We start from the raw sequence: 72089 nt of genomic DNA on the forward strand, positions 1-72089 counted from the left end.
CCTCCAATGGCCTTCTTCCATTGACAGTTATGAGGTTGAAAACCCACAACTTCTATCCCAGACTGTAAAGACAAACACAGAAACAGAACCAACCAACACTCTCTTACCACTAAAATGAAGTATGAATGAGCGTGAGGGAGATAGTGCCTTAGTGCACCACATAATGAAGGTTCTGAAGTCAACCCAGCAGCTCTGTCTCCTACAAAGATGAGTAGTATTTAAACCGAGACAACTGCTAGCCCCCATACATCTTCTCAAAAAGATGTAATGGCTGAAAAGGCACAAAAAAAGTTACTAGATTCATCCTCTCAACAGGGTGCGTCTATTGAAATTTTCCTGTCGGACAGGGCATCCAATGTAGTGTCACCACCTCAAACATAAACCATTCTTGATGCACAAGGAAAGGTTACACACACAAAGGAGGAGTTGACAGAAACAAGAGTTTCGACCTTTTTAAGGTCAGATTAGATTGTTCAAGGTTCTTTAATGGACAAATTGCCTTTACAGGTGTTAGGAGAGGATACTGATCCAATAGCCATATGTCAGTGGTCAGTGTCTACCTCCCCAGGCTTAAATCCCCTAGATGTATCTGCGTATAGTGGATCTGACATATGCGCAGATCGACAACTTGTTGACAATGATTCAGATATTACCTGATGAGTCACAAGGAAATGTCTTCACAGACATTAGAAGGGAACTTTGATCTTTATGCTAAATTCGTTGGATCATTATTTACCTTCCCAGAGTTCAAATCTGGAACCCTAAAAGGGAAACTAGAAACTTGTAGATTATGACTCAGATTCATCTGACGAGTTTAACGAGGATGGGGATTTGCGAACTCCCATTGCACCACCTATGACCTCCTTAAGGATGGCTAAGGTGATTTTTCTTGCAGGTACAGCTGAATTTTGGAGCTATGAGAGGAGTGATACACTTGTGAGAATGAGTGTAAAAATGAGTGGAGGGAAGAGTGAACCACATGTGAGGTACACTAAACAGAATCACATACTCACAGTGAGGAAGAAAGAGAAACACCATATCCAATTTCCCCATCCCTAAACATGGTTCTTGATACTTCGGGTCTCGAATCTGTTTATGATTGGAACCTAACTCTCAAGGACCTAACATTTACATATTGGATTAGAATAGGAGATATAAGGAGTTGGGAAGATTGATGAACATGGTTGATCGGACTCTGACTTGTTATTTCTTTTCCAACCAAGTGGAGTATGAGAACTCCTTCACACAACGGCATACATTCCTTCTCTCAGGGGGAGATAAAATCTTAAGTAATAGTTTGGAGGATACCTCAACTGAGGGGGAGAAATAGCAGGGAGGAGGAAAAAGGTAAAGCACATGTACACTACACCACACCATTATTGTTTGTAACTACGAATCCTATTGTTCGGGAGAGGTGGTAAACACAAAGTAATTTCCTAATGATCAGAAGAAGTGGTTTGGTTCATCACTATTCTTCATAAGGGAAGAAGCTATTTTCCAAAAAGGGGAGTACCGTTGGTTTTTATCTGCGGATCCTATTGTACGGGAGATGTTGTAAACGAAGGTGATCTCCTTTAAGCAGTTGATTCTCAAAGGGGAAAAGCAAGAGAGATATGCGCTTCTCAACAGGAAATGTGGTTGTACAAAAGAAGCTATTGATAATTACTTCAAGACTGAGAAGTATTATCTGGCAGAGATTTGAAGAACCAAGGAAATGAAGATGAAACTACTTGAAGATATGTTCAGTCTAGAGGAACATCAATTTCTTTTGGAATCTGGAAAATGTTAAATATAATCCAGAACTTTTCTGCTATTTACTTTGCATTTCTGTTTACATCTTTTTCTTATTTGTTAGTTGAGTTATCCTCTAGGTATTTGTTGTTATTGTCTAACGAACAAATAGGGGGAGAATGAAAGGCGCATGTCATAGCCTATTTGTTTATTCGAGGATTTAACTCAACTCAAATAAAAATGTAACAAGTAAATAGTGGATTTATCATCAAAGAGATCTCACAAAGTAACATCTGTCAAAGGATTCAGAAATAATGTTCATCTACAGACTTGAGGAATTACTTCGCTGGAAGAAGTTTAAGAAATTGATCAAGCCTCAGTGATATAAATCAAGATTGTGGATTTAATCAAGTGACAGAGATCTTGTCAGGGTATCAAATAATTACAGGGGTTTAATCTGAAGAAAATCAAGTTATCAAAGTCAAGACAGGAAGAAACGTAACGGAAGTTAGTCACTCATGAACCAGACAGTACATCGAGTGTCAACAATGAAGTGGTGGAATTGATTTATATTTTTCAGTGATTTTCAGAAGATTTTCAGAAGAATGATTGTTGTTCAAGAGTAGTATTAATTCCCTATTAATTAATTAAGTCATATAATTTAATTAAGAAAATAAATTATATCTGCAAAGATTAATTTATTTATTAATTGAATAAATTAATTAATTAATTCTGAATTAATATTATAAATTTTCAGAATTGATTTTGAATTTATATTCAATATTAATTCAGCATGACAATCAATTGAATTAGTATGACAATCAATTGTCATACCGAAAGTCATGCTAGTTCAAATGGATTGTCATACCAGAAGTTCTATTAGCTATGGAATTGTCTCACCGAAAGTCATGCTAGCTCAAGTGAGTGTCTCACCAATTGTCTTGCTAGTTCAATCATATTGTCTCACCGAAAGTTATGCCAATTCTCAGATTGTCTTGCCAGTTCAATTCAGTTATGTTGATTAAATTATAAAAGACAAGGAGCAGCAGATCATTCAATACATTGAATACACTTCAACTACTCAAGAACAAAAACAACAGAAGCCGCAGAAGTATTTCATCTCTCAACTGCAAATTCAAGATCATTAATTTCTAGCAATTAAAGTTAAATCTAAACCACTAGAAATCATTCTCTTGTTCTCTTGTTCCCAAGCCTCGCACATAGATTCTGTAGGTTGCTGCGCAAACTGAGTAAGAGCACTCCTCATAGCAGCAGTCTTTGCCATTGGATAAAACTTCACCAGAAACTTTTGCGCAAGATCTTGCCACGTAGTGATGGACCCAGCTGGTTCAGAATGTAACCAGTCTTTAGCCTTATCCCTCAGTGAGAATGGGAAAAGCCTCAACTTGATAGCCTCATCAGTCACGCCATTATACTTAAAAGTGCTGCAGATCTCGACAAAATTCCTTATGTGCATGTTGGGGTCTTCAGTTGCCGCTCCTCCAAAAGAAACAGAATTCTGCACCATCTGAATAGTGCCCGGCTTGATTTCAAAGGTGTTAGCTTGAATAGCCGGATGAAGGATGCTTGACTGAATGTCATCAATTTTAGGCCGAGAAAAATCCATAAGAGCTGGATCAGCTTGAACAATACGATCTCCCATGTTTACTGGTTCTTTCTGCTCAGTTCCTGAATCCGAATCCTCAAAATCTAACTTCTCCGGAATATCAAGAACTTCGTCTGTCTCCTCAGCTGTATCTAAAGTCCTCTTGCGAGCACGAGAACGAGTTTGCATAAACGCTTGCTAAAGTACCTGAAACACAACCGAAAAGAGTAAGTAACTACTACGTCCTAATCACTGAGTCCTAATGACCAATGATGGTAAGTACATAAACTAAACAAATACGCCGAGTCCCCGGCAGCGGCGCCAAAAACTTGGTAGGGCGAAAACACGTGCTAATATTCACGCAAGTATACGCGTTCGCAAGTAATATACAATATTTTCTAGTTCGTTCCCTCAGAGACTCAGACTAAATTATTGTCTAATTAAACTCACTCACCAATGTATGATTACTTCTCAATGTTAAGATAATAACACTTAAAATTGTTGATTAAATATTAACTATAATTAACTACTTAATTAACCACTTAACTAACACTTCAATTTATCAATAATAAAACACTCATGAGATCACAACTTCATTATTACTTCCTTCTATAGCCATTGCTATTACCTTTAGCATGTGACAGTGATGATATTAATCGAATAACACGAAACTGATAAAAGCCAACTTTCATTGTACTAATACCATTCTACCAAGCATCCACAATTAAGATAGAAGTTGAATAGTCATCAATTATGTTGAGTTCCTATATGTCTACAGAAATTGACAACACAACGATTTAAGCTCAAGTTATTCCTTTTGATTACATAGGGCAAATAAAGCTGTTAGAGTTACCCACTAATCATGCTCAACGTTCATGAACCTATGCTAGCATGGCAAGTTCTAAATCTCAAGATCCACCGTCGCTTCACGAGAGATTAACACCCTATCTTATATGTTCGCGACGCACATAAGAAGAATACGCACAACCAATACTAGATATCATGCAATCATCACACACTAAAGTATTAAACAATTAACTAAAGAATTCCATAATAAATCCGTTACAACCCCATGATCACGATTAGCCCATAATAGAACTTATCGCCATCATGGGTTCATATGAAATCATGACAAACAAACACAAGAAAATAATAACTAAACTAATTATATTAAAACAGAGTACGTCACAAGAGTAAATAAGTCAAAGCAAGAAAACTAGCATCCAACGTTACAACGAAACAAGAATCACAAGAAAATATGCTTCCTCTTCGTTGCGGTGTGCTAAATCGGTCTTCTTCCTTATCTCCTTCGCTTCTTGCGTAAAACACAATCTAAAATCTTAAGTATGAGAACTCCTTCACACAACGGCATACATTCCTTCTCTCAGGGGGAGATAAAATCTTAAGTAATAGTTTGGAGGATACCTCAACTGAGGGGGAGAAATAGCAGGGAGGAGGAAAAAGGTAAAGCACATGTACACTACACCACACCATTATTGTTTGTAACTACGAATCCTATTGTTCGGGAGAGGTGGTAAACACAAAGTAATTTCCTAATGATCAGAAGAAGTGGTTTGGTTCATCACTATTCTTCATAAGGGAAGAAGCTATTTTCCAAAAAGGGGAGTACCGTTGGTTTTTATCTGCGGATCCTATTGTACGGGAGATGTTGTAAATGAAGGTGATCTCCTTTAAGCAGTTGATTCTCAAAGGGGAAAAGCAAGAGAGATATGCGCTTCTCAACAGGAAATGTGGTTGTACAAAAGAAGCTATTGATAATTACTTCAAGACTGAGAAGTATTATCTGGCAGAGATTTGAAGAACCAAGGAAATGAAGATGAAACTACTTGAAGATATGTTCAGTCTAGAGGAACATCAATTTCTTTTGGAATCTGGAAAATGTTAAATATAATCCAGAACTTTTCTGCTATTTACTTTGCATTTCTGTTTACATCTTTTTCTTATTTGTTAGTTGAGTTATCCTCTAGGTATTTGTTGTTATTGTCTAACGAACAAATAGGGGGAGAATGAAAGGCGCATGTCATAGCCTATTTGTTTATTCGAGGATTTAACTCAACTCAAATAAAAATGTAACAAGTAAATAGTGGATTTATCATCAAAGAGATCTCACAAAGTAACATCTGTCAAAGGATTCAGAAATAATGTTCATCTACAGACTTGAGGAATTACTTCGCTGGAAGAAGTTTAAGAAATTGATCAAGCCTCAGTGATATAAATCAAGATTGTGGATTTAATCAAGTGACAAAGATCTTGTCAGGGTATCAAATAATTACAGGGGTTTAATCTGAAGAAAATCAAGTTATCAAAGTCAAGACAGGAAGAAACGTAACGGAAGTTAGTCACTCATGAACCAGACAGTACATCGAGTGTCAACAATGAAGTGGTGGAATTGATTTATATTTTTCAGTGATTTTCAGAAGATTTTCAGAAGAATGATTGTTGTTCAAGAGTAGTATTAATTCTCTATTAATTAATTAAGTCATATAATTTAATTAAGAAAATAAATTATATCTGCAAAGATTAATTTATTTATTAATTGAATAAATTAATTAATTAATTCTGAATTAATATTATAAATTTTCAGAATTGATTTTGAATTTATATTCAATATTAATTCAGCATGACAATCAATTGAATTAGTATGACAATCAATTGTCATACCGAAAGTCATGCTAGTTCAAATGGATTGTCATACCGGAAGTTCTATTAGCTATGGAATTGTCTCACCGAAAGTCATGCTAGCTCAAGTGAGTGTCTCACCAATTGTCTTGCTAGTTCAATCATATTGTCTCACCGAAAGTTATGCCAATTCTCAGATTGTCTTGCCAGTTCAATTCAGTTATGTTGATTAAATTATAAAAGACAAGGAGCCGCAGATCATTCAATACATTGAATACACTTCAACTACTCAAGAACAAAAACAACAGAAGCCGCAGAAGTATTTCATCTCTCAACTGCAAATTCAAGATCATTAATTTCTAGCAATTAAAGTTAAATCTAAACCACTAGAAATCATTCTCTTGTTCTTGTGTAACTATCTAGCGGATCAAAATCCCTAGAACTTAATCTCAAATCGCTTTTAGCATTTGATCTTTTTATTGCAAAAATAGAAAAAGTTTATGTCAAATTTATTCTAGATTTGTGATAATTTATTTGAGATTAATCCCTTGTAAACGATAGCGTTGTTGTAACACCTTTCAAGTTTAATAATAGTTTTATTTAACTTGAACTTTGTTTCATTTTTTATTCCGCATTAAATTCAATTAAATGGTAGAGTTTGTATTCAACCCCCCCTTTACAAACATATTGGGACCTAACACCCGGTGATAGTAGTACGTTTTAAAAGGACTCAAGGTCCACTTACAAAACACTAAACACCTCAAACTTTTATTAAAACGATTTCCAAATATCGTATTCCCTCCAAATATCGTATTCCCTCAACTATACTTTATCGTTCGAATAATAAATAGCTATTTACTATTCATTTATTATGGGAGAAGTATTCTCCAGTGAATATTTATTTCAGACTCGATTAAATATTAAAGATTATTAAATTACTAAAACATAAATTAGTTGAGGGATATTATTTCAAATATTCTTTAAAAGTATAATTATTCGAGGTTTGATTATATCATAGAACCTGATTCAAAATACTTTCTGAATTTCGGAAAATCATTCGAATAAATTCATATCGTCGGAGAATATTATCTCGACTTATTTTAAATATTTTGATTATAGTTTCAAAAGAAACTCCCCCTTATATAACGAATATGTTGACAACAGTCAACTCACATCCTTAGTACTTCCTCCAAAAATTCTCGGAAGTCCATATATATACGTACAAATTAAAGTGTACATATCAACAAGAAATATGCTTGGGGAACAATATAAGTTCCAGATTTATGATGAGATTCTTACAAGGACAAGGAGGGGTAGACCCCAGTACTTCGTGGACTGGGGAGACTACCAATTTACTACCACATGAGAAGGTATCTTATACACTGATGAACATGTGGAGTATGCGTACCTGAGAGGGATGGGCGCAAAACCGTGTCTTGAGAGAGATAGACGCGAAGTGTGTACCTGAGAGGGACGGACACAGAAAAGGCCCGAATGCGGCCAGGGTGATAACCAATAATAAAAGGGAACCATCCATCTACATGTTGAGAAGGTTATTATTTCCGTAGTACGACTGATCATCATATACGGTGGCTCCGGTGAATGTCCTATTCTTCCAATTGGAATTGTAATGCAATACCGTAACCCAAGCCTAGGTGCTGGGTTTACCATTAAGGTATTCACAGGATAATAAAATCCACTAAAGAATTGTTTTCATGAGAAGGTGTGTAACACCAAGGAAAACTATTTTTGAATAAAACATAATTATTATATACGGTGTTTTACGTAAGTTTATCATTACAGTCATTTCCATATTGTACATTATTATGTTGGGCATTATAGCTCACACTTGTTTTCTTAAATTGACACAACACAACAGTGAATCAAGATGCCTACCATGAGACTCACAGTGTTAGGGCGAAAACACGCGCTAATATTCACGCAAGTATACGCGTTCGCAAGTAATATAGAATATTTTCTAGTTCGTTCCCTCAGAGACTCAGACTAAATTATTGTCTAATTAAACTCACTCACCAATGTATGATTACTTCTCAATGTTAAGATAATAACACTTAAAATTGTTGATTAAATATTAACTATAATTAACTACTTAATTAACCACTTAACTAACACTTCAATTTATCAATAATAAAACACTCATGAGATCACAACTTCATTATTACTTCCTTCTATAGCCATTGTTATTACCTTTAGCATGTGACAGTGATGATATTAATCGAATAACACGAAACTGATAAAAGCCAACTTTCATTGTACTAATACCATTCTACCAAGCATCCACAATTAAGATAGAAGTTGAATAGTCATCAATTATGTTGAGTTCCTATATGTCTACAGAAATTGACAACACAACGATTTAAGCTCAAGTTATTCCTTTTGATTACATAGGGCAAATAAAACTGTTAGAGTTACCCACTAATCATGCTCAACGTACATGAACCTATGCTAGCATGGCAAGTTCTAAATCTCAAGATCCACCGTCGCTTCACAAGAGATTAACACCCTATCTTATATGTTCGCGACGCACATAAGAAGAATACGCACAACCAATACTAGATATCATGCAATCATCACACACTAAAGTATTAAACAATTAACTAAAGAATTCCATAATAAATCCGTTACAACCCCATGATCACGATTAGCCCATAATAGAACTTATCGCCATCATGGGTTCATATGAAATCATGACAAACAAACACAAGAAAATAATAACTAAACTAATTATATTAAAACAGAGTACGTCACAAGAGTAAATAAGTCAAAGCAAGAAAACTAGCATCCAACGTTACAACGAAACAAGAATCACAAGAAAATATGCTTCCTCTTCGTTGCGGTGTGCTAAATCGGTCTTCTTCCTTATCTCCTTCGCTTCTTGCGTAAAACACAATCTAAAACATAATCCCCTTAATACTCTCCGTGAAAACGTCTCAAATCTACCTATATAATAGTCCCATAAAACTCAGATTACATAGAAGTTGGAAGCCAAACAGAAGTAGAAGTCTAAAATAATTTATCTTTTTCCCCGACCCTGCGCGGCCGCTCAGCATAGCTGCGCGGGCGCGCAGGTTGCTGCGCGGCCGCTCAGCATTGCTGCGCGGGCGCGCAGGCCTCTACTGGAAAAAATCCAGGTTTGCTCCGTTTCTTCGCCGTAATCTGCCCATTCCTTTCCTCTCGCAATGGTGAACACATGCCAAGGCTTATTCTTGATGATTCCTCCCCCGAAATGCAACTAATACCCTGAAATGCATAAATACTAGAAAAACGCATCAAATACACAGAATACTTGATTTCAAGACACCAATTTAAGCCATTTTAAGACGTTCTAAGTGGTATAAAACGCCACTTATCGCACCCCCAAACTTAAATCGATGCTTGTCCTCAAGCGTCACAGACTCAAAAATAAATAAAAATATGCATGAATGCAATCTATATGAAAATGCAACGATCCCCCTTACTACAATTAACCAACCAAATTGTCACATCTCAACGAATGCAGTTAGACAACTAAAGATCAATAAACTCATGCAAACGGACATACAGCCAGAAACGTGGTGTGTGCAAATGCTTAACAGATATGCTTCGGAACTAGACCAATTACTATGACTAGACTATCCTCAAGGCAATCCTACGATTATACAAAGAATAAAAATTCTAGGCACAAAGTGATATACAACACTACAAGAACTCTGGAGCTTACTACGGAATCGTGCTTTTTATTTACAACTCAAATGCTTATTTGACCGTGCAATGAGTGAGGTCCACAAAAGATTTATACAATGGTATCCATGTAACGAGTGTTAGGTTAGCGGATCCCAGACTCTAAAAGCCTTAGGTCACTAGGCACAAAGTCCCCTAAGAACTTAATAACTCGAATACCAAAGAGCCCACTCTTGATCAATTATGCAAATTTTTTTTTTTTTTTTAATAACTTCTGAGCAAGTGCGTTTTGCTCCATCTTGCTCAACCCTAGACTACTCGCAACATATGCGAGCCGGCTACTAGCCATTTGACGCCTAGCCACAACTAGCAACAACTTCCATATTTTTTTCTCCAAAATTTTTTTCTTTTTTCATGTCTTTATCACTAAGAACCTATAATCGAATTCTAAGCATAATAAGTAGATTGACCTTGAAAACAACCAAATCATAACAACAATCTAGCCCTTACGCATTCTTTAAGACTTAGTGGACTTACAATTGTTTCTAGCATGCATATCAACCTACACAACTTAATATCACTTTAATGCTATCACTACACTCGCATCAATATCACAATTCAGTCGATAACTTATTACAAAAGGGATCATGGTAAATGCATGAGCTACATGACATTCATAAAAAAAAACTAAATGGCATAAATTATGCAACTATATGAACTAAACTATCATGAATATGCAACTAAATGACATACACACAATATTCCTTAACTACCACCCCCAAACTAAAAATCTTCACTGTCCTCAGTGAAAGTAGTAGAAAGAAACACAGGGTATACCTACTCAGAGTCATCATCATCATCACCCTCAGTGGGTGGAGTATCAGGCGGTGGGTATGCAGAGTCCTCACCAAAAACTGGCCACTGGATATCAGCTCCAAGGCCTCGAAAAGCAGTCCCTAACGCAAGGGTGAGCTCCTGAGCAAACCTGCTCTGCGTCTCATACATGGCATCCATCCGCCGTGAAAGCCTCCTATACTGGGCATCACCCATCCCAGCACCCTCCTGAGCTCTCGAAGAACCAGCCTCACCACGCCCTGGCCTAGCCATAGTAGCACCTCGTGCTGGACGCCCTCCCGGAAGACGATAACCCAGCCCATGCTCCTCAGGCTCACCACCGGTCCACTCCTGCATCCCATTCAGAGTGCCAGAATCAATCGGAGCTGCTGGCAACTGCAACTGCTCATGAGCCGGCCAGTTCACTCCCACTGCTCGGCATAGCTTCGTAACCGTGGATGCATAAGGGATGTTCATATGCTTTGCTCCCCTTAAAAACTTCAGAATTCCTTGGTAGATAAACTCACCAAGGTCCACATAGTACTCATCATGCAGAATTCCCCACAACAACTGTGCTCTCTCAACTGTGACCTCGTGTGCATGTGAAGAAGGCAAAATATTAGCACATATAAATGCATTCCATGCACGGGCATACCTGTTCATGGCGATCGCCGGAAAGTGACGATACTCATTATTGCCTGGACTGCGGGTCCAAACTGTACCCGGTCGACAGAGAGTCGCACAAATCAAATCCAAGTCAAAATCCTCAGCAGTCTTTTCATTCCAGTTCTCCTCCTCGGGCTTCCTCTCTCGCTGTCCAATCACACGGCGAATCGCCGCAGGATGATAATCAACCGTCAGCCCACGGACTACAGAAAATCCATTCTTTTCAGCCTTCGCGTTCGCGTAGAACTCGCGAACAACGCTCATCGGTACTGCTTCGGGTGACTCACAAAAAGCTATCCACCCCTTCTCTGCAATCATGGGCAACAACTCACCATCCCTCCCTGATGGTAAAAACCCCCTCTCCTTCAGAATCGGCTTCCCCAACAGCCTAGTGTACTCCTCCTCCGCAGCTCTGTCAGTTAACCGAGGCCTTGCAGCAGTACCCCTCGATGAATCAGCAGTAGGAACTGTGCTGCTGCTGTCAATAGTGCGTGCTCTCTTGGGTGCCATTGATTCGTGAATAAAAGTGTGTAAGAACTGATTTTTGATGTTTGTGAGAGGGTTTAAGTGTAGGAAGTTTTGTGGGAGATATGTAGGATAGGTGTATGTATATATAGGGTGTGGATTAGATTAGGGTTTGGGAATTAAGGGATAAAATGATGGGGTAGTGGGAACAATTCGTGGGTTTATGGGCTAAAACTGTTTTTGTGTTTTTGTTTTTTTTTTTTTTTTTTCTGAACTGTAAAAAATTTTCTGGAACTCGACCCCTGCGCGGCCGCTCAGCATAGCTGCGCGGGCGCGCAGAGGGTCTCTGGAAAAAAAAAATTTCAGCCCCTGTTTTCTGATTTTTTTGTGTTTTTGGATAGGTTATTAACTTCTAAGGGTTCCTGTAACAACAATTCATGGGTTGCCTCCCACGCAGCGCTTCTTTTTCGTCATTAGCTTGACGTTCCGTACCTTTCTCAAGTAGTCAACAAAATGGCACTAACCACCTCTCGGTTTGCCATGTCCCCATAGTAGTGCTTCAACCGCTGACCGTTAACCTTGAATGCTTGGTCCGAATCATTCTCAAAAATTTCCACCGCTCCATGTGGAAACACAGTTTTGACAATAAAAGGTCCAGACCACCTTGATTTCAACTTCCCAGGAAAAAGTCGGAGCCGAGAGTTGAATAAAAGAACTTGTTGCCCTGGCACAAATAACTTAGGATGTAGCTTCCTATCGTGCCACCTCTTCACCTTTTCCTTATACATTTTGTTATTCTCGTACGCTTGAAGTCGAAATTCATCAAGTTCATTAAGCTAAAGCATTCTTTTCTTACCAGCTGCATCTAAATCCAGGTTCAATTTATTCAATGCCCAGTAGGCCTTATGCTCAAGCTCCGCCGGTAGATGACATCCCTTACCGTACACCAACTAAAACGGTGACATCCCAAGTGGAGTTTTGTATGCTGTTGTGTAAGCCCAAACAGCTTCATCGAGCTTTAAAGACCAATCCTTCCTTGACGTACAAACAACCTTCTCTAGAATACGCTTTATCTCTCTGTTAGACACTTCCGCTTGACCATTTGTTTGCGGATGATAGGCAGTAGCTACTCGATGATTCACATTATAACGCTGCATCATAGAAGTGAACTTACGGTTGCAAAAATGCGATCCTTCATCACTTATGATTACCCGAGGTGTTCCAAACCTTGTGAAAATTTGCTTATGAAGAAAATTTAGCACTGCCTTTGCATCATTTATCGGTAAAGCTTTAACTTCGACCCATTTTGAGACATAATCGACTGCCAGCAAGATGTACTAATTATTGCAAGAAGCGATAAAAGGCCCCATGAAATCGATTCCCCACACATCAAAGACCTCGACTTCAAGCATCACATTTAATGGCATCTCATCCTTCCTTGACAAATTTCCCACTCTTTGGCAATGATCACACCTTAAAACAAACTGATGAGCATCCTTGAACAAAGTAGGCCAGAAAAAACCTGCTTGCAGAATACGAGCTACCGTCTTCTCACCTCCATAGTGTCCACCATAAATCATGGAATGGCAGTCTCGTAATATCCCCTCCGTCTCACAGAACGGGATACATCTCCTGATGATCTGGTCAGCTCCCTGTCTAAACAAATATGGTTCATCCCACATATACCACTTCACCTCATGCAGAAACTTCTTCTTTTGAGCGGATGTCAAATTAAGAGGCACTATATTGCTGACGAGATAGTTTACAATATCTGCAAACCATGGTTCTTCCTTCTGAATTGCAAACAACTGCTCATCCGGAAAAGATTCATTGATTAACGTCCTATCTTGTGAAGTAGAATCGGGATTCTCCAACCTAGAGAGATGGTCAGCTACTTGATTCTCAGTACCTTTTCTATCTTTGATCTCTAACTCAAATTCCTGAAGTAAAAGCACCCAACGAATGAGTCTCGGCTTCGAATCCTTCTTAGAAACCAGATAGCGAATAGCTGCATGATCAGTGAATACTGTTACTTTCGTACCAAGCAGATAAGATCGAAATTTCTCAAAGCCAAAGACTATAGCCAAAAGCTCCTTCTCAGTAGTGGTGTAGTTCAATTGGGCACCATTTAAAGTCTTACTCGCATAGTAGACCACATGGAAGAGATTTTTCTTGCGCTGTCCCAAAACTGCACCTACCGCATAATCATTCGCATCACACATCATCTCAAACGGTTCTGTCCAATCTGGTGCTGTAATAACTGGTGCAGTGATCAAACTCTTCTTGAGAGTCTCGAATGCTGCCAAACATTCATCATCAAATTTGAACGACACATCTTACTCAAGCAAATTGCACAACGGCTTAGATATCTTTGAAAAGTCCTTGATGAATCGCCGATAAAAACCCGCATGACCAAGAAAACTACGGATTCCTTTCACAGAATTAGGTGGGGGAAGATTTTCAATGACTCCCACCTTGGTCTTGTCCACCTCCAGACCCTTGCTAGAGACCTTATGCCCAAGGATAATGCCTTCACGCACCATAAAATGACATTTCTCCCAATTAAGCACCAAATTAGTTTCCACGCATCTTTTGAGTACGGCGCGCAGATTATTCAAACATTCATCATATGAGTGTCCAAAGACGGAGAAGTCATTCATGAACACTTCGACGTTATTTCCAATCATGTCAGAGAATATAGCCATCATACATCTCTGAAAAGTGGCCGGGGCGCCACATAACCCAAACGAAACTCTGCAAAAAGCAAATGTGCCAAATGGATAAGTGAAGGTAGTCTTTTCCTGATCCTCTGGTGCAATACAAATCTGATTATACCCGGAATAACCATCCAGAAGACAAAAATACTCATGACCCGCCAATCTGTCAAGCATTTGATCAATAAATGGAAGGGGGAAGTGATCCTTCCTTGTGGCTTTGTTCAATTTTCTATAATCCATGCATACTCTCCATCCTGTAACTGTTCGAGTAGGGATGAGCTCATTCTTTTCATTTGCGACCACAGTGATACCTCCCTTCTTAGGTACACATTGTACGGGGCTCACCCACGAGCTGTCAGAAATAGGATAAATGATGCCTGCATCTAGCCATTTCAGAATTTCTTTCTTCACCACCTCCTTCATGATGGGATTCAGTCTTCGCTGTTGTTCCACAGTTGGCTTACTACCTTCCTCTAGCAGAATTTTATGCATACAATATGAAGGACTTATCCCCTTGATGTCTGCTATGGTCCATCCTATAGCCGATTTGAATTCTCTCAAAATCCTTAAGAGCTTGTCTTCCTCACTACCTGAAAGGTCAGATGAAATAATAACAGGTAACGTAGATGAATCACCTAAAAAAGCATACCTCAAGTGTTCAGGTAATGGTTTGAGCTCCAAGGTAGGTGCTTCCTCTATTGATGGTTTGAGCTTCCCTTCAGCATTCTTAAGGTCAGAAGTACCAAGAGATTCAAATGGTATGTCCAGCTTTCACTTCCATGGAGAAGCGTTCAGATATTGTAATTGCTCGTTGCTATCTTCATCATCACTGTCAAAATCCCCCACTAAGGCCTTTTCCAATGCATCAGACATTAGCATGTGATCGAGTTCCGAAGTAACCGCAGTATCAATCACATCCACTTTTAAGCACTCCTCATCTTCTGTAGGGAATTTCATTACCTTGAATACATTGAAGGTCACATCCTGATCTTGGACCCGCATAGTAAGTTCACCTTTTTGCACATCTATCAAGGTATGGCCAGTAGCCAAGAAAGGCCTTCCCAAGATTATGGGAATCTTCTTATCTTCCTCAAAATCCAGAATAACAAAATCTGCTGGAAAGAAGAGCTTATCCACCTTGACGAGCACATCCTCAACTATGCCCCTTGGGTAAGTAATGGAACGGTCAGCCAATTGTAGCTACATGTATGTGGGTTTTGGATCAGGCAGATCCAGCTTTTTAAAGATCGACAACGGCATCAGATTAATGCTTGCTCCCAAATCACAAAGGCACTTGTCAAAAGTTAGATTGCCAATGGTGCAAGGAATGGTGAAGCTTCCTGGATCTTTCAGTTTTGGTGGTAACTTTTGCTGCAGAACAGCGCTGTATTCTTCCGTGAGAGCAACGGTTTCAAGGTCATCTAGTTTCACCTTCTTGCAAGAATAGTCTTCATAAACTTCGCATAACTAGGCATTTGTTCCAGAGCCTCAGCGAAAGGTATATTGATGTGAAGTTTCTTGAACACCTCCAGAAACTTCCCGAACTGTCTATCCAGCTTTTGTTGCTGCAATCTCTTAGGAAAAGGTGGTGGAGGATAGAGTTATTTCTCCCCTGTATTAGCCTCAGGCAGAGTGTGTTCAACAGTAGTCTTCCTTGGTTCCGCCGCTTTCTCCTTTTGCTTAGATTCTTCATCTCTAACTTCAGCTTCGACTTCCTTTGCCTTTTCAGCATCAGCCACTTTTCCAGACCTTAAGGTAATAGCCTTGACTTGCTCTTTAGCTTCCTTCCTGCCTGGTACTTCCGTGTCACTGGGAAGAGTGCCAGGTTGACGATTGAGCACTGCATTGGCTAATTGACCGATTTGATTTTCCAAGGTCTTGATAGAAACCGCCTGACTCTTGCACAACAACTTAAGTTCCTCAAAATCAGCACTAGTGGGTGCAGCTGTACTTCCCTATTGAGGATATGATTGCCTTGTAGCATACTGCTGTGGTTGCTGGAATCCAGGTGGGTTAAACTGTTTACTCACTCCTTGCTGATATGGTGGCTGAATAGCATTCTGATTATTCCCCCAACTGAAATTTGGATGATTTCTGTTATTAGGATGATAGGTTGCTGGCACAGGCTGTTGTTGTCGCTGATAATTATTCACATACTGAACAGATTTGTTGACAAGAGAACACTGATCCGTAGCATGAGAACCTGCACAAAGCTCACAAACCATAGCTATTTGATTAACTCCATACGTAGCCAGAGAATCAACCTTCATTGATAGCGCTTGGAGCTGGACTGCAATAGCGGTGGCTGCATCAACTTCCAGAATAACTGCTACCTTGCCTGACGTCATCCTCTCAGTTGGGTTTTGATGCTCATTTGCAGCCATCGTCTTTATAAGATTATACGCCTCAGTATAGCTTTTAGCCCATAAGGCTCCTCCAGCTGCTGCATCGAGCATGGGTCGAGATTGGGCCCCCAAACCATTATAGAAACCAGTGATCACCATCCAATCCGGCATTCCATGATGTGGACATTTTCTCAACATTTCCTTGTAGCGTTCCCAAGCCTCGCACATAGATTCTGTAGGTTGCTGCGCAAACTGAGTAAGAGCACTCCTCATAGCAGCAGTCTTTGCCATTGGATAAAACTTCACCAGAAACTTTTGCGCAAGATCTTGCCACGTAGTGATGGACCCAGCTGGTTCAGAATGTAACCAGTCTTTAGCCTTATCCCTCAGTGAGAATGGGAAAAGCCTCAACTTGATAGCCTCATCAGTCACGCCATTATACTTAAAAGTGCTGCAGATCTCGACAAAATTCCTTATGTGCATGTTGGGGTCTTCAGTTGCCGCTCCTCCAAAAGAAACAGAATTCTGCACCATCTGAATAGTGCCCGGCTTGATTTCAAAGGTGTTAGCTTGAATAGCCGGATGAAGGATGCTTGACTGAATGTCATCAATTTTAGGCCGAGAAAAATCCATAAGAGCTGGATCAGCTTGAACAATACGATCTCCCATGTTTACTGGTTCTTTCTGCTCAGTTCCTGAATCCGAATCCTCAAAATCTAACTTCTCCGGAATATCAAGAACTTCGTCTGTCTCCTCAGCTGTATCTAAAGTCCTCTTGCGAGCACGAGAACGAGTTTGCATAAACGCTTGCTAAAGTACCTGAAACACAACCGAAAAGAGTAAGTAACTACTACGTCCTAATCACTGAGTCCTAATGACCAATGATGGTAAGTACATAAACTAAACAAATACGCCGAGTCCCCGGCAGCGGCGCCAAAAACTTGGTAGGGCGAAAACACGTGCTAATATTCACGCAAGTATACGCGTTCGCAAGTAATATAAAATATTTTCTAGTTCGTTCCCTCAGAGACTCAGACTAAATTATTGTCTAATTAAACTCACTCACCAATGTATGATTACTTCTCAATGTTAAGATAATAACACTTAAAATTGTTGATTAAATATTAACTATAATTAACTACTTAATTAACCACTTAACTAACACTTCAATTTATCAATAATAAAACACTCATGAGATCACAACTTCATTATTACTTCCTTCTATAGCCATTGCTATTACCTTTAGCATGTGACAGTGATGATATTAATCGAATAACACGAAACTGATAAAAGCCAACTTTCATTGTACTAATACCATTCTACCAAGCATCCACAATTAAGATAGAAGTTGAATAGTCATCAATTATGTTGAGTTCCTATATGTCTACAGAAATTGACAACACAACGATTTAAGCTCAAGTTATTCCTTTTGATTACATAGGGCAAATAAAGCTGTTAGAGTTACCCACTAATCATGCTCAACGTTCATGAACCTATGCTAGCATGGCAAGTTCTAAATCTCAAGATCCACCGTCGCTTCACGAGAGATTAACACCCTATCTTATATGTTCGCGACGCACATAAGACGAATACGCACAACCAATACTAGATATCATGCAATCATCACACACTAAAGTATTAAACCATTAACTAAAGAATTCCATAATAAATCCGTTGCAACCCCATGATCACGATTAGCCCATAATAGAACTTATCGCCATCATGGGTTCATATGAAATTATGACAAACAAACACAAGAAAATAATAACTAAACTAATTATATTAAAACAGAGTACGTCACAAGAGTAAATAAGTCAAAGCAAGAAAACTAGCATCCAACGTTACAACGAAACAAGAATCACAAGAAAATATGCTTCCTCTTCGTTGCGGTGTGCTAAATCGGTCTTCTTCCTTATCTCCTTCGCTTCTTGCGTAAAACACAATCTAAAACATAATCCCCTTAATACTCTCCGTGAAAACGTCTCAAATCTACCTATATAATAGTCCCATAAAACTCAGATTATATAGAAGTTGGAAGCTAAACAGAAGTAGAAGTCTAAAATAATTTATCTTTTTCCCCGACCCTGCGCGGCCGCTCAGCATAGCTGCGCGGGCGCGCAGGTTGCTGCGTGGCCGCTCAGCATTGCTGCGCGGGCGTGCAGGCCTCTACTGGAAAAAATCCAGGTTTGCTCCGTTTCTTCACCGTAATCTGCCCATTCCTTTCCTCTCGCAATGGTGAACACATGCCAAGGCTTATTCTTGATGATTCCTCCCCCGAAATGCAACTAATACCCTGAAATGCATAAACACTAGAAAAACGCATCAAATACACAAAATACTTGATTTCAAGACACCAATTTAAGCCATTTTAAGACGTTCTAAGTGGTATAAAACGCCACTTATCACACAGCCAGGAAACGGGTAGGAAATGGCCAGCTGTTCCGTAGATTGTTTGGTGCGGTACCACAGGTAGTCCGAATAAGCTGGATTGGTTTTCAGTTGTTTTTAGTTCGGATTATTTATAAGTATGACTTATGTAAGGTAATAAATAAGAAACGTATATTTGACCGACGGACTAGCCTTACTTAAAGGTTATTCCTCGGTAAGACTTAATTACTTTTGGGTTGTAATATCACCTTGTGGGTTGAATTACTCTAGTAATGAATGGTTCATTTCTAAGACAATAACCTCTAAGTGTGTGTGTGTGTGTGATAAGTGTGGGGTCGTAAAGTGTGAGTATTTATAGATTATGATGCGAGGTATATGGTTTATAGTGATTGAGATGGCGTGGCCTCCGAGATCCCTGACCCCGGATTTTGGGGCGTCACAAACTCTTAGTTATTTCAAGATCACCAATTAACATAAAGCTTAAACTAACATCTTCATGATCAGGACTGAAAGATAACTGAGGATTGTTGAGAAAAACTTTCAGAACCGCAGCTCCCTTTTCCATCTTCATTTCTTGACCAGTGTAAGTTATGTACAAAGGAACATACTCACCATTATATTTTTCTTCTTTGATCATGAATCTTCTTCTAATACTCTCAAATATCATAGAAGACCAGCTTCTGTTGACTTTGTCCTCAACTCTGAGAAGATAGTGAATATATTTCAACTCTGTCACAGACTTCAATAAGAGTTGCTGCAATGTAAAGCTTTTCACCTTACCATCTCTCAAGAAGTATAGAATCTCCTCTCTGACATCATTATCATTTATCTTTCTATATACAATCTTCACAACTTTAACTTTCTTAAGATGTGAAGGAGTAATCCTCTCTCCAAGACTGACAATCAGAGTATCTGCGTCAAGCAAGTTAGATCTCAGAGTTTCCATTTCAGAATGACCAATACCTCCTCTAGTATGAGTTCTGATAAGCTTTAGCTTTTCATTATGTTCCACCCAAGAAGGTTTCATGATAGACTTATCAATCTCCTCTTATTCTGAAATAGAATCCCTAAGTCCTGCTGACACAAATTCAATATGCTTGAATCCTCTAGGATAACTGAATGAATAGATATCTTTCCATATTTTATCCTTCTTGTTGAGAGGAGCATTCCCCGTAGATAAATCACGAATCTTCCCTTTTAATTTCTGCCATAGCTCTCTCCTTGAATTCAGAATTCTTTGCACATAGATATTACATGCTTGATCAGCTCTCCTTCTGTCAGTTCTTTCTTGTTCATCACCATCTGAATCATGAGAAATAACTATTATATTAAGAACTGATTCATCCAATACTTTTATCACCTTCTCATCAGTATCAAAGTCAGCTTTCAGATTCACAGCATCAGGATCTGCCTTTTTCTTAGGATTTGTGTCTGCTTCAAGAGACACATTTGCGTTAATTACATCAACTTGAGAAAAGTTAGCGGTTGACTTCTTCTTTATGGGGACAATCAATTCTTCAGTATCCTCATCTTCTTCTTTTACATCATTTTCTTATAAAGGAACAAAACCTTCTCTGAATAGAACATTCAGAAATGCAGAATCAATTGCAGAACCTCGACTTGAATTAGAGATACTTCCTCTTCCTCTTCTTCCTCTTCTTCCTCTGGCTCTTATAGTTCTTCCACCTCTTTTTCCTCTTCCTTTAGAGGTGTTTGCTTCAACTTCAATTTGAGCCAATAACTCCTTCTGTTGCATAACTGCTTTTTCAGTTGTTAAATCAGTAAATTCTTCAGTTATCAACCCAAGAGCACTTTCGGAATTCTTTTGCTCAAACCTCTTTTCCTTGTAATACAGAACAATCTCTTCACCTATTTCCTTGTGTCTGTAAGGAAAGAATAATCCTTTAGCATCTGCTAAGTTAGAGATTGTAACATCACCAGTTTCAAGAGCATCAGCATTAGTCTTGTTCTTAACTCCATGAGCACCAGTAGACTTTCCTTGTCCAGAACCAGATCTTCTAGAATATTGAGGTTGTTGAGCAACAGGAGCAATTTGAACATTAGCAACTGGATTCTTATCACCATCATCATCAGTATTTTTATCTTTCAACTGAATAGAGTCAGGTGTACATTTTGTGACAGCTATCTTCTCCCCCTTTTTGGCATCAGGATTTGAAAGAAGAGAAAACATAGCATCTAATTTATCAACCATTGAAGACACTTTATCTTCCAAGGAAGAAAATCGAGTATCCATGCTTTATTGAGATTGAACCACAGCTCTAACAGCTTTCTTCACACTTATGAGTTTAGCTGAAGTAAGTGGATTAACCATAAAAAGCATCAATTTTGTTCAGTAAAGTAGTATGAGATGTCTTCATAGCAGCAAGTTCAGGGAGAATTCCTTTCACAGAGATGGTAGAAGCCTTGAGATGCAATTTGAGGTCAGGGTTTTGAAGTCCATCATATGTCCTGTGAACATGTTACATACCAACAGCTGAGAAGATAGAAGTATGTGCATCTCTCCATGTAAAATCCTATTCAGCCTTTCAAAAATGCTCAACATCAGCATTGTAATAAGAGGGATCGGCATTGAAATGTGAAGAAGAACCAACATTGGACTTCTTAGATGCATCAATAGCAGTCTTTAGCTGAGCTATGTCAGGATCATCAGAATCACTGTCTTCATCAGAATCAGAGCAAGACAGACCCTCAGAAGAATTTACAGAGCTTGGTAGAATTGCTTTGCCTTTAAGAGTATCCTTAGCAATAATTATTTATTTCTGATGAGATCCTGAAATAGAAAACAATGTAATACCAAAATCTCTCATTTATTTTCAAGTGGTCTCATCACTTCTCACACAATATATTACTTTGAATAGTAATATGTTTCTCACATAAGAAGGTTTATAAGCAAAGAAAAACTTATAAAAAAAATTTCTCAAGACTACCTCTCATTTTGCCAGCACAGGGGACTGCCACTCAGACTTTTGATTTTCTCACATAGTATTTTAACACAGTCTCACAGCAAGGCACAATCACATATTTTGTAGAGAAATAAGAGAGGGCTGAGAGGAGTAGTATGCTTGTCATATAAATAGAGGTAACCTCAAATAAGAGACTATTTATAATCATAAAAACATTGAGAACAACAGAGGAAAATAAGCAGTACCTGAAGGTGAGTCCTCAAGTGGTAGTGATGACAGTGGAGGAACAAACAATGCATCAGGATGCTTTGACAGACTAGCTAGCAGTAATGAATCATCAGTAGGAGTTGCTTGAGCTGAAAGTTAGTCAGCATCAGGATTTGTTGTAGGATAAGGATTTGATTTGTCAGGAGAATGCACTAGACCAGCATCAGTACTTTGAACTGATGGTTCTTGTGGGGCCGGAGGAATTTGAGCTACTTCAACAATCATTGGTGAAGATTCTTGTGTACTCTCCTCAAACATAAGATCATTAATAACTGCATCCACCTTTGACAATACATCCTGATGAGCCTTTTTTGCTTGCAACAGTTATTCAGAATCAGCAAGAAGATCACCCTGAGCAAAATCAATAATTATTTGTGCAACCTCTTTTTCTTCATCTTCCCTTTGAGAAGATGATTCTTGTGGGAATAGATGTTCCTCAGTTGCTAAGTCCCTTTGAGACTTAGGTTCTTGTGGACTGACATCCATAGCAGAGGACTGAGTCTTTTTCTTCTTTCTGATGTACCTAACCACATCTTCAACTTTTCTTTTCTGCATACTCTTGGTAGTGTGCTTGGGCTCAGCAGTTTCTTTGTTCACTGGAACCATTTTGATCAGAGCACTAGCATCAGTAGTTGGCTCTCTAGTTCCAGTTGTGTCAACAGAGTCATCAGGAATTGTTACTATTGATCTCTTTTTCTTCATTCTTGGCCCAATGGTGATCTGATCATCAGAGTTAGAATCATCTTGCATGATCAGCCTTCTTTTTCGAACTGGAAAGCATTCTTCTTTCTTCTCACTCTCACTCAGTGAGGCTTGTTGAGCTCTCTATTTAGATTTAACAGATTTCTTAACCAGCCTTTTCTTTAGTACAACTGATGTCTTTTGAGAGACATCAGAGGAGGCTAATTTAGGAACTGGAGTGGAGTTCTATTTGGTAGAAGAAATGCTTGGGTTAGAAACAAGATGGGTAGTGTCTTGTTCCACAGTATCAGGAATTGTAACAGAGGTGCCAACATCAGGATTTACAGGCACTTATGAATGAGTAGGTCTATTTCTCAATAGAAATTGCCTGACCTCCTGAGGTAGGAAGGGAAGTCCTGAAAACTTATTCTTTTCATCTCTTTTGATATGATTTGTAATAGCCTTCTCAGAAATTTGAAATACAGGAAGCAATTCATCATTATCAAATTCAACATTAGGGCATAGAAAATTAAAAATCAGTTGAAGAAATCTAGTATACCCTATTACACCTGATGCATCTGTTCTCCTAGAAATTATGAAATGAAGAATTGTGTTACCATAGTCAAAATTACCAGAATGGAGAAGAGAATACCCAATTTTCAGAGAAGTGGAGGGAAGAGCATCAAAATTTGTTGTCTTATTCAACAAACATCTGCTGATGCAATCAAGGAAGAAATTTCATTCTCTCTTTAGCTTTTTTCTTGTCAATTTCCCAATTGTTGTGATGTCACCTTTGTAGTTCAGAGTTCTGAGCATATCAAACAGCTGCTCAGTTGTATAATTGTCAGGAGCACCATCACAAGAAGGCAATCTTAGTTCTTGAACAAGAACATTAACATCCACCTCATACCTGTGTCCCTTAAATTCAAAAGAGAAACCAGTATTTGTTGCATTAACTAGAGCTATATCCCATACCTGCATTACAACCCTATATGATACCTTAGTAGGATTTATGAGAGCATATCCAATTGGACATAGGAGTAAGAAATCCTGTATATCATGAAAAGATTGAGGAAATTGCTGATGTGTGAGTGGAGTCAAGTAGTTGTTGGTTCCAAAAGTGTTACCATGAATAATAGTGGTTTGACTGAAGAGGGGTGAAAGGTCAGAAGATGATATGATGTTTGTAGGTGTTGAGGAAAGATGTCCGTTAGATGTGAACAGTGAGGCTGTGTGTATGATAATATGTGTCACAGAGTTTCTTGTGCAAAAAGAAGTTTACAAAGCTTAATTGTATATAACACACTTGGAGAAGGAACCTTTGGTAAATTAGACGTCTGATAGAGGATAATTACTGAAAAATTGGAGTAGAAACTGGAGTTATGTGCGGAATCAACAACAAAGAATACACTGCTCTTGTAGTAAATCGATGTATGACTTTGTTCAACAATTTATCCACTTTTAAACAGTAAGAAGACAATCACTTTCTCAGCATTAAACAATTCAGAAATCATTTGTCAATAATATTCTAACTTAAAAGAAGCTGACCTGTCATCAGTAATTGGTACCTTTTATCTGTCAGGATTTGACATCGTCAGGATTTGACGATTCAAATTCATCAATGTTTGTCAAAAAAATGCAAGCTTATCAGTAGACCACAATTTTAATCTCAAGAATCATAAAAAATATATGTTAATAGTGTGATGTTGAGATTAACAAGCTACAACTAATAACAAGAACATGCATACACAATTGAAGATCATAGATTAGGTCTTGTAAGCAAAATAAACAAAATTTCATTAATAATTCAAGAAAATTACATTTCATGAATTTTTTTTATTATTACATGCAAAAGATGATTACAAGAAAGTCCTAGTCTAAATAGAAGAACATCAACAGCTTTGGTCTAAGAAGCCTGCCAAAGCTGATGGTGAAGAGAAACGATCAGAGGATGTTCAGTGCTTCTTCCTGCTTTCAATAAAGAGAACATCAAGACGAATGACTCTCTCTTGCTGTCGAAAAGTGTAGAGGTGAAGATCTTTTTGGAATCCCAGAAGATCATTTTTGATGACTTCTGGAAGTTGAATCCAGATGTTGTTTGAGATGGCATTGATGTGGTACGGAGTTTGCATTCCATCATAAAAGATAGTCACAATATTAGTGAAATGGTTGTAAAACCAATTGAATTGTGCCATCGTGTGGGAAGAAAGAGATATGAGAAACACAAGTGAGAAAAGCGTATTGTGTATAGGAAGAGATGATTGGACTGAAGGAGAATGATGGTTTAAATAACCGAGATATAAAAGGAATATCAAAGGACTAGGAGACTGATCAATTATTCAATGTAGAGTTAACTTAATGATTTAACCAAAAGATGTCTTGTTAAGGCGCGTCTCCCTAGACTGATTGCAATGATATATATTTATACATGCACATTTAGCAAATAAATTCACTTAATTCATCATGCATATAATAAAATACATCAAATATTCCTAGCTTAATATCTTGAACAGCATTTAGGACATATCAGGATTTGATCAATGTACATCAGGATTTGATCAAATATAAATTGAAAAGAATTTATTTATCCCAACTAACCATACCAAGTTCATTGACAAACTTTGTAAATGTCGCTTCAGTTAATGGCTTCGTGAAGATATCGGCCAGCTAGTGCTCAGTGGGAACAAAATAAAGCTCAATTGTTCCTTCCATGACATGCTCTCTTATAAAATGATATATGATGCTGATATGCTTAGTAAGAGAGTGTTGCACTGGGTTTCCTATCATAGCAATAGCACTCTGATTATCACAATAAATAGGAATGTTAGAAAATGATAATCCATAGTCCATGAGCTGATTTCTCATCCATAACAACTGAGCACAACAACTCCCAGCTATAATATATTCAGCCTCAGAAGTTGAAGTAAAAAAAAATTTCTGCTTCTTACTGAACCATGAGACTAATCTGCCTCCCAAAAACTGACAGCTCCCAGACGTACTCTTCCTATCTATTTTGCAGCCAGCAAAGTCAGCATCTGAATAACCACATAATTTAAAATCAGCTTCCCTTGCATAGCAGAGACCAAGTGATATAGTACACTTGAGGTATCTGAAAATTCTCTTTACTGCAATAAGATGAGGCTCCCTTAGATTTTCCTGATATCTTGCACACAGACAGGTGACAAACATAATGTCTGGCCTACTAGCCGTTAGGTACAAAAGAGATCCAATCATACCTCTGTAATTTGAGACATCAACTGTTATACCTTCATGAGGATCAAACTTTGTAGCAGTTGCCATTGGAGTAGTTGTTGTTGCACTATCTTGTATATTAAACCTTTTCAGCAGATCATTTGTGTACTTTGACTGATTAATGTAGATGCCATTATCAGTCTGTTTAATTTGAAATCCCAAGAAGTAACTCATCTCTCCCATCATGCTCATTTGATATCTTGATTGCATCAACTTTGAGAACTTATCATACTATTTTTGATTAGTTGATCCAAAAATGATATCATCCACATATATTTGAACTAAAAGCAGATCTTTATATTGATTCAGATAAAATAGAGTTTTATCTATTGTACCTCTTTTGAATCCACTTTCTAGTAGAAACTGAGCAAGAGTCTCATACCATGCCCTAGGTGCTTGCTTTAGTCTATAGAGTGCTATGTCAAGTCTATAAACATAATCGGGGTGTTTAGGATCCACAAAACCAGGTGGCTGTTCAACATAGACTTCTTTTTTAAGTTTTCCATTAAGAAATGCACTCTTGACATCCATCTGGAAGACTTTAAATTTCTTGTGTGCAACATATGCCAAGAAAATTTTGATAGCTTCCAGCCTAGCAACAGGAGCAAATATTTCATCATAGTCAATACCTTCATGTTGGGAATATCCTTTAGCCACCAATCTTGCCTTGTTTCTGATAATTGTTCCATCAGAATCAGTCTTATTTCTGAAGACCCACTTTGTGCCTACAATTGACCTATTTTTAGGTATAGGCACCAGCTTCCATACTTCATTTCTTTCGAACTCATTCAACTCTTCTTGCATAGAAATGACCCAATCTGCATCCTTAAGTGCATCTTCTACGTTCTTTGGCTCCTCTTTTGAAAGTATATTGTGATATAAACATTCATTTTGAGTTGCACTCCTTGTCATTACACCTTCATCAGGATTTCCAATGATCAGATCAGGAGTATGATCTTTAGTCCATTTTCTGGCACTAGGAAGTGTCCTTCTGGAGCTAGATGCTCCCCCTGAATTGTGTGCCTCATCAAATGCATTTGAGGCTCCCCCTGAATCTGTGCTATTATCTCCTGATGAATTTTTAGGACTTGAATCATGTCCATCTGATGTTGAATCAGCATTGGATTCTAAATGATCAGATTGAGAAGAACCTTGAGTTAATTCTTCAGTGTTAGTACCATCAGCTGAACCTTATTGTGGCTCCCCCTCAACATGTGCAGGTTCATTTATACAATGATTATCTTCAGAATCTGAAGGAGTATCAGGATTTGGATCATCAATATTTGACAGTTCATTAGAGTTGGATCCAGCTTCCAACAATGCATTTTCATTTACAAAGATTAGACTTTCATGAATGTCTTCTTCAAAACCAAGAATCTTCTTATCATCAAAAGATACATTAATTGAGATAACTACAGTATTTGTTCTCAGATTGAAAACTCTGTATGCTCTTGATGGTGAGTATCCAACAAAGATTCCTTCATCAACATTTGATTCAAACTTTCCTAGCTGATTAGTATGTGTTCTCAAAATAAAGCACCTACATCCAAATACATGAAGATGTTTGAGACTGGGCTTCTTTTCTTTCAGCATCTGATAAGGAGTAACACCATGTATGTTTATCAGTGTGATATTCTGAGTATAACATGCTGTGTTTACTGCTTCAGCCCAGAAGTAAGTGGGTAGTTTTACTTCTGCCAGCAGAGTCCTGCTAGCTTCAATCAAGGTTCTGTTCTTCCTCTCAATTACACCATTTTGTTGAGGTGTACCAGGAGCTGAGAATTGTTGTTGTATGCCTTTGTACTTGCAAACTTCCTCCATTTTTGAGTTCTTGAACTCAATGCCATTATCACTTCTCAGAGTTTTCACTTTGTGGGTGGAACCATTTTCAATTTGCCTTATGTGATCCAGAAGAATTTCTGGAGTTTCATCCTTCTTGTGTAGAAAATAAACCCAAGTATATCTAGTGAAATCATCAACAATTACAAGTGTGTACCTTTTCTTGTTGATGGACATTATGTTCACTAGTCCAAAGAGATCCAAGTGTAACATGTGATATGGCTCAAAAATAGAGAATTCTGTTTTGTTTTGAAAGATACTCTTCTTTGTTTGGACTTTTGGCAAGCATCACAAAGACCATCAGATGAGTACAGCATATATGGTAATCCTCTTACTAGCTCCTTCTTGGCAAGTTTATTGATTGAATTGAAGTTGAGATGTGAGAGCTTCTTGTGCCAATTCCAGCTCTCATCTACTAATGCCTTTGAGATAAGGCAAGTAGCTTCTTCTTCAAGACTTTCATGCAGTCTTACTTTATATATGTTGCCATGTTTGTATCCTATCATGAAAATTTTCTTTGACTTGTTATGAACAACTTCACAGTGTGAATCATAGAATATCACATCATGACCTCTGTCAGTGATTTGACTGATGCTGAGAAGATTGTGGTTCAGTCCTTCTACCAGAGCTACATTCTCTATTGCTACCTTTCCAATAATCAAGTTGCCATATCCCAGAGTGTGTCCTACATTTCCATCTCCATAAGATACATCTGGGCCAACCTTCTTCTCAAATTCTGACAGCAGGGATTTATTCCGAGTCATGTGTCCTGAACTTCCACTATCCAAGACAAGAGTATTTTTCTTGTCACCCTGCAGTCAAAGGAATAATTAATTAGAAGGATTTTTAAGGACCCATACTTATTGGGCCCTCGTTTTGGACAACTTAAGCCTTTGTGATTCAGGATTACTTCTGATAGTTTTTCCTTTATCAGGATTTGTCTTGTAAGAAGCAGACTTAGTGGAACTAGAAGAATTGAGCACACAAGCACCTTTATTAAATTTAGGCAAAGGTTCATAATAGTTGTAATACAGATTATGATAGGAACTACCAGCATAAATCGAATGCCAACTACTACCACAACGAAAATAAGGATTTTGTGGTTTATAAAATACTGATCTACCCCTAACATCAGACTCATTTTTATATTTAAGATCCTCCTTTCGAAGGAGATTTAAATACTCGCTCAAAACCTGAGGGATCCGGCTCTGTGGTGTGTTTTATATTCGCAACAAGGTTGCTGTTTTGATAAAAGAGTTTTTGATTACTTACCCAACACTCGGGAAGTAAAATTCTTAGAACAAGTTAATCCATTAACAGGCACCGCCTGGGAAATATCGGTGAGTTTTCCTTTCCAACTAGATACGACTTCTTGGTGGAGCCGTATCAACAAGTTTCTACTTGGGGAAAGGGGGGACAAGCTTTATGTTTCAGAGTCATGGATTTCATCTGAACTAGGAGTGGCATAAGTGGTCGAGTGACGCCAGCCCAGCCTTATTATATTGGCCCAAATGGCCTGGAAGTTCCGCTAAGACGGTCCATTCCTTAGGAGTCCAGTGTTCGGTTGACAAGTAAATCCGACAGGTTCTCCTCTACATGTAGAAAATGGTGGGGTTGCACTATTGCGACTGATCATCGTAAGTGGTCTTCCTGGCGCGGCAAACTCTTGTAATGAGTTCATCATCCAGTTTGGATATTTCTGCAACACTACCCGGAGCATTCGATCGAAAGGCTACGGATGGGTGATTGCTGTGGCATTGACAGGGTCAAACGGTTATATTGATGTTTCCCTCAAATGAAGTATCTCGTAACTTCATTTCTTTAAAACAACATTTCAAGGATTGAATCTATTCAAGTCTTATCTTGTAGTCTCATCTAGGTGATGAACTTTAGAAATTGTTTATACCTTGAACGGTGGTGGTTCAAGTAGTATTCGGAAAAGATATAAGTATATTGGAGTATCTTATAACTTCATCTTTTCAACTTATATCCAGTAAATGATTATCTTATGAATGACAAAGATTTTCAGAAAAACGTTGAGACAAGGTTAGATATATGAGATCACCTTGCAATGATATTTTTATACAGTTATAAACTGGAACTCTGTGTATATTATACATGTCAGAGGATTTCAAAGATTGTGAAAAGTATATATGTATATATATACTGAATATTTTGCGACTTGGTCGCGTTAAGATATCAACTTGGTTCATTTCTTCTTGACCAAGACTTTCAAGAGTACTATGAGAATGCTCATATATTGTTAATTATTATACATATTATTTTGGTGGGCTTGTTACTCACCCTTGCTTTCTTCTTTCATCACACAACAACAGATAGAAAAGATGAACAGGACCAAGATTCCAATTCGCAAGCGGTAGGAAATGTTCCGCAGTTTTCTGGAAGCGTTAATGCCGCCGTAGCTGAGGTAGGAACTACCAATAGGCTAGGCTTTCAACTATTGATGAACCAGACTTATGTATATTATGAATTGTAATAATGGCAAAGAATATGTAAATTATTCAGAAATCCTTTTGAGGTGAAATGGTTTATAATTGTGGAGTAAAATGACTTGTGTTATTTTTGGTATTCATCTCTGAGACTATAACTTGTGGTGTGTGTGTGTATATTATGGGGTCACAGTACGCAACAGTTGGTTGATTGTTAAGGTTAAGTATTATTAAGGGAAATGGAACTCGTGACAACCTGGATCCCTGACCCCGGATCTGGGGGTGTTACAACTAGGGTTCAAAGATAAATCGAAAACAAGCATCCAAGTATCAACTATATTAAAGAAAACAAAAGTCCTCTTTTCCATAGACGTCTTATGCTCTCTAGGTCTTCTTATTGCTCTCCCTGGTCTCCTTGTTATTAAAAACGTCTTATTATAGGTATATATAGGCTTCAGGATCAGCAGGGCTTCAAATCTTTCAAAAATCAAGTCAAAACAGAATTCTGCTGATCACGACCCGCGCGAACGCCCCTCCTTGCGCATGGGCGCGCGCTGTTTCTGTCCTTCTGGCACAGCCGCCCCACATTATAGCGCGGGCGCGCCATGCTACTGTTTTTTCTGCGCGGCCGCACCACTTCCCAGCGCGGGCGCGCCGTGCTACTGGATTTTTGCTTCAATATCTTGTTTTTGATGTAAGTTGAGTTCCGTCTGTCAGAATTTGACGATTCAATAGTCCACGCGAAGCTCTCGAGATGCTCTTCAACATGAGAAGGGTTGTGACATCCGATTATGACCTCCTTGCAACATATTACCTTGATAAGCTCAGTTAATCATCCAACAAATGCCTAAAATGCACACACACAAAAACACATCAAAATACCAACAACTTGAGTCCAAAACACCAACTTAAGCCTGTAATGAAGCATTCCAAGTAGATACAAAATCCACTTATCACACCTCCAAACTTGAATCGATGTTTGTCCTCAAGCATAAACAGACTCAAAAACTATAAAACAAACCTAATGCATGAATGCAACTACGTGAATACAACTAAATGATAATGCTATCGATCCCCTCAGAATAACCATAAACAACCAACAAGCGAATGCCTCTAAGAATTCAATGACTTAAAACAGAGTTGGTATATAAATTGCACAAACCAACTTGTTAGTCGCTAAACACGCGCTAATAATACACACAAGTATACGAGTTCACAAGTAGTATAGAATCTTTTCTAGTTCGTTCCCACAAAGACTGTATTGGTTAACTAATTAATTCATACACTTAAGCAACAATGTATGGTTATTATTCAATGTTAAGACGAGAACTAATTGAGGTTGTTTATAACTAAGAATTAAACTAATAATTATAACTACGAGAATAAGATTGATTGAATTAATAAGTGTGATAAACATGGGATTCTAACTTCATTAAATACTTCATTCAATAGCCTTATTGATCTTAAACTTAGCATGCAATGGTGATGACACTAATCAGATGACACGAAACTGATAAACGCCAACTTTCGTTGCGCGAGTACCATACTACAAGACATCCACAAATCAGATAGAAGCTGAATAGACACCAATTATATTGAGATCCTATATGTCTATAGAGTTTGATAACATAACGGTTTAAGCATAGGTTATCTATCTTGATTACACAGGGCAAGTAAGATGGTTAAAATTACCTTCGAATCATGCATGACAATACATGAACCTATGCTAGCATGGCAAGTTCTAAATCCTTAAATTCACTTTCACTTCATTAAGAATTAACACACTATCTTATAAGTCCGTGACGCTCATAAGACGAATACGACAACCAATGCTAGGATATCATACAATCACCACATACTAAGACATCAACAATTTAACTAAAGAACTCCATAATTAAATCCGCTAGAACCCCACGTAACGATTAGCCCATTATCGGACTCATCATCAACGTGGGTTCTGATGAAAGCATGATATATAAAACGTAGTCTTTATAAGGAATAAATAAAACCAAGTACAAACAAGAGTATAGGTTCAACAAAACAAGAAATGAGCATCCAAGATTTCAATTCAAAATAAAGATTCACAAGAATACACTAGATCGTCTTCGCCTTTGTTAAATTATGCAATAGGTCTCTTGTCGTCTTCTTCTTGTGCTCTGATAAGTCTCCTTATTAAAAAACGATCTTGAGTTATCAATATATAGCAGTCCAATTAGCCCAGGTGTCCAGAAAACAGAATTGCAATAGAATCAAGATTTTATTATCCCGACACGGCGCGGTCGCGTACTTTATCTGCGCGGGCTGGTTTCCTGTACTTCGGCACGGCCGCGCGCTAGTTCAGCGCGGGCGCGTTGGTCTTCTTCCAAAATTGAGATTTGAGCCGGTCTTCGCGAGCTTTTATTCCAACACCACCTAGACACTATATTAGCACCAAAATAATGCTAATTCACCTGATTACCTAGATAATGCCTGAAATGCAAAAATAATAGAAAACACGTTAAAACACTTAACAACTAGAGTACAATAAACAATTGCACCAATCCAAAGCTTATTAGAGCATTATAAAGTGTCATAAATGCCCCTCAACATACCCCCAAACTTGAATCGATGCTTGTCCTCAAGCATAAACAGACTCAAAGAATAAGAAATAAAAATGCATGAATGCAACTAATATGAATACAATGATCCCCATAGAATAACTAAACCAACCAAAAAGCAACACCTCAGCAAACGCAATTATTCGCATAAAGATCAATCAAATCTCCAAAATCAACCTATAAACCAGAGACGTGTGTGTGTGCAAATGCTTACAGATTTACTATCATAACTAGACCGACAATCATGACTCACTACTTATCAAAACAATCGCAAGTTTATAAATAGAATAAAAGTTAGACTCAAAATAACTTATAACACGTCAATTCTTATATCAAAGCTTTTATGGATTCATGCTTTTATTCACAATAACACAACACAAGTATACTTATTTGATCGTGCAATGAGTGAGGTCCACAAAAGACGTACAATAGTACCCATGTAGCGAGCGTTAGGTTAGCAAATCCCAGACTATAAAAGCCTTAGGTCACTAGGCACAAAGTCCCCTAAGAACTTAATAACTCGAGTACTAAAGAGCCCACTCGTGATCAATTATATATAACACTTATTCTTTTCAAATTTTTCTTTTTTTTTTCTTTTTTTGCTATCTTTTTTTTTATATTTTCACAAATTTCTGAACGAATGTGTTTCGCTCCATCTCGCTCAACCCTAGACTACTCATATAAATATGAGCCGGCTACTAGCCATTTGACGCCTAGCCACATACTAGCAATGAAATCCAATTTCTCCAATTTTTAAATATCCATGTCTTTTCTTATTAAGAGAATAACCTAAATTCCAAATATAAACAAGCAATTAAACCTCGATAATCAAACAAATCATGACTATGATCTAGCACTCTAGTAACCTATAAGACTTAGTGAAATACAAGTGTCTCTAGCATGCAAATCAATCTAAAAAGACTCAATATCACCAAACACGACATCACTACACTAGAATCAATATCACAAATTAATCGGAAATTTATCTAAGGTATCATGTTATAATGCAAATGCATGAAACTACATGAACAAAATTTCATAAAACTACCAAAAAAAAAACTAAATGGCAAAATATGCAACTATATGAATTAAAACTACCATGAACATGCAAACTATATGAGACTCTGGCAAAATATGTAACTATATGAATTAAAACTATCACAAACATGCCAACTATATGAGACTCACAAAAACTATATCCCTTCAACTACTACCCCCAAACTTAAAATATTCACTGCCCTCAGTGAAGGTAATAGTAAGGAATCAGGCATACCTACTGTGAATCATAAATCCTCACCCTCAACGGGTGGAGTGTCAGGCGTGTGTGGAGGCGGATACACTGAATCTTCCCCAAAAACTGGCCAATGGATTGCAACACCGGTGGCTCTAAAAGATGTCCCAAGTGCCTGTGTGAGATCGTGTGCAAACCGACTATGGATGTCGTGCATCGCAACCATCCTCCTCGCGAGATGCCTATACTGCGTCGAACTTAAACTAGCTCCCATATCTGCTTATATGACGAACCAGCCTCCTCTCCATATTGAGCTCTCCAAGCTGCTCTACGGGCATGCTGAGAATCTTCTGCTGTAGCTGCTTCCATGGGCACACCGTCTGACAGATGATCATAAGAATAACCAAGCCCTTTAGGATCGGGCTTCCCTCCTAATGAACTCCAACCACCACGCACAACATCGTCACAACTGACACGTACAGAATAGCACATGTGGAACCTCCCCTCAAGAATCTCAAAATCCCCTGATGAATCACCATCCCCAAGTCAATGTAATCACCCTGCAGAATACCCCACAGCAGACAAGCACGCTCCACAGCAATCTCATGCACATGCGAAGATGGCATAATGTTAGCATAAATAAAGGAGTTCCAAGCCCGTGCAAATCTGTTCATGCATGACGCAGGGAACGTGGAGTAATCAGTAGTGCCCCTCTTAAACTTCCAATGAGTCTCAGGCATACAGAGAGTAGCAACGATGAGATCCAAATCAAAGTCCTCTGGAGTCTTATCGTTCCACGTGTCCTGACCCACCTTCCTTGAGGGCTGCTCAATCACTGTCCTGATAGCATCAGTACTGTACTTCACAGTCCTCCCCCTCACCACCATGAACCCATTCTTCTCCGCCTTGGCATTTGTATAGAACTCCCGCACAACACTCATGGGCATAACAGTGGGTGCCTCACAAAAAGGTACCCAGCCCATCTCGAGGATCATCTCTAACAACTTACCATCCTTCCCTGATGGCAGAAAACCTCGCTCCTTAGCAATAGGCTTCGAGAGAAGCCGCATGTACTCCTCATCAGCCTCAGGAGTAGAAAACCTGGGCCTCACACTACCCGCAGATGAAGAATCAGTGGTGCTACTGTCAACTTGTGTTCTTTCTCTCTTGGGTGCCATCGAGATTGAAGAAGAAAGAATAAAAGCTTCAGTGTTTAGAGAGAATTTATGTTTGAGAGTTTTTTGAATTGGTGGAGAAGTTGTGTGTAAGTGTATGTATTTATAGGTGGAGAGGTATGAATTCTATAAGGAATAGAAGTGGGAATTGATTATAGGAATCGTGGGAATAATGAAATTGATTAGTAGAGGGAATTATGGGATGTGGAAAAGCAAAAATCAGGTTGGAATTGATTTTGGAGTAAAAGTCCCGATTTTACCTTAATAAAATGCTGAAGTTATTTTTTTCGAACAGGACCCGGCGCGGCCGCGCGTTAGGACAGCGCGGGCGCGCTCAGTCCCTGGAAAACCGGCACGGCCGCGCGCTAGAACAGCGCGGGCACACTTGGTTACTGGAAAAATGGCGCGGTCATGCGCTTGATCGGTGTGGGCGCGCACAGCTTCTGTAGTTAGCCCTGAATTTTTTCCTTTTTCTGGTTTTTTGTGTTTTTCTCTTTTCTTCTTGCTTCTTCTACCTATTAATGTACAACATACTTGGGTTACCTCCCAAGAAGCGCTTCTTTTACATCGCTAGCTCGACGTAGACTCTTGTGATCAAATGGACAATAAAACGGCACTATCCACCTCGCGGTTTGCCATGTCACCATAGTAATGCTTCAAGCTTTCACCATTTACCTTGAATGCTTGGCCCAGATCATTCTCAAAAATTTCCACCGCTCCATGTGGAAACACAGTTTTGACTATAAACGGCCGTGACCATCTTGACTTCAACTTACCAGGAAAAATACGTAGACGAGAGTTGAATAAAAGAACTCGTTGCCCCGACATAAATGACTTGAGCACTAGACCCCTATCATGCCACCTCTTGACTTTCTCCTTATAAATTTTGTTGTTCTCATAAGCTTGAATTTGGAACTTATCAAGTTCATTTAATTGAAGCATCCTCTTCTTTTCCAGCTGCATCCAAGTCCAGATTCAACTTCTTCAAAGCCCAATATGCCTTATGCTCGAGCTCCACTGGCAAATGACACCCCTTACCATAAACTAACTGAAACGGAGACATTCCTAATGGAGTCTTATATGTTGTTCTATACGCCCAAACAACTTCATCAAGCTTCAAAGACCAAACCTTCCTTGATGGACACACCACTTTCTCCAAAATACGTTTGATCTCTGTTAGGAATATGTGTATTAGTTTGATGATAAGTTAAACAAAACACTTAAGTAGAAATCTAGTGTTTGTAGCCTCAACGGATAAGACCATCTTGGCTATCCGTTGAAGGAGTAGCTTTACTTAGCAAAAAGTTTAGTATTGTAGCACATTTCATTCTCTGGATTCAAGTTGTAATTCTTAGATGTTGTAGGAAATTATCAGTCATGTTGACTACTAGTGGATATGCAAATAGGAGGGCTAATTGTAAATATTTCATGCCTTGTAATTTTATATAAGTGAAGAAGTATCAACTGATATTGAAGACCTTCAACGGATAAGAAACAAAGCTTCAACGAATGTCTCTAATACTTCAACGGATAATATCCATCAACGGATAAGTGCTTCAACGGATAAAGACTTCAACTGATAATGCATCAACAGATTAAGCTTCAATGGATAAAGCCTCAACGGATAAGGCATCAACGGATGAAAGCTTCAACGGATGCTTAGTTCATTAGTAGTTGATAGTGACAATTCACAAGCTGACAGAGGCACATGGGTTGACAGAGACAAACTGAAATGTGGAAGCCTCTAGGAGGAATCAAGAAAATGCAGCATTTCTATTCTGATGCAAACAAGGGAGTATTCAAAGATTCACAGATTATCCTAGATTGCATTGGATAGAGAAATGAAGAAGAAACATGTGAAGAATCTTTTTAATTGTATTTTACAGTTTTGTCTTCACTTGTAAACTTGGTGATATATAAACCAAGTAGCAGCTAGTAATTAGATAAGAATTTTCCAGAGCTGTTTAGAAATATCCAGAGAGAAAATCATCTAGTTTGTACTAGGAAGCAGCTGTGATTTAATTCTTTAAATCAAAGATTTTCTGAAATAACACATCTCTGGTGGAACAACAAATCCACCAAAAAAGTTTTTAAGTTCTTTGTGTTCTTTACATTTGTGTTTGAATATATATCTATCTGTATTAGCTTCAAGCAATTCACACACTTGTTCTCAAAAACACTTAGCCTTAGAAACTGCTCAAAACTTGAAAAAGTTTTGAGATTTACATTCAACCCCCCTTCTGTAAATCTCATTGTTAGTCCACTGGGAATAACAATTGGTATCAGAGCAAGCTCTTAACATTCAAAGAGTTTAAAGATCTATTCTGCTAACATCATGAGTAAGAAGGATATTGGTGTAAAGATTCCAATCCTGGAAAGAGATAACTATCATCACTGGAAAGTGAAGATGCATTTACATCTTCTCTCTCAAGATGAAAGCTACATCAACTGCATTGAAAATGGTCCTCACATCCCACACAAGGTGGCCACAGCTGCTACTGCTACAGTTGATGTTGGACAGTCTATTCCCAAGCCAAAGGCAGAATGGACTGTTGAAGATATTAAAGAGGTCCACAGGGACAAGAAAGCCATGAACATTCTGTTTAATGGCCTGGATCAAGATATGTTTGACAATGTCATTAACAGCCAAACTGCTAAGGAAATTTGGGATACTGTGCAGCTTATCTGTGAAGGCACTGAGCAAGTTAGAGAAAACAAAATGCAGCTTCTAATTCAACAGTATGAATATTTTCACTTTGAAGAAGGAGAATCATTGAATGATACCTACAACAGATTTCAGAAACTATTGAATGGATTAAAGCTGTATGGGAGAGTTTACCAAGTCGAGGACTCTAATTTAAAATTTCTAAGTTCTCTACCAAAGGAATGGAAGCCTATGACTGTTTCTCTAAGAAATTCTCAAGATTATAAGGACTTCACACTTGAAAGATTATATGGAATTTTGAAGACATATGAACTTGAGATGGAGCAAGATGAGCTGTTGGAAAGGGAAAGAGAAAAGGAGGATCAGTTGCACTTGTAGCTGACAGTGAAAAAGTTGAAGCCAGGAATGAGGAAAAGACAATGCCAAGTCTCAAAATTGGCACAAGAAAATCAGAATCAAGCAAGGGTAAAGAGCAAGTTGCTGAGGATGAAGACAATTCCAGTCAGGATGACTCTGATGATATTGATGAACATCTGGCCTTTCTGTCCAGGAGGTTTGCAAAGATGAAGTTCAGGAAAAATACAAAATTCACTAAGCCAAACAAAAACATGGTGGACAAATCAAAGCTCAAATGTTACAACTGTGGCATTAGTGGACACTTTGCAAGTGAGTGTAGGAAGCCAACTTCTGATAAAAAGAAATTTGAGCAAGTTGATTACAAAAAGAAGTATTTTGATTTGCTCAAACAAAAGGAAAGAGCTTTTCTCACTCAAGATGATTGGGCAGCAGATGGGGTCAATGAAGATGATGATGTGGAATATGTCAACCTAGCCCTGATGGCTAATTTTGATGAAAATGAAACTAGTTCATCAAGCAACCAGGTAATTACTACTGATCTCTCTCAGCTTTCTAAACATGAATGCAATGAAGCCATAAATGATATGTTCAATAAATTATATCATTTGCGGGTTTCCCTTAAATCACTAGCTAAAGAAAACACTAGGATCAAAGAAAATAATGTGTTTTTAAGTGATAGGAATGTTGTGTTAGAGAATCAGGTAATTGAGCTTGAAAAGATTAAACTTAAATGCTTGACTGTTGAGAGTGAACTAGAAGAAGCTGTTAAGAAAGTAGAAATTATTTCTAAACAGTTAGAAAGTGAGCAAGAGGTAATCAAGGCCTGGAAAACATCTGGATGTTAGTGTTTAAATTGCCAAGGTTCAGGGAATTGAATCATTCTGTGAGGATGCCTGGAAGAAAAACAAAAAGGAGTTAGATATAATTGATGGATTGTCAACGGATGTGGAATCAACGGATGATGAAAGTTATCCGTTGAAGGAAGAAAAGGAGCATCCATTGAAGGCTCATCAATTAAAACAGGAAAGTAATTTTAAAAATAAAAACCTTAATAAGAAGAATGATTCTACTCTCAAGAACTTTGTCAAAGAAGGAGCTAGCACATCCAAAGATGCCAGTAAGGTGAATATAGGACAATGACTTTGGATTAGCTGAAAAATAGGCTTAAGTTGGTTGAGGATATATAAGAAGGAAATTAAAAGAAAATCTAAAAGAAATGGGAAGGTAGGGATTAACAAACATAACAATTACACACCTAATAGGTATGCTCCTAAAAAAAATTATGTGCATTGTAAAAGTGTTAATCACCTATCTGATAATTGCAAATCTGTTAAAAATGCTCCCATGCCTTCAAATCCCTCCATGCCTAACATGTCTATGTCACCTCTGCATGCTATGCCTGTTATGTCTCATCAGAATCCTCATGCACATTTTGCAAACATGCCATATATTAATAATCCTTATTTTACTGCATTTAGTATGCCTCACATGCCATACAATATGCCTATGTGGAATAACATGTTTGCACAATCTATGCCTTATCAATCAAATGTGCTAAATGATTCTGTGACTAACCCTACACTTCAACCAACCACATCTGAGATCAAGGTTGACCCAAAGTTACCTAAGTCAAAAGATGCAGGAGGAATGAAGTCTAGGAAAAAGACTAACAAGGCTGGACCCAAGGAAACTTGGGTACCAAAATCAACTTGATTGATTTTGTTGTGTGCAGGGAAAAAGAAGAAATCTATGGTACTTGGACAGTGGCTGTTCAAGACACATGACAGGAGATTTCACCCTGCTCACATAGTTTAAGGAGAGAGCTGGCCCTAGCATAACCTTTGGAGATGACAACAAAGGATTCACTATGGGATATGGCTTGATTTCAAAAGAAAATGTCATCATTGATGAAGTTGCATTGGTTGATGGTCTCAAACACAACTTATTGAGCATCAGTCAACTATGTGACAGAGGGAATACTGTTTCCTTCAATTCTGAAGCCTGTATTGTCACAAGTAAAAAGGACAATAAAGTGGTTCTAACTGGAGTTAGAAAAGGGAATGTGTACTTAGTTGACTTCAACTCTACAGATGCAGAATCCATTACTTATCTTTTCAGCAAAGCAAGTGCAGTTGAAAGTTGGCTATGGCACAAGAAGCTGTCCCATTTGAATTTTAAGACAATGAATGATCTAGTCAAAAAGGACTTAGTTAGAGGAATGCCTCTAGTGGAATTCACAAGGGATGGACTGTGTGATGCTTGTCAGAAAGGAAAGCAAAAGAAAGTATCATTCAGTAAGAAGCTTGAATCTGCAATTGATGAACCATTACAACTGCTACACATGGATCTTTTTGGACCAGTCAATGTATTGTCAATTTAAAGGAAAAGATATTGCCTAGTGATTGTTGATGATTTCTCTAAGTTTTCATGGGTCTATTTTCTTGGATCAAAGGATGAAGCTAGTGAAATCATTATCAATCATATCAAGCAAGTCAACAATCATCTGATTTCAAAGTAAGGAATATTAGGAGTGACAATGGAACTGAGTTCAAGAATTCAACCATGAAGTTGTTCTGTGAAGAAAATGGGATCATGCATGAGTTCTCAGCTCCAAGGACCCCACAACAAAATGGTGTGGTGGAAAGGAAGAACAGATCACTAATTGAAGCTGCAAGGACAATGCTTGAAGAGTCAAAACTCCCCACTTACTTTTGGGCTGAGGTTGTTAACTGTGCATGTTACACTCAGAATATTTCTCTAATCAATCAGGAAAAAGGCATGACTCCCTATCAATTATTTAAGAGAAGAAAACCAACTTTAAACTTTCTACATGTCTTTGGTTGCAAATGTTACATCTTAAGGAATCAATCTGATCACAAAGGAAAGTTTGATGCAAAGGCTGATGAAGGAATATTTGTTGGTTATTCTGCTGGAAAATCATACAGGGTCTACAATCTAAGAACCAACATTGTCATAGAATCTGTGCATGTTGTGTTTGATGATAAAAAGATTGATGGACTAACAGATGAGGGATATCATGAAGGACTCAAATTTAACAACATTGAGATATATTGTGATGATAGTGAAGATGAGAATGATGAAGAAGGCATCTCAAGAAGAATTCAGAATCTGCCTTTGGATAATGCACAGAATGCTGCATCCGTTGAAAGTCGTAATTCAGCTTCCGTTGATAGAAGCAATGCAGCATCCGTTGAAAGACAAAGTGCATCATCTGTTGAAGTTCATAATGAAGCATCCGTTGATCACAGTCTGTCAACGGATAATAAATTCACTTCATCAGTTGATAGAGCTCCCAATTCCTTTCAAAGGATCAACAACTCAGGGGGAGTTTCAACCAATCAACATTCTATCTCACATCATGACAATACTGAGGCAACCTCATCTAGAACTAATCTAGCACCTCAAAGGAAATGGACCAAGAATCACCCTTTTGAACTGATCATTGGTGATGCTACATCTAAAGTGCAAACTAGAAGGGCTACTCAAGATGAATGTCTGTATAGTAGTTTTCTATCACAGGAGGAACCTAAGAGAGTGGAAGAAGCTCTATTGGATCTAGATTGGATTTTAGCAATGCAAGAGGAGCTAAACCAATTTGAAAGGAATAAAGTATGGAAGCTGGTACCCAAGCCAAAGAACAAGAGTTCTATTGACACAAAATGGGTATTCAGAAACAAGATGGATGAAAATGGCATTGTCATAAGGAATAAAGCCAGATTGGTTGCTAAAGGCTATTCTCAGCAAGAAGGAATAGATTTTGATGAAACATTTGCTCCAGTTGCCAGACTTGAGGCCATCAGAATCTTTCTAGCCTATGCAGCTCATGCCAATTTCAAAGTCTATCAAATGGATGTCAAGAGTGCATTTCTAAATGGGGAATTGGAGGAAGAAGTTTATGTAAGCCAACCTCCAGGATTTGAAGATCCAAACTTTCCAGACTATGTGTATTATCTGTTGAAAGCACTCTATGGACTAAAGCAAGCACCTAGAGCCTGGTATGAGACTTTGTCAAAATTCCTTCTAGATAATCACTTCACAAGAGGTATTGTTGACAAAACTCTCTTCTTTAGAAATGTTAATGGCTCTAAAATACTTGTTCAAATTTATGTAGATGATATTATATTTGGATCTACTGATGATAAGCTTTGTAAAAAGTTTGCAAAGTTAATGCAAAGTAAATATGAAATGAGCATGATGGGAGAGCTAACTTATTTTCTTGGTTTACAAGTTAAACAAGTTAGTGATGGAATTTTCATTAGTCAAACTAAATATATTTATGATCTTTTAAAGAAGTTTGACTTAATGGATTGTTCATCTGCAAAAACTCCCATGGCCACTGCCACCAAGCTTGAATTAAACAAGGCTGAAAAGTCTGTGAATATTTCAAATTATAGAGGCATGGTTGGCTCGCTTTTATATTTAACTGCTAGTAGACCTGATATAATGTTCTCTACATGTCTCTGTGCTAGATTTCAAGCTGACCCTAAAGAATCTCACTTAGTGGCTATTAAAAGAATCTTCAGATATCTCAAAGGGACTCCAAATCTAGGAATTTGGTACCCTAGAGAGTCTGGTTTTGATCTAATTGGCTACTCAGATGCAGATTATGCAGGCTGTAAAATAGACAGGAAAAGCACAACTGGCACCTGTCAATTTCTAGGGAACAAGCTTGTGTCATGGTTCAGCAAGAAGTGAAATTCTGTTTCTACATCAACAGCTGAAGCTGAGTACATTGCTGCTGGTAATTGCTGTGCATAGATACTATGGATGAGGAATCAACTATTTGACTATGGTTTGACTGTTGACAAAATTCCAATATTCTGTGACAACACAAGTGCCATTGCCATTACTGAAAATCCAGTGCAGCACTCAAGAACCAAGCACATTGACATCAAGTACCATTTCATTAGGGAACATGTGATGAAAGGTACAGTGGAACTTCATTTTGTTCCAAGTGAAAAGCAGATTGCAGACATATTTACCAAGCCACTTGATGAATCAACATTCACAAGATTAGTAAGTGAGCTAGGTATGCTTAATTATTCATAATTTATGTTCTCTATATAATCTGTCTTGAAGCCTGAAATGAATTTGCTGCAAGAACAAAGTTGGCTTTAAGAAAGACCTATCCTATCAACGGATATTCCCTATCCGTTGAAAGCCAAAATTGTTCTATCAACGGATGTTCATTATCCGTTGAAAGACAAATACATTTCTGGTAATTTTATCCTTCAACGGATAAAATGGTGTTGATCATCAACGGATAACTATTTACCTTATCCGTTGAAGTGTCACATCAGTTACTATAAGTGAGTCACAACCGTTGATTCTTTTACTCAACCATTGATACAGATATACACTGTTGTATGTATTTGTGTTAAAGGCAGTTTAGAATTTCTACAGTTTTATTTATTCTTAAACGGCTGTAATTTATTTAAAAGTATCATTTAATCATTTTATTTTCATTTTAATTCAAGAAAGTGTAAAAGCCAAATTGAACTCCTATTTTCACTTTACGCTTTCTTACAATTCTTATTCTCCTTCTCTCCCAAAATTCTCAAGTTTTTCTCTGTAACCTCTACTCACAACAATGGCACCAGTAGTCAAAATTATGTCTCAAACAGGATTTGTTTATGAAAAGAATAATTTCGTAGCTTTGGTTGAAAAGAATGAAGCCCATTCTGATTATCACAAGATGATGGACTTCATCAAAAACTGCAAACTAAGCTATGCAATGCTGGAAGCCCCAACCATCTACTGTGAAGTAATTGAGGAGATTTGGACAACTGCAGAGTTCAACTCCACAGATATGACTATTGCCTTCTCTCTCAAAGGTAAGGATTATTGCATTAACTGTGATGATATACAGTCTTGCTTTAAGTTGCCTGAGAATAATGCCATAACACCACACACTGATAAAGATGTATCTGCTATTTTAGATTCCATAGGCTATGCTTTTGATTCTGCTAGTTTAGGTAGCATTAGAAGGAAAGGCCTTAGGAAAGAATGGAGTTTTCTTGGAGATGCCTTTATTAAGGTTTTCTCTGGGAAGATTAGCAATTTTGATGCCATAACTTCATCTCTTGTTAATATGCTTTATATGCTAGTTTCTGATAGGTACTTTAATTTTAGCAACTGTGTCATGCTAGAATTAGGTTCCAGATTAGGTAACAAAGCTAATAGACCACATAACATCTACTATGCTAGATTTTTTATGTTATTGGCTAATTATGTTGCTGAAGGATTGGTTATATCAAATGAGAATAATAAACTCAAATGATGGGCACAAGAGAAAAGGGTCCTTGCAGACCTTTTGAGAATGAACCTCAACAGCCAGGTGCCATTGGTATATTTTCCAATCATGAATGCACCACAGGTAAGTGAGGTAAACACTTCTATAACTCCTACTATTTCCAACCCCATTATTTCTTTGCCTTCTAGTGTGGCCATGGAATCTGTGTCTTTGTCCAAATAGGTTCCTACCAAAGCCACCAAAACTAAAGTTTCAAAACTCAAGTCAAAGAAAACTACCTCTGTTGTTTCTCAAAAGACAACAGTTGTAACAACTACCATAAACCCTGAAGGGAGTGAACAGGGTGTGAGTGGTGAGGGGAGGGGTGAACATCAAGAAACCCCCCAGGACAAGGTGGGAGAGGTAAGTGGTACCCAAGCCAGCCAAGCCACAGTCTCTCAAAAGACTGTGGTGGTTCAAAAGGAGTCTAACACATCCCTAGTTGCATCCTCCCAAAAGGGTGCAACTATTGAAAATAGTCCCCAACCAGGGACACAGACCAAAAGAGGGAGGGACACTGAAGCCACACATTCACCAATTAAAGCCTTTTCAAGGAAGAAGAAGGCCAAGACCCTAGTTTCCACACAAGGGGCACACACAGCACATATACATCCACATGTATCTGTGCCTTCACATATTCAGCTTGATGTGATTCCAGCAAATGTGGAGTCACAACCCCATTCCCTCATAATAGAAACACACCAATCATCAAACTCTCCATCACCCTCTCTGGATGTGGATATGATATTCACATCAATTCCTGATTCTCCCTCATTAAAACTCAGGGAGGAGCCCCACTCAGAACCTGATGATCATCATCTTTTAGATGATTTGTTGGATCATCAGCCAATTCTTTCAGATGCAGTTGAAGAATCTGTGTTACCTCACTTAAAATCAATTCACACAGATTCAACAATTATGTCACTTTCTATATCTACATCTTTTCCTTCTTCAACGGATATCTCTCATCCGTTGACAAGTGGTTGTTCTTCAACGGATAAGCTTAACAGCAGTTATCCGTTGATACCATCAGTTTCCACTTCAACGGATACTCCCTATCCGTTGATGGTCTCTACATACATAACAGAAACAATTCCAACTGTAGAGGACATGGCTACTGTACAATCACTTTTAGGTTTAAGGGAAGGGAGTGATCTTTTGAGTGAGAGGCTGGGTTGCTCCCAGGCAAAAGGAGAGGTTGAGAGTCACCATATGCATGCTATTTTTTCCAGTATGGCAAAAGTGAGTAAGGGACGTGCCACCTTAGAAGGTGAGGGTGAGGGTGTGAGGGTGAGGGTGTGAGGGTGTGTGTGAGCCAGGGGGAGCCCCTAATGCAAGAAAATAGAGAAAATGAGAGAAGGGCAGGTACAGAAGCTATAAGGGTGGATCCAGCCATTGCTAGTGAGTCAATGAAAGTGGATGTTGCAAAAAAGGAAAGACAATTTCAGCAACATTACAAAGCTGTAATTGATAACATTTCCTTGGATGCTGACACTTTTACTCATCCTGTTTCAGCCTATCAATTATTTGCTGCTCAGGGCAATGTGGAGGCATAACAGACATTAAACCTTGTACACACTTCAGAATCTCTTCTCAGAGACAAAGCTGTTGTTAACAAGCTGCCTTCTCAAGCTGGTGAGCCATCTGAAGAATTTGGAGTAAATTCTAATGATGATGACTCTGACTCTTTGGATGAGAGCATGAACTTAGGGGGAGTAGCAGGCCCAAGTTCTGTTCCAGATCTTCCTGAATGGGCATGGGCAAAAGCATCCACACCAGGAGAGTTTGGTGTCACTTTGGTCAGACAAGTCATGACAATTCAGAAGGCCCTTCAGGAGACTACAGATGCCGGTACCAAGGCAATTCTTCAAGCTCATCTGGAATCTATGCATCTCCTGCAGTTACAGCACTTCAAACAGAATCTAAGTATGGATGAGCTCAAGCAGGATATTGCTGATCTAAAATCCTACAATGCTGAGAAGTTGGATTCAGTAATACCTTATGGTACTATGCAAGATTTGTTGGGAAGACTGAGGAAAGAATCTGATGCTGACAAGAGACTGGCCAGATTGGAAACCAGAGTTCAGATCATTGAAGACTCTATGGTCACCATTCTTCAGAATCAACAAACTCAAACAAATCTACTCATGCAGCTGGCAAATGCACAAGGCTTGACCCCTACCCTTGATGATAACAAAAAGGGAGAGAATAAAGGGGAAGGGGAAGGAGAGCCATCAACAACAGTTCAAATTTCTCAAGTGCTAGTTCCTGCCATCACCACTTCTCCAATTATTCAAATCAAAGAAAAGCTTGATGGAATTGATCTAATCCAGATAGCAGCAGCTGAATTGCAAGTCAAAGAGCAAAGGAAGAAGATTGATGAAAAGATGCAACAAATATTTGGTTCTACAATTTCTCAATCACAATCTGTGAACATAGCACAAAAGTGGAATCAATTATTATGGAGCTCAAGCCAGTAGGGAGGAATAAGGCTGAAGAGACTTCTTCCAAGGATCTGAAACCTATGGTTCTCCTTACAGCCACATCCATGATCCAATAAGGACTCTACAAAGAATCCTTTGAAAGAAGTGGATTTTCCTCTTCCAAAGGCTGATGAGGACAAGCTTTTGGGTAGAAGTATCTCAAAACTCAAAGAGACCATGGATGTGGCTGTAAGGAGGAACATAGCTATTATCTTCAGAGAGGGAAAGAGCATATGTGTGATGCAAGGACATCCCAAATTCTCAATAACAAAGAGGGAAGAAACCAGAAGGTTGAAGGAAGAAGCCAAACAGCTAAAGGCTGACAAAAGAGCACAAGCAAAGCTTGAAAAACAGCTAAAGTCAAGTCAGGCTGAAGAACAGAAAGAAATTGAAGACAAAAGTGAAGATGAAGCTATGGGGGACATGGTTGATACTGATATGGAGGAAAGAAGAAATGGAAGAGAAGAATGGCAAAAAGGGAACAGAAAGAATGTCAATGCAAAGAGAAAGATGGTAGATGAGACTAAAGAAACCCAATCAATATCCAAACCACTACCCTCTATTCCTGAGCCCATTGTGCTTGACCCCTTCATGAACATTCATGGTGAAACAATCATTCCCAAGGAGGAACCAATTGATTGGGACACCATCAAATTGCCCACCTTCCTAACCTCTTCTCCACCATCAAAGAAGCAGAAAAGAAGAATCAAATCAATACCCTCTAAAGCCTCAACCAAATTCACACAGAAGCCTAAGCCTAAGCCTCAAGCCTGTAAGGATAATTATGTTCACATCTGTGACATAAAAGAATTTTCAGACATTGAACTCTATCTGGATGAGCTGGAGGAAGTAAGGGGAATAGCTGCCTACAGACAGCTACCAGAAAGACTAGTGTTCAAATACAAAGGAGATGGGGAAAGAACCTGGCCTCTTTAAAGAATTCTGAATGAAGGCTACTCTACCTTGATTAGTGTCTACTCAGCCATACAAAGGGATTCTGGCTTTACCAGGACTGCCAAGACTGAGATTCTCAACAAGATTGCCAACATAAGGAAAACTTGGAGGGAGCCCAATGCTTTGCCTAGAACATTACTCATTCAAGAAAGAGGAATTACAATTCACAAATCACCTCATTGGTTGATGGAGTTCAGAGACAACAAAGGAGTCAGAAGATTTTTCAGAATTGAAGATCAGCTCAAGATTGCCAGTAATGAAACTCTCAAGGATATGCAATCTAAGTTAGACATTAATAAAGAAGATAAAGCTGAATTCTACAGACAACTTCAACTTCAAATAGAGGAGAATGACAGGAGGCTAGGAAAGAAAACAAGGAATCAAAGGAAAAGAAACTAATCTGCTCAGGCTAAAGGAGCACCCTTGGAAACAATGTAACTCTTCAATTCCATCTCAGCATACACATTTTTGTAGCACTTTTGAATTTCTGCTTTATTACAGTTTATATATTTGTCAAGTGTTTTGCTATCATCAAGCTAAACCCAAATTTATGCCTGCAGTTCTAGTAGACATAAATAGGGGGAGATTGTTAGGAATATGTGTATTAGTTTGATGATAAGTTAAACAAAACACTTAAGTAGAAATCTAGTGTTTGTAGCCTCAACGGATAAGACCATCTTGGCTATCCGTTGAAGGAATAGCTTTACTTAGCAATAAGTTTAGTATTGTAGCACATTTCATTCTCTGGATTTAAGTTGTAATTCTTAGATGTTGTAGTAAATTATCAGTCATGTTGACTACTAGTGGATATGCAAATAGGAGGGCTAATTGTAAATATTTCATGCCTTGTAATTTTGTATAAGTGAAGAAGTATCAACTGATATTGAAGACCTTCAACGGATAAGAAATAAAGCTTCAACGGATGTCTCTAATGCTTCAATGGATAATATCCATCAACGGATAAGTGCTTTAACGGATAAAGACTTCAACTGATAATGCATCAACGGATAAAGCTTCAACGGATAAAGCCTCAATGGATAAGGCATCAACGGATGAAAGCTTCAACGGATGCTTAGTTCATTAGCAGTTGATAGTGACAATTCACAAGCTGACAGAGGCACATGGGTTGACAGAGACAAACTGGAATGTGGAAGCCTCTAGGAGGAATCAAGAAAATGCAGCATTTCTATTCTGATGCAAACAAGGGAGTATTCAAAGATTCACAGATTATACTAGATTGCATTGGATAGAGAAATGAATAAGAAACATGTGAAGAATATTTTTAATTGTATTTTACAGTTTTGTCTTCACTTGTAAACTTGGTGATATATAAACCAAGTAGCAGCTAGTAATTAGATAAGAATTTTCCAGAGCTGTTTAGAAATATCCAGAGAGAAAATCATCTAGTTTGTACTAGGAAGCAGCTGTGATTTAATTCTTTGAATCACAGATTTTCTGAAATAACACCTCTCTGGTGGAACAACAAATCCACCAGAAAAGTTTTTAAGTTCTTTGTGTTCTTTAGATTTGTGTTTGAATATATATATGTCAGTATTAGCTTCAAGCAATTCACACACTTGTTCTCAAAAACACTTAGCCTTAGAAACTGCTCAAAACTTGAAAAAGTTTTGAGATTTACATTCAACCCCCCTTCTGTAAATCTCATTGTTAGTCCACTGGGAATAACAATCTCTCTGTTAGATACTTCTTCTTGACCATTCGACTGAGGATGATAAACCATAGCAATGCGATGATTCATATTATACCTTTTCATCATAGCAGTGAACTTGCGATTGTAAAAATGTGACCCCTCATCACTGATTATGACTCTTGGAGTTCCAAACCTTGTGAATATCTGCTTGTGAAGAAAATTAAGCACCACTTTCGCATCGTTCATTTGTAACGCCTTAACTTCAACCCATTTTGACACGTAATCAACCGCCAACAAGATATATTGATTTTTACCAGATTAGACAAATGGCCCCAAGAAGTCAATTCCCCAAACATCGAAGACCTCAACCTCGAGAAGTACATTAAGAGGCATCTTATCCCTCTTATACATATTACCCACACGTTGACATCGATCATATTTTAAAATGAACTGATGAGCATCTTTAAATAATGTCGGCCAAAAGAAACCTGCTTGAAGAACACGAGCTGCTGTCTTTTCTCCACCATAATGTCCTCCATAAGCCGTTGAGTGGCAATCTTGCAAGATCCCCCCCCCCGTTTCGCTGTAAGGAATACATCTCCTGATGATTTGGTCAGCTCCTTGACGAAAGAGAAATGGCTCATCCCACATATACCACTTCACCTCATGTAGAAACTTCTTCCTTTGAGCATAAGATAAGTTGGGAGGCATGATATTACTCACAAGGGAGTTCACAATGTCTGCAAACCAGGTTCTTTTTCTTGCACTCCAAATAGTTGATCGTCGGGAAAAGACTCATTTATCAATGTCTTATCCAATGAAGTAGCATTAGGATTTTCTAAACGCGAGAGATGATCAACGACTTGATTTTCAGTTCCTAACCTGTCCTTGATCTCTAGTTCAAATTCTTGGAGCAAAAGAACCCATCTAATCAATCTAGGATTCGAGTCCTTTTTTGAGACAAGATATCAGATTGCGGCGTGATCAGTGAAAACTGTCACCTTAGTCACAAGTAGATAAGATCAAAATTTCTCAAAACCATAGACAATAGCCAAAAGCTCTTTCTCCGTAGTAGTATAATTCAGTTGGGCACCATTTAGGGTCTTACTAGCATAGTAGACCACATGAAATATGTTGTTCTTCCTTTGCCTAAGAACTGTTCCAACTGCATGGTCACTTGCATCGCACATCATCTCAAAAGGCTCATTCCAATCAGGTGCAGTTATGATCGGTGCCGTGATTAACGTCTTCTTCAATATCTCAAAAGCTCCAAGGCACTCGTCATCAAACTTGAAAGGAACATTTTTCTCTAACAGACTACACAAAGGCTTTGAAATTTTTGAGAAGTATTTGATGAAACGCCTGTAGAAACCCGCATGACCAAGAAAACTGCGAATTCCCTTAACAGAAATGGGTGGAGGAAGATTATCAATGACCCCCACCTTGGCCTTGTCCACCTCAAGACCCTTACTAGAAACCTTGTGCCCGAGAATAATGCCCTGACGCACCATAAAGTGATATTTCTCCCAATTGAGAACCAGATTGGTCTCAACACACCTTTTAAGAACATGTCTAAGATTTTGCAAGCATTCATCAAAAGAATCCCCAAAGACTGAGAAGTCATCCATGAACACCTCCACATTCTGGCCAATCATGTCAGAAAAGATGGCCATCATACATCTCTAAAATGTGGTTGGCGCACCACATAGACCAAAAGAAACTCGTCTGAAAGCGAAAGTACCAAATGGATAAGTGAAGGTAGTTTTATTCTGATCTTCTGGAGCGATACAAATCTGATTGTAACCCGAATATCCATCCAGAAGATAATAGTACTCATGATCGGCCAACCTGTTGAGCATCTGATCAATGAAGGGCAAAGGGAAGTGATCCTTTCTAGTGGCTTTGTTTAGCTTCCTATAGTCCATGCAAACTCTTCACCCCGTGACTGTCCTTGTAGGAATAAGCTCATTCTTCTCATTTGCTACCACAGTAATTCCACCTTTCTTTAGCACACATTGAACCGGGCTTACCCATGAACTGTCAGAGATAGGATAGATGATCCCTGCATCTAGCCACTTAAGAATTTCTTTCTTCACTACTTCCTTCATGATAGGATTAAGTCTTCTTTGCTGCTCGACCATAGGTTTGCTACCTTCCTCTAGCAAAATTTTATGCATACAGTAAGAAGGGTTGATTCCCTTGATATCTGCTATAGTCCATCCGATTGCAGACTTGAACTCTCTCAGTTGCCTCAAAAGTTTTTCCTCATCACTACCTAAAAGGTCAGATGCAATAATAATAGGCAGAGTAGATACATCACCTTAAAACGCATACCTCAAATGTTCAGGTAAAGGCTTAAGCTCAAGAAAGGGAGCTTCCTTAATAGAAGGCTTGAGGTCTTTAGGAGCTTTGTTCAATTCCTCCATTCCAAGAGATTCAAAAGCCATATCAATTTTCCTTCTCCAGGGAGAAGCATTCAAATATTGCAATTGTTCTCCCCCTTCGTCATCTTTACTATCTGAATTCCCCAATAAGGCTTTTTCTAAGGCATCAGACCTTAGAAACTAGTCAAGTTCCAAGGTGACCACTGAATCGATCAATTCCACTTTTAAGCACTTCTCATTATCAGTAGGGAATTTCATAGCATTGAACATATTAAAATTAATATCTTGATCCAGCACTCGCATGGTGAGCTCACCCTTCTGCACATCTATCAAAGTTCAGCTAGTCGCTAGGAAAGATCTTCCCAAGATTATGGGAATCTTCTTATCCTCCTCGAAGTCAAGAATTACGAAATCAGCAGGAAAGATGAGTTTATCAACCTTGACCAAGACATCCTCCACAATACCTCGCGGATATGTAATAGAACGGTCAGCCAACTGCAAGGTCATTTAAGTCGGTTTGGGATTAGGTAAATCCAACTGCTTGAAAGTTGACAAAGGCATCAGATTGATGCTAGCTCCCAAGTAACATAAGCATCTGTCAAAAGACATTTTTCCAATAGTACATGGAATAGTGATGCTTCCTGGATCTTTAAGCTTCGGAGGCAACTTTTGTTATAGCACAACACTGCATTCCTCCATGAGAGCGACTGACTCTAAATCATCTAGCTTCACCTTCTGAGAGAGAATACCTTTCATAAACTTTGTATAACTAGGAATCTGTTCCAGAGCCTCGGCGAAAGGTATGTTGATATGAAGTTTCTTGAACACCTCCAGAAACTTCTCAAATTGCTTGTCCAACTTTTTCTTCTGCAGTCGCTTGGGAAAAGGCGATGGAGGATAGATCTATTTCTCTCCTATATTACCCTCAGGCGGAGTGTGCTCAACAGTAGTCTTCCTTGGTTCCACTTCCATGTCCTGCTGCACTACTTCTGTCTCAGTACCAACTTCTTCAGTCAACTCTTGAGTTTGTTCGGGATTCGCAACCTTTCCTGACCTTAAAGTGATTGCCTTTACCTGCTCCTTAGCTTCCCTCTTTCCTGGCACTTCAGTGTCACTAGGTAAGGTACCAGGCTGACGATTTAGCAAGGCATTGGCAATTTGCCCAATTTGATTTTCCAAGATCTTGATAGAAATAGCTCGACTCTTACACATAAGCTTCAACTCCTCTAATTCAGATTTTTCATTGGCTTGTTGCAGTTAGAGTTGCTGTCTAGGTGCATACATTGGTTGCTAAAAACCAGGGGGGTTGTACAGTTTAGCTGGGTACTGCTGATAAGGTTGTTGAACCGTATTCTGAGCATTGCTCCAACTGAAATTAGGATGATTGCGGTTGTTGGGATGATAGGTGGCTGGCACTGGTTGCTGCGATCGCTGGAAGTTGCTCACGAACTGAGCTGATTCACTAGAAATTGCGCACTTATCAGTCTTATGGGCACCAGCACAAAGCTCACAACACTTACGATTTGATTTACTCCATAATTAGCAAAAGTATCCACCTTCATCGTCAAAGCTTTAAGTTGGGCAGCGATGGTAGTAGCTGCGTCCAACTCCAGAATTCCTGCGACTTTCCCTTGAGTCAGTCTCTGGGAAGGATTCTGGTACTCATTAGTAGCCATTAGTTCAATAAGTTCATAAGCTTCATCGTAGATCTTAGCCCACAAGGCTCCTCCTGATGCTGCATCAAGCACGGGTCTAGAAGTAGCACCCAATCTATTGTAGAAGCAATTAATAATCATCCAATCAGGCATGCCATGGTATGGGCACTTCCTTAGCATCTCTTTATATCGATCCCAAGCCTCACATAGAGATTCCCCTGTTTGCTGAGCAAACTGGGTAAGAGCATTCCTGATTGTGGCAGTCTTCGCCATGGGGAAGAATTTAGTGAGAAACTTTTATGCAAGATCCTCCCAAGTGGTGATAGATCCTGCTGGCAGAGAGTGTCACCAGCACTTAGCCTTGTCCCTCAGAGAGAATGGCAATAGGCATAGCCTGATAGCATCATCAGTCACATCATTGAATTTGAAAGTGTCGCAGATCTCGATGAAATCCCTGATGTGCATGTTGGGGTCTTCAGTAGGAGAACCCCCAAACTGAACTGAGTTTTATATCATCAGAATCATGCTTGACTTGATCTCAAAAGTGTTAGCCCTGATGGCCGGTCTGATGATGCTTGACTGAATGTCATTAATCTTAGGCTGAGAATAGTCCACCAAAGCTTTCGAATTTTCTTCTTGATCTCCCATCGCTACTACAACTGGTTCTTTGACTTTCTCTTCTTCTTATACCTTCTTTTCTTCCTCAAAAACTTCCTTACGAACTACCACAACTTCTTCCTCGGCTTTATCCAGTGTTCTCTTACGAGTACGCGAACGCGTATGCATACACCCTTGCTAGAGTACCTGAAATAAGACAAGGAAACAGATAAGTAACAATGTCCGAGTCAATAAACTTTAACGACCACTGATGGAAAGCACATAAACAATCAATTAACATCGCAGTCCCCAGCAGCGGCGCCAAAAACTTGTTAGTCCCTAAACACGTGCTAATAATACATGCAAGTATACGAGTTCACAAGTAATATATAATCTTTTCCAGTTCGTTCCCACAGAGACTGTATTGGTTAACTAATTAATTCACACACTTAAGCAACAATATATGGTTATTATTCAATGCTAAGACGAGGAATTATTGAGGTTGTTCATAACTAAGAATTAAACTAACAATTATAACTACGAGAATAAGATTGATTGAATTAATAAGTATGACAAACATGGGATTCCAACTACATTAAATACTTCATTCAATAGCCTAATTGATCTTAATCTTAGCATGCGATGGTGATGACACTAATCAGATGACATGAAACTGATAAACGCCAACTTTCATTGCGCCAGTACCATACTACCAGACATCCACAAAAGAGATAGAAGTTAAATATACACCAATTATATTGAGACCCTATATATCTATAGAATTTGACAAGTTAACGGTTTAAGCAAAGGTTATCTATCTTGATTACACAGCGCAAGTAAGATGGTTAAAATTACCTACGAATCATGCATGACAATACATGAACCTATGCTAGCATGGCAAGTTCTAAATCCTTAAATTCACTTTCGCTTCATTAAGAATTAACACAGTATCTTATAAGTTTGTGATGCTCATAAGACGAATACGCACAACCAATACTAGGCTATCATAAAATCACCACATACTAAAAAATCAATCAATTTAACTAAAGAACTCCATAATTAAATCCGCTAGAACCCCACGATAACGATTAGCCCATAATCGGATTCATCATCAACGTGGGTTCCGATGAAAGCATGATATATAAAACATAGTCTTTATAACGAATAGATAAAACGAAGTACAAACAAGAGTATAGGTTCAACAAAACAAGAAACGAGCATCCAAGATTACGACTCAAAACAAAGATTCACAAGAATAAACTATATCGACTTCGCCTTTGTTGAATTGTGCTATAGGTCTCTTGTCGTCTTCTCCTTGTGCTCTGATAAGTCTCCTTATTAAAAAATGATCTTGAGTTATCAATATATAGCAGTCCAATCAGCCAGGAGTCCAGAAAACAGAATTGCAATAGAATCAAGACTTTATTATCCCAACACGGCGCGGCCGCACGCTTTATCAGCATAGGCACGCTGGTTTCCTGTACTTCGGCGCGGCCGCGCGCGCGCGGGTGCGCTGGTCTTTTGCCAAAATTGACTTTTTCATTTTTCTTGCAGATTCGAGCCGGTCTTCGCAAACTTTTATTACAACACCACCTAGACACTATATTAGCACCAAAACAATGCTAATTCACCTGATTACCTAGATAATGCTTGAAATGCAAAAACACTAGAAAACACGTTAAAATACTTAACAACTTGAGTACAATTGCACCAATCCAAAGCTTATTAGAGCAATATAAAGTGTCATAAATGCCACTCAACATAACTCACAAACCAGAAATGTACGTGTGTGTTGCTTAATATATATACTCTTGATAATAGATCAATAACCATAACTTATCTATCATTACAACAATCACAAGTTTATAAACAAAATAGACGTTAAACGCATAATGACTCACAACACCTCCTTCCTACTAGAGTTATACAAGGATTCACACTATTTTTGAACACATAACAATGATGCGTATTTGACCGTGCAATGAATGAGGTCCCACAAGACTTATACAATAATACCCATATATCGACCGTTAGGTTAGCGGATCCCAGACTATAAAAACCTTAGGTCACTAGGCATAAAGTCCCCTAGAACTTAATAACTCGACTATTAAAGAGCTCACTCTTGATCAATTCTGCCTAAACACATATTGTTTTTTCTTTCTTCTTTTCTCTTTTTTTTTCTTTTCTTTTTTTTTTCTTTTTTGAATGATTTCTAAATGAGTGTGTTTCGCTCCATCTCATTCAACCCTAGACTACTCATATAAATATGAGTCGGCTACTAGCCATTTGACGCCTAGCCACAACTAACAATGAAATCATGCAAAAATATGAATGAAATACAACTAAACATGCAACATGAACCTATATGAATCTAAATGGACACACACAAACTAATCCTTACATTATCACCCCCAAACATAAAATTTTCAATATCCTCATTGAAGGTAATAATAAGGATACAAGGCATACCTAGTTTGCAGGAGGATCACCCTCTTCGGTTGTAATAACCCCAATTTTTGAGAAATTTTGAAACCCTTATGAATAGTGTTTTTGCTGAACGAGAAAACTTTTCATGCCACGCTATGTAGGGGTTCTGTTATTGATCTTATGGGATATTATTAGTACTCTATGTGGTATATAAGTGTATGTAAAGATCGTCAGAATCCAATTCCGAACACTTTAATTTTTCCCGAAAATCCACAAGATACGGAAAGAATTGAGTATAAGGTAACAGGATAAAAAGGATTTAAATTAAAGGATTATAAGAGAGGATCATAGAAGGAATACAATATATTGAGAAAGGTTAACGTAACCTAAGTAATAAGATCCCGGGTATGATCCCTCAAACGATAAACGAGAACGAAAGATAAGCGAACCGTAAAACAAATAAGTGACCAAGAGACAAGCTTGTACAAGAAGCCAGGGATTGTGACATCATCAAACCACAAGGTGTGGACAAGTGGGAGCATTATGACATGTGCAAGGTGACACAAGCATGACATGGGAAGGAAGGAGGTGTGGTTGAATGAGAACCACACAAATTCAAGGGCAAGAAGGTAATTGACTAAAGCAAACACAAAAACAAATCAACCAAGCCAAGTAAAATCATTTTCATCAAAAATCAAAAAGCAACCAAGGCTTGTTCTTGAAGAGCTCTCGGCTTTTTAGCATTTTAAAGGCAAAGAATTTCAAAACTCAAGATCCAAGCCTCCTAAATTGGTAAGATAATTCCCTAATCATCTTCATGCTTAGTTAGGACTATATCATGAGTTTAAGCCATTAATTCCTTCTCAATCTTCTTCATTTAATCAAAGAAGAAGACAATGAATAGTGTTTTCAAGTTTTTAACTTGAAATTTTTCTTGTTTTTCTTGAAGATCCAAGCATTCTTAAGACTTCTCAAAGCTTCTTAAGGCTTCCTAGCTCCTCCCACCACTTCAAGGAAGGTATACCATCTCCAAACCCTAGATTCCTATGTATTATAAGATGATTTTGATTAATAGGATGATATTGTAGCTTGTTGTTGTGATTTAGAGTTTGGGATTTGGAATGGTAGTGAAATGGAATGGTAAATGTTGTGGTTTTGATTAAAAGAACTTAAGTATGATTAAAGTTAAGTTTAGACATAAGTATGAATGATTAAATTGAATTGGTTGGGGTTGTTATGATGTGATAAGGATGGATGTTGGTTGTATGTTGGATTTGAGGTTGATTTGGGATGGTTTTGAATGGTTTAAAATATTGGAAATCGCGTAAACATAGTCGTCGTAACGTCCGATTTTCTTTGGACTGTTTTTGTGCATAGCATTAGGACCCGAGAACCCCCTGCTAGATTATAACCACTGCCATGTTTAGATAGCTCATGTTACGAGCTTCGTTTTGATATGTAGTTCGTTCGATTCCGATGCACGGTTTAGGAGAAACGACCGTTTCAAGTAACGGCGTTTCGTGAACAAAACTTTTCCCCTCGCCTTACTTTGAAACATAGGTTAAAGACCAATAAGGGTTAATTAATGTATGAAACATTTATGGTAAGTGTGTTAGGCAGTTGGTAAGACACTCGCGAAGGAATCGCTTTAAAACTCATAAAGGTTAAATTATAAAAAATGGTGGAGCCGAGGGTACCCGAGTGACTTAAGCGAATCAGTGAGCGCAGAACAAGCGTTAGAGTCTAAGTTAGTTAAAGTATAGATTTACAAGTGATTTTGGTTTAATTCCAACTTACTTGTTGTTTATAGGTTACCAGACTCGTCCCGAGCCTTTTATCACCCCAAGTCGCTCAGGCAAGTATTCTATCCGTTATACTGTTGTTGTGATGTATACATTTGTATATGCATGATCTTGCGATAAATGCATATTGGTTATTTAGCAAATTCTTGCGATATATTGTAGCATGTGATATGGTATATATGCATGTCTGTTTCATATTCTTGAAATATATATCTGTTGGTTCAGTTGATAATACCTATGCTAGAGAATAGCGGTAACTTGCATATACCCTTAGTATAGGGACCCAAAGGTGAAAATATTTTCTAAAACCGGGAGTCGAGGATCCCGAGTAGATTTTGTATATATGGATATGGATATATATATATATATTTATATATATATATGGTTATAGTTTTCCAAACTATTAATCGAATAAGGTTTATTCGATAACTTTAACTTTATTTTATTATTGAATATTATTTCGAATATTATTCGAAGGCGTATGACTCCTTTTATTTATTTATTTGAATATTATTTGAATATTCATTCGAGGGCTTATGACTCTTTTATATTATTTATTGAATATTATTTGAATATTCATTCGAAGGCTTATGACTCAGTTTATATTATTTAATGAATATTATTTGAATATTCATTTGAGGATCTATGACTCCGATTATTTGCTGAGGTATATTCTTTATTTTATTAAAGAATAAGGTGTCAATAATCAAACTTATTTTCGATTATTCAAATAAAGATAATACTTTCATATAAGTATATCTTTGATTATTTAATACTCGTTTCAAGTATAAGTTTTAATACTTCTACTTCAATTATTTTTATAAAGATTATTCTTTGTGGGAATATTATTTAAATAATAATATTCAGACATTTTCTAAATATACTGGGGACTAATTTACTTCATTAAATCAGTTTTACTCCAAACACTCTTTAAAGTGTTTTCGAGTCTTCAAAATGATTTTTAAAAGTTAGAGCGGATCCCAAAACTCATTTTTATATTTAAGATCTTCCTTTTTAAGGGGATTTAAATACTCGCTCAAAACCTGAGGGATCCGGCTCTGTGGTGTATTTTATATTCGCAACAAGGTTGCAGTTTTGGTAAATGAATTGATTACTTGCCCAATGTTCGGGAAGTAAGCCCATCTAATTGAGTCGGCATAAGCGACAGGCCGGGGTACGGTCTATTAATGTGTAAGTGGCTGGGTGGCAGTCCATCAACGCGTAAGAGGCCGGGTGGCGGTCCAGCACAAGGTCCTTATGAGGCCAGGGTGATGACCGGTGGGGGATTTATCCATCTACTAGTAGAAAAGGTTACTTATTGGTATCTTTGCCTGATCAGCAAGATATCTGGTTTATGCCAAAATTCTTTTCCTTTCCAAAATTCATTGGATGTTTCAAACTCTGTTCATACCTTACATGACAGAGGTTTTCAGGAAATGTATAAAGAAGATGTATATGTGGATATATATATATATATATATATATATATATATATCAGAACTTAATGAAGTATATCCTAACTTCATTTCCTTTAATAATATTTCAAAGATTGAATCTATTCAAATCTTGTCTTGTAGTCTCATCTATGTGATGAACTTTTGAAACTGATTATAACTTGAACGGTGGTAGTTCAAGTAGTATTGGGAAAGATATAAGTATATTGGGGTATTTGGTAACCTCATCTTTTAAACTTATATCTAATTAATAATTGTCTTATGAATGACAAAGATTTTCAGAAAAACGTTGAGACAAGGTTAAATATACGAGATCACCTTGCAACGATATTTTTTTATACAGTTATACACTGGGACTTTGTGTATATTATGCATGGAAGAGGACTTCCAATATTTTGAAAAGTATATATGTATATATACTGAATATTTTGCGACTTCATCGCATTAAGATATCAAACTTGGTTCATTTCTTTTGACCAAGACTTTCATGAGTATTATGAGTAGGCTCATATATTTTAAATCATTATTCGTATTATTTTGGTGGGCTTGCTGCTCACCCTTGCTTTCTTCTTTCATCACACAACAACAGTTAGGAAAGATGGCCAGACTCCAGCAGACCCAGCGCAAGCGTGTGGGAAGCGTCCCGCGCCTTCCCGTTGATGTTGTAGCTGCTATAGCTGCAGAGGTAGATCTATTGTAGATCAGACCATCTACTTTTGAGAATCAATTATGTATAATTATAACTTGTGGCAGATAATGGCAATTAACTGTAAATTTATCAAGTAATCATTTTGGGTTGTAATAACTTTTAAATTGTGGATTCAAAGACTTGTACTTATTTAAATTTCATCTCTGAGACTATAACGGGTTGTGGTGTGTGTTAGTGTGGGGTCACAGCATAAGGTTATTTATTATTAATTAAGTGAAGTGATATTGTGGAAAGAAAGACCGTGACGACCCGGATCCCCGACCCCGGATCTGGGGGTGTTACAGAAATGGTATCAGAGCCAAGCGTTATAAACCTCAGAGATGATGGGACGTTAAGATAATAAGTTAACTAAGATAATAAGAACTCTTGCCAAGTTCATAGTCGGGCTACCTAACGTAGCACTGACAGTTAAAACCCTTATGGGAACCCTTATAAATATCGTGATAGGAGCGTAGTTCGTTATCGTATATGGTAGCGGGACTCCGAACCCTGAGGTTGAGGAGCAACATCGCGATGATATTTTATTACTAATTGGAGATCGGATTGTGGATCCGATAGAGTGTCCTAATGCAGGACCGGATGATGTTGATATTGAGGATTTAGCGGTTGAGGATGTTGTCCTAGAAGGGATAGTTGTTGAGGAGGATCCCATGGAGGATCCTGACAGGATTGGATAAAGGACCACTGATGAATTGATGACCATGGTTTGGTCGACTACCAGAGGTAGGATTGGCCGGTCACTACCGGAGGTTCGTTCAAGTTGTAAAGATAGTAGCCCCTTTAACGCGGCTTACTCGTAAGACTGAGAAGTTCGAATGGACAGAGAAATGCGAGAACAGCTTTCAAGAACTGAAGCAGAGGTTGGTGATGGCCCCTATGATGGCATTGCCAGATGGAAAAAGGAAATTTTGTGATTTGTAAGTGACGCTTCATATAAGGAATTAGGGTGCTTCTTAGCACAGCAAGATAATCGCGTCTGCGTCAAGACAATTAAGGTAATATGAAATTCGATATCCCCGCCCATGAGCTTAGGCTCGTGGCAATAGTTTTACCCTAAAGATTGGAGGCACTACTTGTATGGAGAGAAGTGCAAGATTTACACAAACCATAGGAGCTCTAGTACCTTTTTACGTAGAAAGAGCTCAACATATGCCAGAGGAGGCAGTTAGAGCTAATCAAGAATAATGATTGGGAGATTCTTTATTATTCGGGGAAAGCCAATATGGTGGCTGATGCCCTTAGTAAAAAGGAGAGACTCAAGATGATAATGTCTTTTGGAGAGTTTATAAGAGATTTTGAGAAAATGGAAATAGAAGTGAAGGTAACCGGAGCCGGTACTGAAAAGCTGTTTGAGATTGCAATACAGCCCGAATTATTGGAAAAGATCATATTGTGCCAGAAAAAGTTATGAATGAAGGCAGAGAGCCAACAATTAGATAAAAGATTAATATCGAGAAAGATGATAAGGGAATAATGAGGTATTCCTATAGAATTTGGGTTCCGAAAGTTCAAGAGCGTAAGGATGAGAACTTAGATGAGAGCCATAGTTTGAGGAATAAGATTTAGAGCAAACCCTCAACGTGATAGTCAGGGAGGTCGCCATCAAGATAGAAGGAACCCATGACATAATGGAGTGGAAAATGAGGATTTTAAATTAAAAGATGACCCCAATTATGGGGAGTAGGATGAAACATTTCATACTAAGGAAACAGAAAGTCGAGTAAGGAAAGGAGACCCGAGACGGTACTCCTATACGGAAATTCATGGACCTGTCTAGACAGAACTTAGACTATTATCCCCAACCACCACCTTGAGGAAACAATGTGGTGTGAAATTCTTTCAGGACCTCTAAGTCGCTAAGCTCTCAGAGTTCCAAGGAACAAGCTGGCCCAATCGAGGCAAGAGCCTGGCTAAAGGAAATATAGGAATCATTTGAGATTCTAAATGATTGACGAATCTCAAAAGGACTGTTTTGTCACTTACCCTCCTAAGAGAGAGACCACCCGCTGGTGAAAGACCAAGAAAGGCACGGAGCCAGAGGTTAGAATAAAATGATTTAAGTTCAGTCAATTGTTTTTGTTACGACCGGCATTTTATGTAATATTATTTGTGAATTTGGTATAATATTAAGTTAAATAAAAATATATTCAATGCTTGTACGTTTGTGTGAGTGAAAATTTTTGCATTTTAAATTTGCTCTGGGTAGTATATGATTTTTCAAAGCAAGAATTTATTTAATTTCTTTATTTTTGATTTATAAGGAATATTCTAAGCTTTGGAAAAATTTTCTTTTAAAAGACATTTTGTACACAAATTTTGAAAATGATTTTATAAAGTCTCTAAAAATCCAAGTTATTTTATGGTATAAATTTTATAATTTTTGAACTTGTACTTTATTATATAAAAATAAATCTTTGGAAATTAGTTGCTTAATAATTATCAAATTACATGAATAACCTTGCATGCAAACTCTCTTCTATTTAACCAAAGGGCTAAAGAGTCAATAACCACCCCACTAACTCACAAATTGCTAGCCAAATTACCTCCTTGACCTTGCATGCAAACTTGCCTAACTTTGGCTAGAGGGTTACTCTTGTAATTTCTCACATCCACTCACTTGTGGGCAAATAAAAACCAAACAATCAAGATGATCACTCCACCATTTCTACATTTTTTCTCCCTCTCCTCTCCCTCCTCCCACCTTTCCTCTCGGCTTTTTGCCGAAGCCCTACCCCCTCCCCTTTTCTTCATTCCACATTCAAGTTTCCACCTCCCATACAAGTAAATATTACTTCCTATATCATGATCATTTATATTCCAAAGAGTTTTGAGTAAAAAGTTTAAGTTTTAAAGTTGCATGTTAAGGTTTTAGTGAAACTCAAATATACAATCTTGATTCTTATGGATTTAAGGTTGTTTTTGAGAGGACTACAATGAATGGATAAGTGCCAAGTCATGAGAAGGAAAATCTTGATGATTTAATGGCCATTTCCATCCATTTCATTCGGCCATGACCATATGGGAGCCGAATGAATGGTCCTTGAAATCATTCTTGTTGTTTTGATCAATTTTTGCATGTTTATGTGATAATGACTTAAATTTTGTGATGATAATTTGATAAAACTCCTTGCATGCTAAGTGATCATCTAGGTATACCTTATGCTAGGCTTGCATGTCAATTTTAAGATGGAATATATGTAGAAAATGGGTTGTTTTGGGTTGAAAAACCCGAAGGCATGCATGCATGTGGAATTCTCTTAGTTTGTTGTAAGATTTTGATCATTTGGAAAAGATTTTGTTAGTGAGCCTTAATTTCAGTAGGAATAATGTGATAATATGGATTTATGCTTCTTGTTGCATGGTAATAATTTGTGGTTATCTTTTATAAAAATATATATCATGTTGTTTCAAAAGCATAAAGGTTTATGAGTTGTAAAGAGTAGTCTCTTTTATTTTGCCATAGTTGCACCATAGGTAAGGATGATCTCACCAAGGGTATTTTGAGAAAAAAAAGAGTTAGTTCAGTAGAACACCAAGTATAGGTCTTGGTTTAAGTATTTAGTTGTTGATAATTGGGTTTGTCAAGTCAAAACCTTGGAAAATAAGAGTTATAGTTTCTGCAGAAAAATCAGTTTAGTACCCTGAGTTTAGAGTGAGTTTTGACCATGTCATTGATGGGCACTTTGAGGCCCAAGCCACCAGAAGTTAGTATGGGGAGTATATAATAGGTTTTAGGAGTTGGTTGGAGGTTTGCATGTCATTTGGTTAGGTGCACAAGTAGAATAACAAAATCTGTCCAGCAGGGGACAGTTTTGTTGCAACTTGGAAATAGGGAGATTTGGCCATGTCATGGGTAGGCCCTCATTAGGCCCAATTGGGCCTTAGTTAGAGGGTATGTCAGAGAAGTTTTTCCAACCATAGTTCATAGGATATGAGCTAGAACCATGTGTCACAAGTTAATTCAAGTCAGGGCATTTTCTGCCCAGAAAAACAGGGGAACCTTGGACTTTTAGCTTAGGCCCAAGAAGGCCCAAGCCAGGCCTTTGAGCCACATCAAGCTTGTGAGATGCCCTTAGGTCAGGAGAGTCTTGTGTAAAAATTTTGAAGAAAAACTTGTAGTTTAAGAGTGTCTAATGCACTCAAGAAACCTTAGTTACCATTCTGAAATTTGCACCAGTGAGCACTTTCACTTATCACATAGTTTTAGGACACTTAGAAGTGAGTATTAGGTCGACCACCATAGTTGTAAGATAGTGTAAGGTCAGTAGAACAAAAGGCACAAGTGAGGGTCAATAGGTTTTGGATAATTTAAGAAAGGCACATTGAGTTAGGAAGCCCAAATTCGAAGACTTCGTTTAGTTAGCAACCAAGTAACTTGAGTGGTGAGTCGAGATCATCCAAGCCTAGTGTGGCCTTATGGTGTATATGATGTTATTTGGTATTAATATACGATATGTGATTATGTGGCTACGTGTGTACATTTAAAAATATAAATGTTGGATATGAATTAAGTATGTATAGGCCTAAGTGCCATCCATGTTTAATTTCGGGTTGTAAATAGGTTAAGATGGAAGGAATATATTATAATGAGGATTATTATTATTTATGTAGGATCTCGAGACGAGGGAAAACTTGCCTTAAAAGTCGAGTGAAGCTCCAGTTGTTGCTCCTACCAGTCAGACCAGACCAGTCTATCTTAAGGCAAGTGATTCAACTTGACCTTCGCATTTACTGTAAACAGTTCATATATATATATCGATGCAATTATCCTGAGTCATTTTGATATATTTAAATCAAGAGTATCTTTTGTTACATAGAGATGCCATGAACCCTCGAGTACGTATTGCAAGTAGTTCAAAAGTCTTTCATGATAGTTTAATGCCATGATAAAATAGAGATTTGTTATAATACCTTATTGATCCTTTTGATTATCATGCTATTGATCCCTGAGAAATCTTGATATTGCACCCTGATGCTTTGATTCAACTCTTGAAATAACCTCGATAGAAACTTTATCTTGATACCTAAAAGCCAATCATTTCTTAAATTCATTCATGATTGTTTGATAATCCTATCCTTACCCTAAAAGCTTGATACCCTGTTATATCTTGAGCTGATGATCGCTTTCTTTATATTTTAACCCCTCTATCCTATTGGAACCAGTGATGCTTATCTTCTTGATGTTCTAATACCTATACCTTGTCTACAACCATTGCTTTAAGCCTAGTTTGGCATTACTCTTTCATATTATCCAATAGCCTTGCTTAATTTCCTTGTCAAAATTCTTGTTTATGGAAACCTCTCAATTACCCTAATATAGTAAAGTCTAGTAGATCATGGCCCTGAGATTTAGTGTCATATTTCCAGTGTTTCAAGTTGATCTATAATCCCTTGATAAAAATAATTACAGTCAAAAGAGATTTTGTCATAAATCGGCATCAGTTTTTAAAATGATTAAAACGTGGATTTTTCAGTCCCAAAGGGGGACAAATGTTTTCTTGAATGGTGGATCTGGACTGAGACGCGAGTCCTTTCCACACTTATATTAGGCTTAAAAGTTGCCTAGGGATTTCCAATAATGTTTTAGAACCCAGCGAGGTTCGGGATTACTTCGCGGCTGATCACCGGCTGTAATCCGTAGCGTCATAAAATGATTTTGATTAAGTATGATTTTAAAATTTGTTTTGATGCAAGCAAAATGATGCCAACTCACATATGTTTTATCTTTCGATTATCATTGGTTATGTCATTCCATTGTCATTCCTAAAGGTATATCCCGATTTATGCTTTGCGCTGTATTGTTTGCACTTGTTGAGCTTTTGGCTCACTTCTTGCTTTACCCTGATATTACAGCTAGCAGCCTTGGTTAGATTCAAGCAGACTGCCCGTAAGACCTGTGATGCTGACGCTTATGTTCGAGCTCAGGTAGAATAAGTAATAATAGTTGTGTGAGGACTCGGTATTTGTAATCAGATGTAATAGTTGGTAGTGTTGGGCTGTTTCAAACCCTAAACTGTAAAGATCTTGGATTTTGGTTGTGTAATACTCTTTAAAATGATGTAATAGCTATAATTATTTTGCTATTTAAGTTGGGGGTGTGACAGGTTTTGGTATCAGAGCTACGGTTTAGAGTCCCTGGACAGCCCAAATAGGTTATAGGATTTGTGTGTAGGTTATAGATATTATGCGAGAGAGTAGGTTAAGTAAATTATTATTAATACTCCTCTTATTGGTTGTCAGCAAAGGGCGCATTCCTCGTCATCCTCTGGGTCGGACGACACTATTGCTTTCTCCGTGTATGCTGAGTTGAGGCGCGAGTTCGACATGCTTCAGGGCAAGTACGACCGACTGATAGACCGACTGAAGAACGTGTATCCGGACAGCCGAAACTACGAAGGGAAGCCCAAGGAGCAGATGATTGCGAGACTTGAGACCTTGGTTGGGTACGTCAACACTAAGCTTGAAGAGATGCCAGCGCACCGGGACCGTACCAGCCAGTATGTCATTCAGATGGTGGCGGATGAGCTCCAGAGCATTGTGAAGACGCTTCGAGAGGAAAAGACTACCAAGCCCCATTCAGATGGAGTGGAGCCTTAGTTCTTTCCATTTACCTTTCATGTTGTTGTACTATCAGACTCTATGGAATCCCCAGTTGTTTCCGTCTTTCCTTTAAATAAGCCTGTTATTCCTAGAATCAGACTATGTCCCAATCCTATGTACTGTGACCTTTAAAAATTTCAATAATTATGTGCTATTGTTCCATTTACTCTCAACTGTTATTTTATGTTTTTATCATCATATCTGTTTAATTTGGAAACTTGACCCCATATGTCAATGAGAATGCCATGCGATACCCTCGAATCATTTTATCATTCATATCTGTTATGACACAACTCTTATTTCAGGATCATGCCTCCCAAAAAGAAGAACCCAACAACCACCTTCACCACAAACCCAAACATTCTTCGACTACTGGAAACCTTGCAACAGCAAACCAATGCTATAGCTCAACAACAGCTAACTCTTCAACAACGAATTGAAAACCAAGATAACCGTGAGCCACACCAACCACCTGAACCACCAGTACCACCTAGACAAATTGTCACTTTCAAAGCTTTTCAGAATGTGAATCCACCTGTATTTCATGATACCACTGATCCAGTGATAGCAAACACATGGATCAAGGAGATGGAAAGGGCTTTTGAGTTGGTACAGTTAGGAGACGATCAGAAGACGCCGTATGCCACTTACTTCTTGAAGGGAGAAGTCATCTATTGGTGGGAATCAGTAAAAGCTATGGAAGTCACTCAGCAGGTTTCTTGGGAGAGATTTAAGAAGTTATTTCTGGACAAGTATTACCCTAAGTACATGCAGAATCAGATGGAGCTAAAATTTCTTGAGTTAAAGTAAGGGAACATGACTGTACTGGAATATGAGAAGAAGTTCACTGAGTTGTCAAGGTTTGTGACAAAGTATACTAGCACTGAGGAAGAAAAAGCAAAGAAATTTCAGCAAGGATTGGAGCCTTGGATCAGAGATAGGGTGGCTATATTTGAGCTTGAAACTTATGCGGGAGTAGTACAGAAAGCTGCTCTGATTGAGAATAATGGGATGCAGTCAAGGAAAGAGAGGGATAACAAGAAGAGGAAGGTTCCATTTTATGGAGAAAAGTCTGAAGCTGGAAGTTCGCAAGATCGGAATATAAAGAGGATTGGTTTTCAGAAGGGCGGAAATTTTCAAAGGAAGGGAAATTTGGGCAAAAGGCAAGAATAAAAAGGGAACAATCAGGCAAGCTAAGGGCAAGTTGGAGAAAACAGGTTCCAGAGGCCAGAATGCAAGCACTGTGGAAGAAGGCACCCCGGAGTATGCAATAAGCTGAGTATGACCTGTTATAGGTGCAATCAGAAGGGACATTTGGCAAATGAGTGCAAGATGCCGAGGCCAGGAGTTACGTGCTACAAGTGTGGGAAGACTGGACACATGGCTAGGGAGTGTAAGGCAACAGAACCAGTCAGAGCTCTGATGAACGTGGCAAGTACCAGTGCAAGCGTGCCAGCTGAGGTATTGGCATTACCTCCACCACCCGCACCAACCCCGCAAGCAACAGCAAGGACATTTGACCTAAAGATGAAAGATGCTGTTCAGAATTCTGAGGTGATAGCAGGTACACTTTTACTCAATAATGTCAAAGCTAAAGTATTGATTGATTCGGGAGCAACAAGATCTTTCATATCAGAATCTTTTGTTGATAAGATCCAATGTGATAAAACGGTTATGAGTGAGGTAGTAAATGTGGTAATTACGAACCAAGAGAAGATTCCTGTGAATCAATTTTGTCCAAAATGTGAGATTGATATTTCGGGATATAAGTTCTCGGCCGACTTGATACTCTTCAAGCTGGGAGAATTTGATATAATCTTAGGAATGGATTGGTTAGGAGAGAATAGCGCTCAGATAAATTGTAAGACCAAGAGAGTGTATTTAAAGACGAAGAGTGGAGAGAAGGTAGTATTTAAGGGACAGAGGCAAGAACGACTATTTCTTACAATTATTCAGGCTAAGAAGTTACTTAGAAAAGGTTGTGAGTCGTTCCTAGCATATGTAGTGGATTCAGAGAGAGGCAGCCCCAGCATGGAGGATATTCCTGTAGTAAATGAGTTCCCCGATGTGTTTCCCGACGAACTACCAGGCTTACCACCAGATCGACAAATTGAGTTCGAGATCAACCTTGCTCCAGGCACGGAACCAGTTTCAAAGGCTCCGTATAGGATGGCACCAGCAGAAATGAAAGAGTTAGCGAGCCAGCTACAAGAATTATTGGATAAGGGAGTGATACGACCAAGTACGTCGCCATGGGGAGCACCTGTTCTCTTTGTGAAGAAGAAAGATGGGAGTATGCGTCTATGCATAGATTACCGGGAGTTGAATAAAGTAACGATCAAGAACCGCTACCCGCTACCAAGGATAGATGACCTTTTTGATCAGTTAAAGGGAGCAAAATGTTTTTCGAAGATTGACTTGAGATCGGGATACCATCAATTAAAGATCAAGGAAGGAGATATTCCCAAGACCGCATTTAGGACCAGATATGGGCATTATGAATTCCTAGTAATGCCGTTTGGATTGACCAACGCCCCGGCCGCATTCATGGATCTGATGAATCGAGTATTTAAGAAGTATTTGGATAAATTTGTCGTGGTATTTATTGATGACATCCTTATTTATTCTAAATCGGAAGAAGAACATATGCAGCATCTCTGGATAGCATTGGAGATACTCCGACAAGAGAAGTTGTATGCCAAGTTTACCAAATGTGAGTTTTGGTTAAAGGAAGTTCAATTTTTGGGGCATGTTATTGGAAATGATGGAATTAAAGTGGATCCGGCGAAGATTGATGCAGTTATGAGTTGGGAGAGGCCAAGGACTCCTACGGAAGTGCGAAGTTTTCTAGGATTGGCCGGATACTATAGAAGATTCGTCAAGGATTTCTCGAAGATCGCCACACCATTGACCAAGTTAACCAGAAAGAATCAAAAGTTTGAATGGAGTGCAGAATGTGAAAATAGCTTTCAAGAGTTAAAACAAAAGTTGGTAACAGCTCCGGTGTTAGTACTTCCAGATGATCAAGGGAATTTTTTAATATTCAGCGACGCTTCACATAAGGGTTTGGGTTGTGTGTTGATGCAACACAGTAAGGTAATAGCATATGCGTCAAGACAGTTGAAGCCGCACGAGTTAAAGTATCCGACGCATGACTTGGAATTAGCCGCCATAGTGTTCGCACTCAAGATTTGGAGACACTATCTCTATGGAGAAAAGTGTGAAATCTACACGGATCACAAGAGCTTAAAGTACATTTTTACTCAGAAAGAGCTCAATATGAGGCAGAGGAGATGGCTGGAATTGATTAAAGACTATGACTGTTCGATAAATTACCATCCTGGAAAGGCGAACGTAGTGGCCGATGCGCTGAGTCGGAAGGAAAGATTGAATGCAATGATAACATCAAAAGAGTTATCTGAAGAAATCGGAAAATTTGAACTGGAACTTTGTGCTTATGGGAAAGTCAAAGAAGTTTGTCATGCAATGACCTTTCAGCCAATACTACTGGAAAAGATAAAGAAGTATCAAGAGGAAGTAATGGAAAAAGAGAAAAATCAGTTATCTGGAGAAGAGATTAATACTAAAAGGGATGAGCAAGGAATACTAAGGTTTTCATCCAGAATATGGATTCCCCATGTATCTGAATTAAAGAATGAGATCCTCCATGAAGCCCACCATTCGAAATTCTCAATCCACCCGGGAAGCACCAAGATGTATCAAGACTTAAAGAAGAACTTTTGGTGGCCAAATATGAAGCGAGACGTGGCAGAATGGGTTGCGAAGTGCTATACTTGTCAGAAAGTAAAGGCAGAACATCAACGACCAAGCGGGTTAATTCAGCCCCTGAAGATTCCAGAATGGAAATGGGAAAATATCGCTATGGACTTTATAGTAGGACTACCGCGAACAAAATCCGGACATGACGCAATATGGGTTATAATTGATCGTCTTACGAAGTCGGCGCATTTCCTTCCAATAAATGAGAAGTCGTCACTGGACAAGTTGGTTCATCTGTATGTGCACGAAATCGTATTAAGGCATGGAGTACCCGTATCAATAGTTTCAGACAGAGATCCCCGATTTAACTCGAGATTCTGGAAGCAATTCCAGGAATGTCTTGGCACGAAGTTGAATATGAGCACGGCGTATCACCCGCAGACTGATGGTCAGAGCGAAAGGACGATTCAAACAATCGAAGACATGTTGCGCAGTTATGTAATCGATTTTGCAGGAAGTTGGGACGACCACCTGCCATTGATTGAATTCTCATATAACAACAACTATCATTCCAGTATCGGTATGCCACCATATGAAGCTTTGTACGGGCGAAAATGTAGATCACCAACAAGTTGGGATGAAGTAGGAGAAGGAAGAATTCTCGGCTCAGAATTGGTACAACAGTTGCATGACTCAGTCAAGTTAATTCAGAGAAGGTTGCTTGCTGCTCAAGATAGACAGAGGAAGTATGCGGATCCAGCGCGTAAGGATGTTCAATTCCAAATTGGCGAAGCTGTGTTGCTAAAGGTGTCACCTAGGAAAGGGTTGA

General features: G+C 38.3%; 2 non-coding genes across 2 annotated transcripts; both read left to right on the forward strand.

The window, feature by feature from the left end:
* The first annotated feature begins 16854 nt into the window (after positions 1-16854).
* Positions 16855-16961, forward strand: LOC141709568 (small nucleolar RNA R71). The gene has a single exon (XR_012570136.1). It is a non-coding gene; the product is annotated as a small nucleolar RNA R71 (small nucleolar RNA).
* Positions 16962-54102: 37141 nt separating this feature from the next.
* LOC141709158 (small nucleolar RNA R71) lies at positions 54103-54209 on the forward strand. The gene has a single exon (XR_012569749.1). It is a non-coding gene; the product is annotated as a small nucleolar RNA R71 (small nucleolar RNA).
* The last annotated feature ends 17880 nt before the right edge of the window (positions 54210-72089 follow it).

Source organism: Apium graveolens, chromosome 2 (assembly GCF_009905375.1).
Source record: "Apium graveolens cultivar Ventura chromosome 2, ASM990537v1, whole genome shotgun sequence".
Lineage (NCBI taxonomy): Eukaryota > Viridiplantae > Streptophyta > Magnoliopsida > Apiales > Apiaceae > Apium > Apium graveolens.